Source organism: Salmo salar, chromosome 19 (genome assembly GCF_965601325.2).
Source record: "Salmo salar chromosome 19, fSalSal1, whole genome shotgun sequence".
NCBI lineage: Eukaryota > Metazoa > Chordata > Actinopteri > Salmoniformes > Salmonidae > Salmo > Salmo salar.
The window spans coordinates 87,580,567-87,652,655 of record NC_138309.1 but is presented as its reverse complement, the minus strand read 5'-3'; the positions used below and the strand labels follow the sequence as shown (position 1 = coordinate 87,652,655).

At 43.3% G+C, this 72,089-nt stretch overlaps 2 protein-coding genes across 3 annotated transcripts; both read left to right on the top strand.

Annotated features, from left to right (window-relative positions):
* The first annotated feature begins 26,015 nt into the window (after positions 1-26,015).
* On the top strand, positions 26,016-27,655 carry eloc (elongin C). The gene is made up of 4 exons (XM_014159901.3): positions 26,016-26,244; positions 26,638-26,669; positions 26,806-26,949; positions 27,142-27,655. Exons 1-4 carry the CDS (start codon positions 26,111-26,113, stop codon positions 27,330-27,332), a joined length of 501 nt encoding a protein of 166 aa, XP_014015376.1. The 5' UTR covers positions 26,016-26,110; the 3' UTR covers positions 27,333-27,655.
* Positions 27,656-38,181: 10,526 nt separating this feature from the next.
* On the top strand, positions 38,182-68,331 carry LOC106579737 (ubiquitin conjugating enzyme E2 W). Of its 2 annotated transcripts, none has more exons than XM_045702848.2 (6): positions 38,182-38,311; positions 45,751-45,842; positions 54,489-54,591; positions 61,796-61,951; positions 64,170-64,245; positions 64,539-68,331. In XM_045702848.2, the coding sequence occupies exons 1-6, from the start codon at positions 38,297-38,299 to the stop codon at positions 64,550-64,552; spliced, it is 456 nt and encodes a 151-aa protein (XP_045558804.2). In that variant the 5' UTR covers positions 38,182-38,296; the 3' UTR covers positions 64,553-68,331. The 2 variants fall into 2 exon arrangements, with proteins under 2 accessions (XP_045558804.2, XP_014015377.2); XM_014159902.3 differs by lacking the exon at positions 38,182-38,311 and adding an exon at positions 42,041-42,061.
* Positions 68,332-72,089: the final 3,758 nt, after the last annotated feature.

The following is a 72,089-nucleotide window of genomic DNA, read 5'->3' as shown; positions in this document are numbered from 1 at the left end:
AAGCTGTCAGGCTGGCTAACAGCCTGCTGCCTGGCCTGCACCCTATTTCATTGTGGAGCTAGAGGAGTTAGAGCCCTGTCTATGTTCGTAGATAAGATGAGAGCACCCCTCCAGCTAGGATGGAGTCCGTCACTCCTCAACAGGCCAGGCTTGGTCCTGTTTGTGGGTGAGTCCCAGAAAGAGGGCGAATTATCTACAAATTCTATCTTTTGGGAGGGGCAGAAAACAGTTTTCAACCAGCGATTGAGTTGTGAGACTCTGCTGTAGAGCTCATCACTCCCCCTAACTGGGAGGGGGCCAGAGACAATTAATCGATGCCGACACATCTTTATAGCTGATTTACACGCTGAAGCTATGTTGCGCTTGGTGACCTCTGACTGTTTCATCCTAACATCGTTGGTGCCGACGTGGATAACAATATCTCTATACTCTCTACACTCGCCAGTTTTAGCTTTAGCCAGCACCGTCTTTAGATTAGCCTTAACGTCGGTAGCCCTGCCCCCTGGTAAACAGTGTATGATCGCTGGATGATTAGTTTTAAGTCTAATACTGCGGGTAATGGAGTCGCCAATGACTAGGGTTTTCAATTTGTCAGAGCTAATGGTGGGAGCCATCGGCGTCTCAGACCCCACAACGGGAGGAGTAGAGACCAGAGAAGTCTCGGCCTCCGACTCCGACTCGCTTAATGGGGAGAACCGTTTGAAAGTTTCTGTCGGCTGAATAAGCGACACCGGTTGAACATTCCTACAGCGTTTCCCTCCAGAAGCCATGAGAAAGATGTCCGGCTGCGGGGACCGTGCGAGGGGGTTTATACTAACGTTACTATCTGTACTTACTGGTGGCACAGACGCTGTTTCATCCTTTCCTACACTGAAATTACCTTTGCCTAACGATTGCGTCTGAAGCTGGGCTTGCAGCACAGCTATCCTTGCCGTAAGGCGATCGTTCTCCTGTATATTATAAGTACAACGACTGCAATTAGAAGGCATCATGTTAATGTTACTTAGCTTCGGCTGTTTGAAGTCCTGACGAACCATGTCCAGATAAAACCTCCGGGGTGAAAAATTTGAATGAAAAAAGTTGAGTGAGGGAAAAAGTAAAAATATATACGGTAATGAAAAAGTAAAAAACCGTCAGGTAGCAAAGTAAGATCGGCAACAAAACGCACAGCAGCGTAAACAAGTCTGCAAGTTGTGACCGGAAACAGGAAACCGGAAACTGTTCACCTCTGAGGACCACCTCCTCAGAGTCGTAGAGACGTGACAGTGCGTCGGCCTTCCGGTTCCAAGACCCCGGAATGTAGGAAAGGGTGAATTGGAACCTCGTAAAGAACATGGCCCACCACACATTAAGTCTCCTCGCTGCCCGGATGTACTCCAGGTTACGGTGGTCGGTCCAGATGAGAAAAGGGTGACGTGCCCCCTCAAGCCAATGTCTCCACACTGTCAAAGCCTTGACCACGGCCAACAACTCCCTGTCCCCCACGTCATCGTTGCGCTCCGCCGGACTCAGCTTCTTAGAAAAGAATGCACAGGGGCGGAGCTTCGGAGGAGCGCCCGAGCGCTGCGACAGCACTGCTCCGACCCCAGCCTCGGACGCGTCCACCTCTACTATGAATGGCAAAGAGGGATCCGGATGTGCCAGCACCGGAGCGTCGGTAAACAGAACCTTCAGACGACGGAAGGCTCTGTCCGCCTCTGCCGACCACCGCAGTCGCACCGGACCCCCCTTCATCAGTGAGGTAATGGGAGCTGCCACCTGACCAAAACCCCGGATAAACCTCCGGTAATAATTGGCGAACCCCAAGAACCGCTGCACCTCCTTCACCGTGGTAGGGGTCGGCCAATTACGCACGGCCGTAAAGCGATCACATTCCATCACCACCACTGTGGTGGAAATGCGATATCCCAGGAAAGTTTGGAGAACTCACATTTCTCAGCCTTGACGTATAGGTTATGCTCCAGCAGCTGCCCAAGCCGCCCAAGCACTTTGCGCACCAGAGCCACATGCGCGGCGCGTGTGGCGGAGTAGATCAGAATGTCATCGATGTACACCACCACACCCTGTCCGAGCATGTCTCTGAGAACCTTGTCCACAAAGGATTGGAAGACAGCGGGAGCATTTTTTAACCCATATTGCATGACGAGGTACTCATAATGGCCAGATGTGGTACTAAATGCGGTTTTCCCCTCGTCTCCCCCTCGGATACGTACCAGGTTATACACGCTCCTGAGATCTAGTTTGGTGAAGAAGCGCGCCCCGTGAAATGACTCCACCGCCGTAGCAATGAGCGGTAGCGGGTAACTGAACCCCACTGTGATCGAATTTACACCTCTATAGTCAATGCACCGGCGCAGACCTCCCTCCTTCTTCTTCACAAAAAAGAAGCTCGAGGAGACAGGGGATTTAGAGGGCCGAATGTATCCCTGTCTCAAGGACTCAGCGACATATGTTTCCATAGCCACTGTCTCCTCCTGAGACAGAGGATACACGTGGCTTTTAGGAAGGACCGCGTCAGCCTGGAGGTTTATCGCACAATCTCCCTGTCGATGGGGTGGTAATTGGGTCGCCTTCGTCTTACTGAAGGCGATAGCCAAATCGGCATATTCAGAGGGAATGTGCACAGTAGAGACTTAGTCTGGACTCTCCACCGTGGTTGCACCGATGGAAACTCCTATACACCTACCTGAGCACTCCCTCGACCACCCCTTAAGAGCCCTCTGTCACCACGAAATCTGAGGGTTGTGAGTGGCTAGCCAGGGGATTCCCAGTACCACTGGAAACGTCCCCCCCATGTCGTCATAACCAGTGGTACAGTAACCTCCCCCACTTGGCCGGACCCTAGCGGTTGACTGTCTAGGGCGTGCACAGGGAAGGGGTGGTCCAGCTGAACCAGGGGAATCCCTAACCTTTTAGCGACCCCACGGTCCATAAAACTCCCAGCTGCACCTGAATCGACTAGTGCCTTATACTGGAAGTGAGGGGAAAACTCAGGAAAACAAACTGAAATGTACAGATGGTCAACAGGGGGCTCTGGGTGTGGCTGGTGCTGACTCACCTGGGGGGTCGATGTAGTGCTCTGCCTGCCATCCAAACTCCCGGGGGGACCCCTCCAGCACCGGTCCGTAGTGTGTCCTCTGCGCCCGCAGTGGGTGCAGGAGAGGCCCCTCCCCCCGGTCCTCCTTGATGCAGCTCCTCCTATCTCCATGGGCTGTGGAGCAGGAGGGCTGGGAGGTGGAACGAACAGGCCCCGACTGGAACGTCCCCGGGCAGCCAGCAGGTTGTCCAGTATGATGGATAAATCCACCAGCTGGTCCAGTGTGATGGCGTGGTCCCTGCAGGCCAGCTCCCGGCGGACATCCTCTCGGAGACTGCAGCGATAAGAATCCATCAGGGCCCGCTCATTCCACCCCGACCCCGCGGCGAGAGTCCTGAACTCCAGGGCGAAGTCCTGAGTGCTCCTTGTCCCCTGTCTTAAGTGAAACAATCGCTCACCCGCCGCCTTGCCCTCCGGGGGATGATCGAATACCGCCCGGAAGCGGCGGGTGAACTCCGGGTAGTCACCCCGAGCCGAGTCTGGGCCATCCCAAACCGTGTTGGCCCATTCCAGGGCTCTACCCATAAGACAAGAGACGAGGGCGCTCACCTTTTCTTCGTCGGAGGGAGAGGGGCGAACGGTCGCCAGGTATAGTTCAATCTGTATTAGAAACCCCTTACATCCCGCAGCGGTCCCGTCAAACTCCCTCGGTGGCGTAATCCGGATGCCACTCGCGCCCGCTTCAGGTGGGGTTGGTAGAGGCGCCGGCTGAGGAACCGGAGCTGGTCTGGTGATTGAAGCCCCTCTCTCCCAGTTCTCCAATCTGGCCAGCACTTGGTCCATCGCCGAGCCCAGGCGGTGGAGGAGGTTGGAGTGCTGTGACACCTGTTCTGCCACTGACGGTGCTTCCGCTCCTGCTGACTCCATATTTTTATTGGTGCGGGATTCTGTCACGATCCCGTAAGGCAGGAGGAAAAGGCAGAGTCAAACGCAGGAGACGTAGTCCAGTAGTGCCGTAGAACGGTATATTTATTGCACCGAAAAACCCACTCGGCGTAACAAAAGGGCATAGGGTGTGCCCAGAGACCACACGGGAACACAGTAAACCCCGAGAAAACAAAGATACGCACGGGGCGCAGCCCGGCAGATATAACATTCCTCTAGCGAGAATCCGCTGGGGAAAAATGTGCAAAAACACTGAACGTTCACAGACCTGCCCGCTGACGAATAAACAATCCCGCACAAAACACAAACCAAAAGGAACAAACTAAATACCCCCCCTACTAATTACAGAAAAGGAAACCGGTGCGGATAAACAGACAAAACACAACGAACACAGAATATAGATCGGTGGCAGCTAGTAGACCGGCGACGACGACCGCCGAGCGCCGCCCGGCCGAGGAGGGGCACCATTTTCTGTGGATACTCTGACAGAGAGAGAGAGAACAAAGGCATTTATTTCCATTTACAACATCTGAAGGTATAACCTTTCAACCCAAAACCAACCACCCTTGACCCAATTAAACGCTTTCAAGTTTACAATAACCTAAAAACTCCCAGGCCCAATCTCCACAGAGTGTCGCAGCATCTAAAGGCTTGTTTGACGATGGGATGACACCAGTGTAAACAAGACAGAATTCCTGAGGAGGACAATAAAACCCCTTTGAGAGTAATTCAGAGTTCACCCTGTCCAGATACAAGTTACCACAGATATCATACAAACATATAGATAGCATCAGAGTTATGTGTGTGTGTGTGTGTGTGTGTGTGTGTGTGTGTGTGTGTGTGTGTGTGTGTGTGTGTGTGTGTGTGTGTGTGTGTGTGTGTGTGTGTGTGTGTGTGTGTGTCTGTGCATGCGTGCGTGTGTCCCGTGTGCATGCGTACGTGTGTCCCGTGTGTCCCGTGTATGCCGTCAGGGCGTGCATGCTTCTACGTGTGTCTGTGCATGCGTAGATGTGTAAACTATTTCTGGCATTCAACACACACAGCAGCACATAGAGACAGACAGAGACCATTCTGTAACAGCAGATAGAGACAGAGACCATTCTGTAACAGCAGATAGAGACAGACAGAGACCATTCTGTAACAGCAGATAGAGACAGAGACCATTCTGTAACAGCAGATAGAGACAGAGACCATTCTGTAACAGCAGATAGGACAGACAGAGACCATTCTGTAACAGCAGATAGAGACAGACAGAGACCATTCTGTAACAGCAGATAGAGACAGACAGAGACCATTCTGTAACAGCAGATAGAGACAGACAGAGACCATTCTGTAACAGTAGATAGAGACAGACAGAGACCATTCTGTAACAGTAGATAGAGACAGACAGAGACCATTCTGTAACAGTAGATAGAGACAGACAGAGACCATTCTGTAACAGCAGATAGAGACAGACAGAGACCATTCTGTAACAGCAGATAGAGACAGACAGAGACCATTCTGTAACAGCAGATACAGACAGAGACCATTCTGTAACAGCAGATAGAGACAGACAGAGACCATTCTGTAACAGCAGATAGAGACAGATACCATTCTGTAACAGTAGATAGGGACAGACAGAGACCATTCTGTAACAGTAGATAGGGACAGACAGAGACCATTCTGTAACAGCAGATAGAGACAGAGACCATTCTGTAACAGCAGATAGAGACAGACAGAGACCATTCTGTAACAGTAGATAGAGACAGACAGAGACCATTCTGTAACAGTAGATAGAGACAGACAGAGACCATTCTGTAACAGTAGATAGAGACAGACAGAGACCATTCTGTAACAGCAGATAGAGACAGACAGAGACCATTCTGTAACAGTAGATAGAGACAGACAGAGACCATTCTGTAACAGTAGATAGAGACAGACAGAGACCATTCTGTAACAGTAGATAGAGACAGACAGAGACCATTCTGTAACAGTAGATAGAGACAGACAGAGACCATTCTGTAACAGCAGATAGAGACAGACAGAGACCATTCTGTAACAGTAGATAGAGACAGACAGAGACCATTCTGTAACAGCAGATAGGGACAGATACCATTCTGTAACAGCAGATAGAGACAGACAGAGATCATTCTGTAACAGCAGATAGAGACAGACAGAGACCATTCTGTAACAGTAGATAGAGACAGAGACCATTCTGTAACAGCAGATAGAGACAGACAGAGACCATTCTGTAACAGCAGATAGGGACAGATACCATTCTGTAACAGCAGATAGAGACAGACAGAGACCATTCTGTAACAGCAGATAGAGACAGACAGACACCATTCTGTAACAGTAGATACAGACAGAGACCATTCTGTAACAGCAGATAGAGACAGAGACCATTCTGTAACAGCAGATAGAGACAGAGACCATTCTGTAACAGCAGATAGAGACAGAGACCATTCTGTAACAGCAGATAGAGACAGACAGAGATCATTCTGTAACAGCAGATAGAGACAGACAGAGACCATTCTGTAACAGCAGATAGAGACAGACAGAGACCATTCTGTAACAGCAGATAGAGACAGAGACCATTCTGTAACAGCAGATAGGGACAGACAGATACCATTCTGTAACAGTAGATAGGGACAGACAGAGACCATTCTGTAACAGCAGATAGAGAAAGACAGAGACCATTCTGTAACAGCAGATAGAGACAGAGACCATTCTGTAACAGCAGATACAGACAGAGACCATTCTGTAACAGCAGATAGAGACAGACAGAGACCATTCTGTAACAGCAGATACAGACAGAGACCATTCTGTAACAGCAGATAGAGACAGACAGAGACCATTCTGTAACAGTAGATACAGACAGAGACCATTCTGTAACAGCAGATAGAGACAGAGACCATTCTGTAACAGCAGATAGAGACAGAGACCATTCTGTAACAGCAGATAGAGACAGAGACCATTCTGTAACAGCAGATACAGACAGAGACCATTCTGTAACAGCAGATAGAAACAGACAGAGACCATTCTGTAACAGCAGATAGAGACAGAGACCATTCTGTAACAGCAGACAGAGACCATTCTGTAACAGCAGATAGGGACAGAGACCATTCTGTCACAGTAGATAGAGACAGACAGATACCATTCTGTAACAGCAGATAGAGACAGACAGAGACCATTCTGTAACAGCAGATAGAGACAGAGACCATTCTGTAACAGCAGATAGAGACAGAGACCATTCTGTAACAGCAGATAGAGACAGACAGACAGATACCATTCTGTAACAGCAGATAGGGACAGAGACCATTCTGTAACAGCAGATAGAGACAGACAGACAGAGACCATTCTGTAACAGTAGATAGAGACAGAGACCATTCTGTAACAGCAGATAGACAGACAGACAGAGACCATTCTGTAACAGCAGATAGAGACAGACAGAGACCATTCTGTAACAGCAGATAGAGACAGACAGAGACCATTCTGTAACAGTAGATAGGGACAGACAGAGACCATTCTGTAACAGCAGATAGAGACAGACAGAGACCATTCTGTAACAGCAGATAGAGACAGAGACCATTCTGTAACAGCAGATAGAGACAGACAGAGACCATTCTGTAACAGTAGATAGAGACAGACAGAGACCATTCTGTAACAGCAGATAGAGACAGACAGAGACCATTCTGTAACAGCAGATAGAGACAGACAGAGACCATTCTGTAACAGTAGATAGAGACAGACAGAGACCATTCTGTAACAGCAGATAGGGACAGATACCATTCTGTAACAGCAGATAGGGACAGATACCATTCTGTAACAGCAGATAGAGACAGACAGAGATCATTCTGTAACAGCAGATAGAGACAGACAGAGACCATTCTGTAACAGCAGATAGGGACAGATACCATTCTATAACAGCAGATAGGGACAGATACCATTCTGTAACAGCAGATAGAGACAGACAGAGATCATTCTGTAACAGCAGATACAGACAGAGACCATTCTGTAACAGTAGATAGGGACAGACAGAGACCATTCTGTAACAGCAGATAGAGACAGACAGAGACCATTCTGTAACAGCAGATAGGGACAGATACCATTCTGTAACAGCAGATAGAGACAGACAGAGATCATTCTGTAACAGCAGATACAGACAGAGACCATTCTGTAACAGCAGATAGAGACAGAGACCATTCTGTAACAGCAGATAGAGACAGACAGAGACCATTCTGTAACAGCAGATAGAGACAGACAGAGACCATTCTGTAACAGCAGATAGAGACAGAGACCATTCTGTAACAGCAGATAGAGACAGACAGAGACCATTCTGTAACAGCAGATAGAGACAGATACCATTCTGTAACAGTAAATAGGGACAGACAGAGACCATTCTGTAACAGTAGATAGGGACAGACAGAGACCATTCTGTAACAGTAGATAGGGACAGACAGAGACCATTCTGTAACAGCAGATAGAGACAGAGACCATTCTGTAACAGCAGATAGAGACAGACAGAGACCATTCTGTAACAGTAGATAGAGACAGACAGAGACCATTCTGTAACAGTAGATAGAGACAGACAGAGACCATTCTGTAACAGTAGATAGAGACAGACAGAGACCATTCTGTAACAGTAGATAGGGACAGACAGAGACCATTCTGTAACAGCAGATAGGGACAGATACCATTCTGTAACAGCAGATAGGGACAGATACCATTCTGTAACAGCAGATAGAGACAGACAGAGATCATTCTGTAACAGCAGATAGAGACAGACAGAGACCATTCTGTAACAGCAGATAGGGACAGATACCATTCTGTAACAGCAGATAGGGACAGATACCATTCTGTAACAGCAGATAGAGACAGACAGAGATCATTCTGTAACAGCAGATACAGACAGAGACCATTCTGTAACAGTAGATAGGGACAGACAGAGACCATTCTGTAACAGCAGATAGAGACAGAGACCATTCTGTAACAGCAGATAGAGACAGATACCATTCTGTAACAGCAGATACAGACAGAGACCATTCTGTAACAGCAGATAGAGACAGACAGAGACCATTCTGTAACAGTAGATAGAGACAGACAGAGACCATTCTGTAACAGCAGATAGAGACAGACAGAGACCATTCTGTAACAGCAGATACAGACAGAGTCCATTCTGTAACAGCAGATAGAGACAGAGACCATTCTGTAACAGCAGATAGAGACAGACAGAGACCATTCTGTAACAGCAGATAGAGACAGAGACCATTCTGTAACAGCAGATACAGACAGAGACCATTCTGTAACAGCAGATAGAGACAGACAGAGACCATTCTGTAACAGCAGATACAGACAGAGACCATTCTGTAACAGCAGATAGAGACAGACAGAGACCATTCTGTAACAGTAGATACAGACAGAGACCATTCTGTAACAGCAGATAGAGACAGAGACCATTCTGTAACAGCAGATAGAGACAGAGACCATTCTGTAACAGCAGATAGAGACAGAGACCATTCTGTAACAGCAGATAGAGACAGACAGAGACCATTCTGTAACAGTAGATAGAGACAGACAGAGACCATTCTGTAACAGTAGATAGAGACAGACAGAGACCATTCTGTAACAGTAGATAGAGACAGACAGAGACCATTCTGTAACAGTAGATAGAGACAGACAGAGACCATTCTGTAACAGCAGATAGGGACAGATACCATTCTGTAACAGCAGATAGGGACAGATACCATTCTGTAACAGCAGATAGAGACAGACAGAGATCATTCTGTAACAGCAGATAGAGACAGACAGAGACCATTCTGTAACAGTAGATAGAGACAGAGACCATTCTGTAACAGCAGATAGAGACAGACAGAGACCATTCTGTAACAGCAGATAGGGACAGATACCATTCTGTAACAGCAGATAGGGACAGATACCATTCTGTAACAGCAGATAGAGACAGACATAGATCATTCTGTAACAGCAGATACAGACAGAGACCATTCTGTAACAGTAGATAGGGACAGACAGAGACCATTCTGTAACAGCAGATAGAGACAGAGACCATTCTGTAACAGCAGATAGAGACAGATACCATTCTGTAACAGCAGATAGAGACAGAGACCATTCTGTAACAGTAGATAGGGACAGAGGCCATTCTGTAACAGCAGATAGAGACAGAGACTGTTCTGTAACAGCAGATAGAGACAGATACCATTCTGTAACAGCAGATAGAGACAGACAGAGACCATTCTGTAACAGTAGATAGAGACAGAGACCATTCTGTAACAGTAGATAGAGACAGACAGAGACCATTCTGTAACAGTAGATAGAGACAGACAGATACCATTCTGTAACAGTAGATAGAGACAGACAGAGACCATTCTGTAACAGTAGATAGAGACAGACAGAGACCATTCTGTAACAGCAGATAGAGACAGACAGAGACCATTCTGTAACAGCAGATACAGACAGAGTCCATTCTGTAACAGCAGATAGAGACAGAGACCATTCTGTAACAGCAGATAGAGACAGACAGAGACCATTCTGTAACAGCAGATAGAGACAGAGACCATTCTGTAACAGCAGATACAGACAGAGACCATTCTGTAACAGCAGATAGAGACAGACAGAGACCATTCTGTAACAGCAGATACAGACAGAGACCATTCTGTAACAGCAGATAGAGACAGACAGAGACCATTCTGTAACAGTAGATACAGACAGAGACCATTCTGTAACAGCAGATAGAGACAGAGACCATTCTGTAACAGCAGATAGAGACAGAGACCATTCTGTAACAGCAGATAGAGACAGAGACCATTCTGTAACAGCAGATAGAGACAGACAGAGACCATTCTGTAACAGCAGATAGAGACAGAGACCATTCTGTAACAGCAGATAGGGACAGAGACCATTCTGTCACAGTAGATGGAGACAGACAGATACCATTCTGTAACAGCAGATAGAGACAGACAGAGACCATTCTGTAACAGCAGATAGAGTCAGAGACCATTCTGTAACAGCAGATAGAGACAGACAGACAGAGACCATTCTGTAACAGCAGATAGGGACAGAGACCATTCTGTAACAGCAGATAGAGACAGACAGACAGAGACCATTCTGTAACAGTAGATAGAGACAGAGACCATTCTGTAACAGCAGATAGACAGACAGACAGAGACCATTCTGTAACAGCAGATAGAGACAGACAGAGATCATTCTGTAACAGCAGATAGAGACAGACAGAGACCATTCTGTAACAGCAGATAGAGACAGACAGAGACCATTCTGTAACAGTAGATCGGGACAGACAGAGACCATTCTGTAACAGCAGATAGAGACAGACAGAGACCATTCTGTAACAGCAGATAGAGACAGACAGAGACCATTCTGTAACAGTAGATAGGGACAGACAGAGACCATTCTGTAACAGCAGATAGAGACAGACAGAGACCATTCTGTAACAGCAGGCAGAGACCATTCTGTAACAGCAGATAGAGACAGACAGAGACCATTCTGTAACAGTAGATAGGGACAGACAGAGACCATTCTGTAACAGCAGATAGAGACAGACAGAGACCATTCTGTAACAGCAGATAGAGACAGACAGACACCATTCTGTAACAGTAGATACAGACAGAGACCATTCTGTAACAGCAGATAGAGACAGAGACCATTCTGTAACAGCAGATAGAGACAGAGACCATTCTGTAACAGCAGATAGAGACCGAGACCATTCTGTAACAGCAGATAGAGACAGACAGAGATCATTCTGTAACAGCAGATAGAGACAGACAGAGACCATTCTGTAACAGCAGATAGAGACAGAGACCATTCTGTAACAGCAGATAGGGACAGACAGATACCATTCTGTAACAGTAGATAGGGACAGACAGAGACCATTCTGTAACAGCAGATAGAGAAAGACAGAGACCATTCTGTAACAGCAGATAGAGACAGAGACCATTCTGTAACAGCAGATACAGACAGAGACCATTCTGTAACAGCAGATAGAGACAGACAGAGACCATTCTGTAACAGCAGATACAGACAGAGACCATTCTGTAACAGCAGATAGAGACAGACAGAGACCATTCTGTAACAGTAGATACAGACAGAGGCCATTCTGTAACAGCAGATAGAGACAGAGACCATTCTGTAACAGCAGATAGAGACAGAGACCATTCTGTAACAGCAGATAGAGACAGAGACCATTCTGTAACAGCAGATACAGACAGAGACCATTCTGTAACAGCAGATAGAGACAGACAGAGACCATTCTGTAACAGCAGATAGAGACAGAGACCATTCTGTAACAGCAGACAGAGACCATTCTGTAACAGCAGATAGGGACAGAGACCATTCTGTCACAGTAGATAGAGACAGACAGATACCATTCTGTAACAGCAGATAGAGACAGACAGAGACCATTCTGTAACAGCAGATAGAGACAGAGACCATTCTGTAACAGCAGATAGAGACAGAGACCATTCTGTAACAGCAGATAGAGACAGACAGACAGAGACCATTCTGTAACAGTAGATAGAGACAGAGACCATTCTGTAACAGCAGATAGACAGACAGACAGAGACCATTCTGTAACAGCAGATAGAGACAGACAGAGACCATTCTGTAACAGCAGATAGAGACAGACAGAGACCATTCTGTAACAGTAGATAGGGACAGACAGAGACCATTCTGTAACAGCAGATAGAGACAGACAGAGACCATTCTGTAACAGCAGATAGAGACAGAGACCATTCTGTAACAGCAGATAGAGACAGACAGATACCATTCTGTAACAGTAGATAGAGACAGACAGAGACCATTCTGTAACAGCAGATAGAGACAGACAGAGACCATTCTGTAACAGTAGATAGGGACAGACAGAGACCATTCTGTAACAGCAGATAGAGACCATTCTGTAACAGTAGATAGGGACAGACAGAGACCATTCTGTAACAGCAGATAGAGACAGACAGAGACCATTCTGTAACAGCAGATAGAGACAGACAGACACCATTCTGTAACAGTAGATACAGACAGAGACCATTCTGTAACAGCAGATAGAGACAGAGACCATTCTGTAACAGCAGATAGAGACAGAGACCATTCTGTAACAGCAGATACAGACAGAGACCATTCTGTAACAGCAGATACAGACAGAGACCATTCTCTAACAGCAGATAGAGACAGAGACCATTCTGTAACAGCAGATACAGACAGAGACCATTCTCTAACAGCAGATACAGACAGAGACCATTCTGTAACAGCAGATAGGGACAGACAGATACCATTCTGTAACAGTAGATAGGGACAGACAGAGACCATTCTGTAACAGTAGATAGAGACAGAGACCATTCTGTAACAGTAGAGACAGACAGAGACCATTCTGTAACAGCAGATAGAGACAGACAGAGATCATTCTGTAACAGTAGATAGAGACAGACAGAGACCAGGGTTTAACAGTCAGTGACAGCTTAGATAAAGCTACTCTTCCCCTCAGATTAACGACTAGGTGTCTGATGATGAAGTATGAACACCCGCCTCCTATCTTAGGTTTGGCCCACTGAACGTCCCTCCAGACAATGTCTGTCTCAAATACCATCCTGTTCCCTATATAGTGCACTACTAACCCTATGTGGGCCCTGGTAAAAAGTAGTGCACTATATATTATATATATATATAATATATATATTATATATATATATATTATATATATATATATATATATATATATATATATATATATATATATATATATATATATATATATATATATATATATATATTTAAATTGTATTTATTTAACTTTTATTTAACTAGGCAAGTCAGTTATGAACAAATTATTATTTAGTGACGGCATACTAAAAGGCAATCGGCCTCCTGCGGAGATGGACAGCTGGGATTAAAAATAACCTGAAGATATGGTGATTTCATGACTACATTGAAACGTATGTCAATGCAGGTGTTGGTAATTGTAACGCCCTGGCCATAGAGAGGGGTTATTTGTCGCCCGCCTGTCCGGAGTCGCCAGAGCCGCCCGCCTGTCCGGAGTCGCCAGAGCCGCCCGCCAGTCCGGAGCCGCCAGAGCCGCCCGCCAGGCCGGAGTCGCCAGAGCCGCCCGCCAGTCCGGAGCCGCCAGAGCCGCCCGCCAGTCGGAGCCGCCAGAGCCGCCCGCCTGTCCGGAGCCGCCCGCCCACCTGTCCGGAGCCGCCAGAGCCACCCACTGTCCGGAGCCGCCCGCCCACCTGTCCGGAGCCGCCAGAGCCGCCCACCTGTCCGGAGCCGCCCGCCCACCTGTCCGGAGCCGCCAGAGCCGCCCGCCTGTCCGGAGCCGCCAGAGCCGCCCGCCCACCCGGACCTCCCCTTCAGAGTCAGATTTTGCGGCCGGAGTCCGCACCTTTGGGGGGGGGGGGGGGGTACTGTAACGCCCTGGCCATAGAGAGGGGTTATTTGTTCTTTATTTTTGGTTAGGCCAGGGTGTTACATTGGGTGGGCGTTCTATGTTCCTTTTTCTATGGTTTTTGTATTTCTTTGTTTTGGGCCGAGTAGGGTTCCTAATCAGAGGCAGCTGTCTATCGTTGTCTCTGATTGGGAACCATACTTAGGCAGCCTGTTTTCCTTTGGGGTTTTTGTGGGTAGTTGTTTCTGTTGTGTGGTTCGCACCGACAGAACTGTTGGCTTTCGTTTTCCCTGTTTGTTTTTTGAAGTGTATAATTAAAAATCATTATGACCACTTACCACGCTGCATCTTGGTCCCCTCTTCCAGACGATCGTTACAGTAACCTACTCTTAACAAAGTGTTAATGATTTCCATGTAGACATTCCCTGTAACACCCCTAGGATCTTTCCCTTTAAACAGACAATAGCTCAGTTATACCATGACTTCAATAGGCTCACTGGTACACAACACAGATGATAAATCAGCACACAGACAGAGATGACTTAACATGGACATGAAAAAGTCATGTTTTCTTCATTTAAAAAACCCTTTTTAATCGGCAATGTGTTCCCTCGGTAGGTGTGGATCGAACAGCCCAGGTTTCAGAAACACCTCTCTCTCTCTCGCTCTCTCTCTCTCTTCTCTCGCTCTCTCTCTTCTCTCTCTCCCTCTCTCTTCTCTCCTTTCTCCCTCTCTCTTCTCTCCTTTCTCTCTCTTCTCTCCTTTCTCTCTCTTCTCTCCTTTCTCTATTCTCTCCTTTCTCTATTCTCTCCTCTCTCTCTCTCATGCTCAGTGCTCTCAGAGCCCACATCACGGCTCAGGTGACTCGCCCTCCATTCGCCATCTTCAAATTTCAGCCGTCATCACCTTTCTTGTATAAAACAAGACCTGTCAGGGAAATTCAGCGTCTGAACAGGATGCTACCGGCTGTAGGGGGCACCTCCCTCCTCACAGCTTTTGGAATAAGTATTGTTGAATAGCAAACACATGCCTCTATTACCGAGAGTAGAGTGTCTCTCTGTCTGATTCTTCTGAATACAAAGGCTCATGTGGTCCCTGTCCATGCCAGTGTTGGGACTACAATGTGTTCACAGTATAATGTGTTAGGAGTATAATGGGTTAGTATAATGTGGTAGTAGTATAATATGTTAGTATAATGTGGTAGTAGTATAATGTGGTAGTGGTATAATGTGGTAGTAGTATAATGTGGTAGTGGTATAATGTGTTAGTATAATGTGGTAGTAGTATAATGGGTTAGTGGTATAATGTGTTAGTATAATGTGTTAGTAGTATAATGTGTTAGTATAATGTGGTAGTAGTATAATGGGTTAGTAGTATAATGTGTTAGTAGTATAATGTGTTAGTATAATGTGGTAGTAGTATAATGGGTTAGTAGTATAATGTGTTAGTATAATGTGTTAGTAGTATAATGTGTTAGTAGTATAATGTGTTAGTGGTATAATGTGGTAGTAGTATAATGTGTTAGTAGTATAATGTGTTAGTATATTGTGTTAGTAGTATAATGTGGTTGTAGTATAATGTGGTAGTAGTATAATGTGGTAGTATATTGTGTTAGTAGTATAATATGTTAGTAGTATAATGTGGTAGTAGTATAATGTGGTAGTAGTATAATATGTTAGTATAATGTGGTAGTATATTGTGTTAGTAGTATAATGTGGTAGTAGTATAATGTGTTAGGAGTATAATGGGTTAGTAGTATAATGTGTTAGAAGTATAATGTGTTAGTATAATGTGTTAGTAGTATAATGTGTTAGTATAATGTGTTAGTAGTATAATGTGGTAGTAGTATACTATGTTAGTATAATGTGGTAGTATATTGTGTTAGTAGTATAATGTGTTAGTAGTATAATATGTTAGTATAATGTGTTAGTAGTATAATGTGTTAGTAGTATAATGTGTTAGTAGTATAATGTGTTAGTAGTAATGTGGTAGTGGTATAATGTGTTAGTAGTATAATGTGGTAGTAGTATAATGGGTTAGTAGTATAATGTGGTAGTAGTATAATGTGGTAGTAGTATAATGTGTTAGTATAATGTGGTAGTAGTATAATGGGTTAGTAGTATAATGTGTTAGTATAATGTGTTAGTAGTATAATGTGTTAGTATAATGTGGTAGTAGTATAATGGGTTAGTAGTATAATGTGTTAGTGGTATAATGTGGTAGTAGTATAATGTGGTAGTAGTATAATGTGTTAGTATATTGTGTTAGTAGTATAATATGTTAGTAGTATAATGTGGTAGTAGTATAATGTGGTAGTAGTATAATATGTTAGTATAATGTGGTAGTATATTGTGGTAGTAGTATAATGTGGTAGTAGTATAATGTGGTAGTATAATGTGGTAGTAGTATAATGAGTTAGTATAATGTGGTAGTAGTATAATGTGTTAGTATAATGTGGTAGTAGTATAATGTGTTAGTATATTGTGTTAGTAGTATAATATGTTAGTAGTATAATGTGGTAGTAGTATAATGTGGTAGTAGTATAATATGTTAGTATAATGTGGTAGTATATTGTGGTAGTAGTATAATGTGGTAGTAGTATAATGTGGTAGTAGTATAATGTGTTAGTATATTGTGTTAGTAGTATAATATGTTAGTAGTATAATGTGGTAGTAGTATAATGTGGTAGTAGTATAATATGTTAGTATAATGTGGTAGTATATTGTGTTAGTAGTATAATGTGGTAGTAGTATAATGTGTTAGGAGTATAATGGGTTAGTAGTATAATGTGTTAGAAGTATAATGTGTTAGTATAATGTGTTAGTAGTATAATGTGTTAGTATAATGTGTTAGTAGTATAATGTGGTAGTAGTATAATATGTTAGTATAATGTGGTAGTATATTGTGTTAGTAGTATAATGTGTTAGTAGTATAATATGTTAGTATAATGTGTTAGTATAATGTGGTAGTAGTATAATGTGTTAGTATAATGTGTTAGTAGTATAATGTGGTAGTAGTATAATGGGTTAGTAGTATAATGTGGTAGTAGTATAATGTGTTAGTAGTATAATGTGTTAGTATAATGTGTTAGTAGTATAATGTGGTAGTAGTATAATGTGTTAGTATAATGTGTTAGTAGTATAATGTGGTAGTAGTATAATGTGTTAGTATAATGTGGTAGTAGTATAATGTGTTAGTAGTATAATGTGTTAGTAGTATAGTGTGTCAGGGGTATAATGTGTTAGTAGTATAATGTGTTAGTAGTATAATGTGTTAGCATAATGTGTTAGTATAATGTGTTAGTAGTATAATGTGTTAGTAGTATAATGTGTTAGTAGTATAATGTGTTAGTATAATGTGTTAGTATAGTGTGTCAGGGGTATAATGTGTTAGTAGTATAATGTGTTGGTAGTATAGTGTGTCAGGGGTATAATGTGTTAGTAGTATAATGTGTTAGTAGTATAATGTGGTAGTAGTATAATGTGGTAGTATAATGTGGTAGTAGTATAATGGGTTAGTATAATGTGGTAGTAGTATAATGTGTTAGTATAATGTGGTAGTAGTATAATGTGTTAGTATATTGTGTTAGTAGTATAATATGTTAGTAGTATAATGTGGTAGTAGTATAATGTGGTAGTAGTATAATATGTTAGTATAATGTGGTAGTATATTGTGGTAGTAGTATAATGTGGTAGTAGTATAATGTGTTAGGAGTATAATGTGTTAGTAGTATAATGGGTTAGGAGTATAATGTGTTAGTATAATGTGTTAGTAGTATAATGTGTTAGTAGTATAATGTGTTAGTAGTATAATGTGTTAGTATAATGTGTTAGTAGTATAATGTGTTAGTATAATGTGTTAGTAGTATAATGTGGTAGTAGTATAATATGTTATTATAATGTGGTAGTATATTGTGTTAGTAGTATAATGGGTTAGGAGTATAATGGGTTAGGAGTATAATGTGTTAGTAGTATAATGGGTTAGTAGTATAATGTGTTAGTAGTATAATGTGTTAGTAGTATAATGTGTTAGTATAATGTGTTAGTATAATGTGTTAGTAGTATAATGTGGTAGTAGTATAATGTGTTAGTAGTATAATATGTTAGTATAATGTGGTAGTATATTGTGTTAGTAGTATAATGTGGTAGTAGTATAATGTGTTAGTAGTATAATGTGTTAGTAGTATAATGTGGTAGTAGTATAATGTGGTAGTGGTATAATGTGTTAGTAGTATAATGTGTTAGTATAATGTGGTAGTAGTATAATGGGTTAGTAGTATAATGTGTTAGTATAATGTGTTAGTAGTATAATGTGTTAGTAGTATAATGTGGTAGTAGTATAATGTGTTAGTAGTATAATGTGTTAGTAGTATAATGTGTTAGTAGTATAATGTGTTAGTATAATGTGTTAGTAGAATAATGTGTTAGCAGTATAATGTGTTAGTAGTATAATGTGTTAGTAGTATAATGTGTTAGTATATTGTGTTAGTAGTATAATATGGTAGTAGTATAATGTGGTAGTAGTATAATGTGGTAGTAGTATAATATGTTAGTATAATGTGGTAGTAGTGAGTTGTGGTAGTAGTATAATGTGTTAGGAGTATAATGTGTCAGGGGTATAATGTGTTAGTAGTATAATGGGTTAGTAGTATAATGTGTTAGTATAATGTGTTAGTAGTATAATAAGTTAGTAGTATAATATATTAGTATAATGTGTTAGTAGTATAATGTGTTAGTAGTATAATGTGTTAGTAGTATAATGTGGTAGTAGTATAATGTGGAAGTGGTATAATGTGTTAGTAGTATAATGTGGTAGTAGTATAATGTGTTAGTATAATGTGTTAGTAGTATAATGTGGTAGTAGTATAATGGGTTAGTAGTATAATGTGGTAGTAGTATAATGTGTTAGTAGTATAATGTGTTAGTATAATGTGTTAGTAGTATAATGTGGTAGTAGTATAATGTGTTAGTATAATGTGTTAGTAGTATAATGTGGTAGTAGTATAATGTGTTAGTATAATGTGGTAGTAGTATAATGTGTTAGTAGTATAATGTGTTAGTAGTAATGTGTTAGTAGTATAATGTGGTAGTAGTATAATGTGGTAGTAGTATAATGTGTTAGTAGTATATGTGTTAGTAGTATAATAGTGTTAGTAGTATAATGTGTTGGTATATGGTAGTATAATGTGGTAGTAGTATAATAGTGTTAGTAGTAATGTGTTAGTATATTGTGTTAGTAGTATAATGTGGTAGTAGTATAATGTGTTAGGAGTATAATGGGTTAGTAGTATAATGTGTTAGAAGTATAATGTGTTAGTATAATGTGTTAGTAGTATAATGTGTTAGTATAATGTGTTAGTAGTATAATGTGGTAGTAGTATAATGTGTTAGTATAATGTGGTAGTATATTGTGTTAGTAGTATAATGTGTTAGTAGTATAATGTGTTAGTATAATGTGTTAGTAGTATAATGTGGTAGTAGTATAATGTGTTAGTATAATGTGTTAGTAGTATAATGTGGTAGTAGTATAATGGGTTAGTAGTATAATGTGGTAGTAGTATAATGTGTTAGTAGTATAATGTGTTAGTATAATGTGTTAGTAGTATAATGTGGTAGTAGTATAATGTGTTAGTAGTATAATGTGTTAGTAGTATAATGTGGTAGTAGTATAATGTGGTAGTATAATGTGGTAGTAGTATAATGTGTTAGTAGTATAATGTGTTAGTAGTATAGTGTGTCAGGGGTATAATGTGTTAGTAGTATAATGTGTTAGTAGTATAATGTGTTAGCATAATGTGTTAGTATAATGTGTTAGTAGTATAATGTGTTAGTAGTATAATGTGTTAGTAGTATAATGTGTAGTAGTATAATGTGTTAGTATAGTGTGTCAGGGGTATAATGTGTTAGTAGTATAATGTGTTGGTAGTATAGTGTGTCAGGGGTATAATGTGTTAGTAGTATAATGTGTTAGTAGTATAATGTGGTAGTAGTATAATGTGGTAGTATAATGTGGTAGTAGTATAATGGGTTAGTATAATGTGGTAGTAGTATAATGTGTTAGTATAATGTGGTAGTAGTATAATGTGTTAGTATATTGTGTTAGTAGTATAATATGTTAGTAGTATAATGTGGTAGTAGTATAATGTGGTAGTAGTATAATATGTTAGTATAATGTGGTAGTATATTGTGGTAGTAGTATAATGTGGTAGTAGTATAATGTGTTAGGAGTATAATGTGTTAGTAGTATAATGGGTTAGGAGTATAATGTGTTAGGAGTATAATGTGTTAGTAGTATAATGTGTTAGTAGTATAATGTGTTAGTATAATGTGTTGGTAGTATAATGTGTTAGTATAATGTGTTAGTAGTATAATGTGGTAGTAGTATAATATGTTATTATAATGTGGTAGTATATTGTGTTAGTAGTATAATGGGTTAGGAGTATAATGGGTTAGGAGTATAATGTGTTAGTAGTATAATGGGTTAGTAGTATAATGTGTTAGTAGTATAATGTGTTAGTAGTATAATGTGTTAGTATAATGTGTTAGTATAATGTGTTAGTAGTATAATGTGGTAGTAGTATAATGTGTTAGTAGTATAATGTGGTAGTAGTATAATGTGTTAGTATAATGTGGTAGTATATTGTGTTAGTAGTATAATGTGGTAGTAGTATAATGTGTTAGTAGTATAATGTGTTAGTAGTATAATGTGGTAGTAGTATAATGGGTTAGTAGTATAATGTGTTAGTATAATGTGTTAGTAGTATAATGTGTTAGTAGTATAATGTGTTAGTAGTATAATGTGGTTAGTAGTATAATGTGTTAGTAGTATAATGTGTTAGTAGTATAATGTGTTAGTAGTATAATGTGTTAGTATAATGTGTTAGTAGAATAATGTGTTAGCAGTATAATGTGTTAGTAGTATAATGTGTTAGTAGTATAATGTGTTAGTATATTGTGTTAGTAGTATAATATGGTAGTAGTATAATGTGGTAGTAGTATAATGTGGTAGTAGTATAATATGTTAGTATAATGTGGTAGTATATTGTGTTAGTATAATGTGGTAGTAGTATAATGTGTTAGGAGTATAATGTGTCAGGGGTATAATGTGTTAGTAGTATAATGGGTTAGTAGTATAATGTGTTAGTATAATGTGTTAGTAGTATAATAAGTTAGTAGTATAATATATTAGTATAATGTGTTAGTAGTATAATGTGGTAGTAGTATAATGTGGAAGTGGTATAATGTGTTAGTAGTATAATGTTGTAGTAGTATAATGTGTTAGTATAATGTGTTAGTAGTATAATGTGGTAGTAGTATAATGTGTTAGTAGTATAATGTGTTAGTATAATGTGGTAGTAGTATAATGGGTTAGTAGTATAATGTGGTAGTAGTATAATGTGTTAGTAGTATAATGTGTTAGTATAATGTGTTAGTAGTATAATGTGGTAGTAGTATAATGTGTTAGTATAATGTGGTAGTAGTATAATGTGTTAGTAGTATAATGTGTTAGTAGTATAGTGTGTCAGGGGTATAATGTGTTAGTAGTATAATGTGTTAGTAGTATAATGTGTTAGTATAATGTGTTAGTATAGTGTGTTAGTAGTATAATGTGTTGGTAGTATAGTGTGTCAGGGGTATAATGTGTTAGTAGTATAACGTGTTAGTAGTATAATGTGTTAGTAGTATAATGTGTTAGTAGTATAGTGTGTCAGGGGTATAATGTGTCAGGGGTATAATGTGTTAGTAGTATAATGGGTTAGTGTAGTGTGTCAGGGGTATTGTCACGTCCTGGCCAGTATAAGGGATAATTGGTATTGTAGTTTGGTCAGGACGTGGCAGAGGGTATTCGTTTTATGGTATTCGGCGTGGTGTGTTTGTTGTAGGGGATTTGATTTGTGTATTCCGGAGTTTTTGGGCACTGTTCCTTGTTATGTATGTCTATGATTGATCTAGCTGTTGTATATCTATGTGGGGTCAATTGGGGTTGGGACTCTCAATTGAAGGCAGGTGTTGTCCATTTGCCTTTGATTGAGAGTCCCATATATTAGGGTGTGTTTGTATGTGTCTTTTGTGGGAGATTGTTGTGTGCACTGCGTTTGTTTGAGCCTGCCACACTGGTGCCGGTGTGTTTATTGTTTTGTTTTTTCTTCAAGTGGATACCTTACCTGTTTTTATCAGGAATAAACATGAGTGTCCACAATCCCGCTGCATTTTGGTCCTCCTTTCCTCAACACGACGAAATACGTGACAGGTATAATGTGTTAGTAGTATAATGGGTTAGTAGTATATTGTGGTAGGAGTATATTGTGGTAGGAGTATAATGGGTTAGTAGTATATTGTGGTAGGAGTATATTGTGGTAGTAGTATAATGGGTTAGGAGTATATTTTGTTAGTATAGTGTGTTGGGAGTATAAGAGAGGTAGTTAGGAAACCAGGCCAAATGCCCCTCAGTGACACCAATACTCCTTAGCCGGCCCACAAGAATGGAATGGTCTACCGTATCAAAAGCTTTGTCCAAGTCAATAAAAATAGCAGCACAACATTACTTAGAATCATGGGCAATGGTGACATCATTGAGGACCTTTTATTAAGGTTGCAGTGACGCATCCATAAACCTGAGCGAAAACCAGATTGCAGACCAGAGAGAGAATACTATAGACATCAAGAAAGCCGGTCAGTTGAATATTGACAAGTTTTGCCAACACTTTTGATAAACAAGGCAAAATAGAAACAGTTAGGATCAGCTTGATCTCCCCCCCTTTAAATAAAGGATGCACCGTGGCTGCCTTCCAAGCAATGGGAACCTCCCCAGAGAGGAGAGACAGGTTAAAAAGGACAGAGATAGGGCTTGGCGATGACAGGGGCAGCAACCTTTTAAGAAGAAAGATTCTGAAACAGATGTTTTTTGGAGGTCAAATTTCAGGAGCTCCTTTAGCATTTTTTATTTTGTATTTTTTATTATTTTTTTTTTTAAAAAATTGTCATTTAGAAGACGCTCTTATACAGAGCGACTTACAGTAGTGAATGCATACATTTCATACATTTCATTTCATGTTTTTTTTTTTTTTTTAACTGGCCCCCCGTGGGAATCGAACCCACAACCCTGGCGTTGCAAACACCATGCTCTACCAACTGAGCCACAGGGAAGACATCTCGGACTCAGTGGCTGCCTGCACGGAGAAACTTTGTAGCGGGGCAGGGGAAAAAGAGGGAGGAGCATTGGGGCTAGTCGCATTAGAAGGGGTGGGAGATGAGGAAATGTTGGACGGGCAAGGAGGCGTGGCTGAGTCAAATAGGAATCCTGACTTAATGAATTGGTGATTAAAGAGCTCAGCCATGTGCTTCTTGTCAGTAACAACCACATCATCAACATTAAGGGACATGGGCAGCTGTGAGGAGGAGGGTTTATTCTCCAGGTCTTTAACCATTTTCCAGAACTTCTTGGGGTTAGACCCACAGAGAGAGAACTGCTCCTTAAAGTAACTAACTTTGGCCTTCCGGATAGCATGAGAGCATTTATTTCTAATGAAAAAGGTTATAACCAGAAAGGTTAACATCAGTATTCAAAACACTCTTCCTTAACCATGTCTCAGTAATGACCAACACATCTGGATTGGAGCTGTGAACCCACACTTTCAATTGATCCCTTTTTTGGTAATAGGCTTCTAGTGTTAACGTGCAGAAAACCCAGGCTTTTACGAGAGCAGAAGTCAGTGAAACAGATATCAGCTCACAAGTCAGAATTGGTGCTAGCAACAGTAGATGGGCCAGGTTGTACATGCACATTTCCAGATATCATCAACAGTAATACAATCAGGGCACGGCAGAGGACAGGGAGAGCTCTGCAGTGTTGATTTATGACATCTGAATGTGCAACAAGATCATATTGTACAGCAATTTCATCAGGTTACATGAACACAAAGCCAGCGAGAGGTGGTTAGAATAGGATGGGAGGCCAAGAGTCTGTGTAACCAATAGAGAGTCAGTCTGGTTTCCCTTTTCTTGTGGCAACAGGTCACACATCTTGCTGCTGTGATGTCACACTGTGGTATTTCACCCAATAGACATGGGAGTTCATCAAAATTGGATTTGTTTTCGAATTCTTTGTGGATCTGTGTAATCTGAGGGAAATATGTCTCTAATATGGTCATACATTTGGCAGGAGGTTAGGAAGAGCAGCTCAGTTTCCACCTCTTTTTGTGGGCAGTGTGCACATAGCCTGTCTTCTCTTGAGCCAGGTCTGACTACGGCGGCCTTTCTCAATAGCAAGGCTATACTCACCGAATCTGTACATAGTCAAAGCTTTCCTTAAGTTTGGGTCAGTCACAGTGGTCAGGTATTCTGCTACTGTGTTCTCTCTGTTTAGGGACAAATAGCATTCTAGTTTGCTCAGTTTTTTGTTAATTCTTTACAATGTGTCAAGTAATTGTCTTTTTGTTTTCTCCTGATTTGGATGGGTATAATTGTGTTGTCCAATTTGGTGTATGTCCCATTTTGTGAATTCTTGGTTGGTGAGCGGACCCCAGACCTCACAACCATAAAGGGCAATGGGTTCTGTAACTAAGTATTTTTAGCCAGATCCTAATTGGTATGTCGAATTTTATGTTCCTTTTGATGGTGTAGAAGACCCTTCTTGCCTTGTCTCTCAGATCGTTCACAGCTTAGTGGAAGTTACCTGTGGTGCTGATGTTTAGACCGTATGTATTGTTTTTTTCTCTTTCTTTCTCTCTCTCCTCTCTTTCTCGTCCCTCTTCCCTCTCCCCCTCTCTCTATATCTCCTTCTCTCTCTCATTTGCTCTCCTCTCTGTCTTCCACCTCTATCTCTGTCTCTCTCTCTCTCTCTCTCTCTCTCCCTCTCTCTCTCCTCCCTCTCTCTCTCAGGGCTAGATCGATAGGGGATTTGGTTAGGTACGGGGCTGTGGGATCGTGTGTCTGTCCACCAGCAGCTGCTCTCCCCTGTCGTGACCGAGGCTGACAGGCCTGGACAGCAGTAATAGTGCTACATTAGCATGTTAGCGTAGCCAGACCAAGGCTACGTCCCACATGACACCTTATCCTTTTACAGTGCACTACTTTTGACCAGGGTCCATAGGGCTCAGTGCCCTATGTAGGGAATAGGGTGTCATTTGGAATGGACACCAAGCCCTCTCAGAGTAGAGCAGCAGCCTGGATAGACGGCAGGAGTATCAATCCTACTACTGCACTGCAGCACAGTTTAATTAAATTGTGACATATAAGGGGTACTGAAATGAAACAAACTTGGATAAACCATATTGATGGTCCAATGAAGGACATTTCTTCTAATCATATGGATACAACTGCTACAGGAAATAACTAGTATACTGTTTCCTGCGTTGTATTACAGTGTTGAAATATTACTTTTGTCCACAAAGTGGCAGTGTTGTCCCATTCTTCATTGCAAAACCATGCAAAAGACACTGTATTTTGAAATGAAGTTGAAAAGTGAGACCCAAATCTTTATTTTTTGATTGTTTGTATTGTAATGAAACAGGCAAGGAGGGAGCAGGTCTTGAACCCTCGACCTTCTAGCCCGAAGTCCAGCGCTTTTATCGACTGTGTCCCAAAAGCATGTTCGAGCGGCAGAGTCGATATCCACGCTTATAAACCCAGAGTCGTTACAGTATGTACATCTCTATTAAAGATATTTCATAAATTCGCCACCAGATTAGGTTTATATCAACCCTCGACAAAAATCAGACAGGAACTAATGTAAGCGGAATGTTTTTTACGTACTGTGTGGTATCCTACGGAAGGGATTACAAACGGCGCACTGCTATTTACCGGAACTGTTTCCTGTGTCAACATATCTTGCTAGCCGGAGCGAAAAAGTGCCCACATTCAACTATTGTGTGGTAATGAAAATAAGTATCATTTTATGACACTCTATCAGTAATGTTGTATATGTCACTATATTGTAAGATGTATTGGTAATCTGATTATGTAGTGGACTGGATTTTGTTTTTGGTACGTTGATTGTTCGTCAAAACTGGAAGGCAACGACTGGTTAGCTGCTAGCTAACAAGCTATTTTAGTAGACAGCTAGCTAGCTAATAGCTTCCGATAGCTTGGTGCTTCAGCTGTTATTTGTACGGTTAGAGACGTGATGATGGACGCGTCTCTGATTCAGGGTTTTAAAGTACATGTTAAAGATGTATTATAATGTTTAACGCTGTTCCCTATAACTATGTGTCTAGTTAGCTAGCTAGCCACCTGAAATTAGACATTTTGATGTCGTTTTGTTTCAGGGACAAGAGTTTCGGATTTCAAGACAAAATGGGTGAGTGAATGTTAAGATTACTTTTTATTTTATTTTTTGTTGCATGTCACCAACATAATGTAAAATAATAGGCATAAATTACCAATGAATTGAAACGCAGTTTAACAGTCTCACCTTTTCCTCTTCCTCTCATTAGATGGTGAAGAGAAGGCCTACGGTGGCTGTGAAGGCCCAGATGCCATGTATGTGAAGCTGATCTCCTCTGATGGCCATGAGTTTATAGTGAAGAGGGAACACGCCTTGACTTCAGGGACCATCAAAGCCATGTTGAGTGGACCAGGTAATCCCTTGACCTCATATTAGTTGTAATCCTTTACCCCAACTTGCTCTCAATGTTTGTAGCCAGGAAGTGCCAACGGTTAATCATTTTGAATAAACAGAAATGTTACTTCTGAACCACATCTCAGATCTATAAATCCTCATTCTGTGTATCAAACTAATAACGTTTCTTACCTTCTTTTTTTTTTCCCAGGTCAGTTTGCAGAGAACGAAACCAACGAAGTGAACTTCAGAGAGATCCCTTCCCATGTCCTGTCCAAGGTGTGCATGTACTTCACCTACAAGGTCCGCTATACCAACAGTTCCACAGAAATACCAGAATTCCCCATCGCCCCTGAGATTGCCCTGGAACTACTCATGGCTGCAAACTTCTTGGATTGTTAAAAACTTCAAAACAAATGTAGCATCTGAAACTTTTTTTTTTTTTTTTAATATTTGTTTTAACTATTTAACTTGTTTGCCATGTTGCTTCAGATATAAAACAAAACCGTGAATGATGATGAGTACTTTGTCAGTATGCTTTTAAGCTTTTATTTATATATATATATTTTTTTTGCTTTATGTCCACCTTTTTATTGGTTAGTAACGACTTTGATTTGAATATAATAAACAGATATGGCTGCACCAGTTGCTCCAGAATGTGGCTAGCCCTGGTAAACAATCGTTCCTTACCTCCCCACCACAATAAAGGATGTTCGGTGAGTGTTTTGGTGCTTAATGGGTCCCTTGTGTGATAAGCATTTACACGTATATATTCAATTAGAACAGAATAGCTGTTGGAAGAGTTCATCACATCCATTTATCTGTGGGCATTAAAGCTGTACAACAGTATTGCCTAATATAACGGTGTTGGATGACAGTTTTGGTCCATTGGGCCAACAACCTTTGTGATTTTTCACCACAGGGAGTTGGGAGTTATCTGCTTCTGATGAGATAGTCATTAGGTCACACCTGTGAGCCTAACTCGAATGAACCGACATAAACAGTAAAGTATCATGTCCAATCTCTATTCACAAAGCCTCAGAGTAGAAGTGCTGAGCTGGGAGACTCCAGTGGCGTAGGGGTCTAAGGCTGTGTCACAGCAAGCCGCGACCGGGAGACCCATGAGGTGGCGCGCAATTCACCCAGCGTCGTCTGGGTTAGAGGAGGGTTTGGCTGGCCGGGATGTCCTTGTCCCATCGTGCTCTAGCGACTCCTTGTGGCAGGCTGGGCGCAATGCACGCTGACTTCAGTTGCCAGTACTGTGTTTCCTCAAGACACATTGGTTTGGCTGGCTTCCGGGTTAAGCGAGCAGTGTGTCAAGAAGCAGTGCAGTTTGGCAGGGTCGTGTTTCGGTGGACGCATGGCTCTCGACATACGGCTCTCCCGCGTCCGTACGGCAGTTGCAACGATGGGACAAGGCTGTGACTACCAATTGGAGAGAAAAGGGTGGTATCTAGGATCAGTTTTGCATTTTAGTTCAAAATGAATGTCTGATAAAACATGATCATGGAGTCACTCCCCCATTGCACGCTCCCTCCTTTTCGTTTTAAAACGTGTGGATTTGTTTACAAAGGAGATGATCGTGGACTACAGGAAGAAGAGGACCGAGCACGCCCCCATTCTCATCGACGGGGCTGTAGTGGAGCAGGTTGAAAGCTTCATGGTCCAAACACACCAAGACAGTCGTGAAGAGGGCATGACAAAACCTATTCCCCCTCAGGAAACTAAAAAGATTTGGCATTGGTCCTCAGATCCTCAAAAGGTTTTACAGCTGCACCATCGAGAGCATCCTGACGGGTTGCATCACTGCCTGGTAGGGCAACTGCTCGGCCCCCGACCGCAAGGCACTACAGAGGCTAGTGCGTACGGCCCAGTACATCACCGGGGCCAAGCTTCCTGCCATCCAGGACCTCTACACCAGGCGGTGTCAGAGGAAGGCCCTAAAAAGCAGTACCAGAGCGCCAAGTCAAGGTCCAAGAGGCTCCTAAATAGCTTCTACCCCCAAGCCATAAGACTCCCTCTATGAATAGTCACTTTAATAACTCTACCTACATGTACATACTACCTCAATTACCTCGACACCGGTGGCCCCGCACGTTGACTGTACCACTACCTCCTGTATATAGCCTCTCTATTGTTATTTACTGCTGCTCTTTAATTATTTGTTATTCTAATCTCTCACTTTTTTTTGGGGGGGGGGGGGGGGTATTTTCTTAAAACAGCATTGTTGGTTATGGGATTGTGAGTAAAGCATTTCACTGTAAGGTCTACACTTGTTGTATTCGGCGCATGTGACAAATAAGATTTTGATTTGATTAGGAGGGTAAAGATGCCAACAATATCTTTTAATAGAGCTATGGCTGACAGGTGGACCCGGTAAGACGTAGCAGCATAGGTGAATCTGTGTAAAGATCTCTAAAGACCCCGTCATCACATCTGCATTCAAAAGACCACCGACCACGATCTAAATCACAATAATGTTCAGTTGTGGAACAACAGGGGGGGTTTTGGGGGGAGGGGGGACGGTCTCTGTGTTGTTTCAATAGGCTAGAATCACATTGTCACTCTTATTTTGTCTTCTAAACCAATAAATAATCGCTTTTTGTGAAGAGCCATTTAGGAGGAGCTGCTTGGCAAATTGAACGGGGTGATCATGTGATGACGGTGGGAGTTTATTGAAATAATGTCAAAAGTAAGGCCATGTTTAGTAAAGCTAAGAACGTGGTCCGGCTCTGTAGACCCTCTGCATAGAATAAGGATATTTAGATCGATGCTAATTTCATCCCGTTCCTTCACTATACCAGCCAGCCGTAGAGTTTAAGCTGTCCATGTGTACGTTCCTGTCATGTGTGTGTGTGTGTGTGTGTGTGTGTGTGTGTGTGTGTGTGTGTGTGTGTGTGTGTGTGTGTGTGTGTGTGTGTGTGTGTGTGTGTGTGTGTGTGTGTGTGTGTGTGTGTGTGTGTGTGTGTGTGTGAGAGAGAGAGAGTGTGGTGTGTGTGACCTGGTATATGGAGAAAGTGCTGCATTAGTTTTTGGTGTTGGGACTGGGAGGCAGACAGACAGGCAGGCAGAGAGGGAGGTCTCCCAATAGTTGCTTGATAGTGGAGGAGACGGGTCTTTAGAGAGGTCCAACAGCTGGGGTCTCGGTCCATCATGGCCTTTACTGTCAATCTAGAGAGATCTAACAGCTGGGGTCTCAGTCCATCATGGCCTTTACTGTCAATCTAGAGAGATCTAACAGCTGGGGTCTCGGTCCATCATGGCCTTTACTGTCAATCTAGAGAGGTCTAACAGCTGGGGTCTCGGTCCATCATGGCCTTTACTGTCAATCTAGAGAGGTCTAACAGCTGGGGTCTCGGTCCATCATGGCCTTTACTGTCAATCTAGAGAGGTCTAACAGCTGGGGTCTCGGTCCATCATGGCCTTTACTGTCAATTCTAAAATGTATTCCAACAGATAAATCAGAAAAATATATAATTGTTACCATGTGGGGCAAAGAATTATGTAGTGCAAAAACTAAATGTAACCACTTCTTTTAAATTCTGTGGTAATGTACTTGGTGTGGAACGGTTTGTATGGGTCGTTACCTGGGTTTCCCACAGGGTTGCTGAACTGGAGGAGGTTTCTGGAGCTCCTGCGTGGCCTCCAGGTTCACCCAACGAAAGGGGGAGGATAAAAAAATAAGGAATGTGGAGATTTAGTGTAACGATAAAAACTATTCATTGACTGCATAGGAATCATCTCCTACTCATTCTGAGGTCTGATGCAGAGTTCTACGCGTTATTCCTGCCTTCAGTTTTTTTGTTTGTTATACTTATCTAGGCCTCTTCTCACTTGTGATTGCACAAGTTCCTTGGTTGTTGGTGGAGAAATAGGGGATAGGAGTCCGAGTCTTCTAGGGTCTTCAGGCCTTAAGGTATTTCTCCTTGGCGTCCCGCCACCAGATTCCAACCGCTTCCTTAAAATCTTGCTTTGGAGTTCCAGAATGTATCCATGGGTATTCTTTGTAGCCTTTAGTGAGTAGACACTCCAAAGTTCAGCATTTTTTTTTTTATACAGTTTTCTGTAGCTATAAACCAACATAATTTGAAAGTATTCATTGTGTTATAAAATATTTGTAAAATGTACTTTCAAGGACAATTAGTAAGGTCAAAGATCTTGTAATCTGAGTACATCAGAACAAATAAGGTTGTGGGTCACTTCCCTCATTGGTTTAGAGAAAGGAGAAGTTCCTGTTTATATTCAATTACTCACAGTTTCTTGAATCCCACATCCTTGCCTACTTCTCAATCGTATGACCCTCTTCTCCAATAGGTTTTGAGAAGGAGGCAAGGAGAGAGAGGATGTAAGCAATTCAGGAAATTAATTTAGAAATATCCTCCTTGGCCAATGTGTGGGGCAGACTTGAAAAGTTCTGTTGTTCAAAACTTCCTTCTCTAACCTATCGACTTCAAATAGAGTGGGGACTTAGACTGTACAATGCCTTCAGAAAGTATTCACACACCTTGACTTTTTCAAAAAAAAATGTGTGTTACAGCATGAATTTAAAATGGATTAAATTGAGTTTTTATGTCACTGGCCTATACACAATACCCCATAATGACGTCACAATACCCCATAATGACATCACAATACCCCATAATGACATCACAATACCCCATAATGACATCACAATACCCCATAATGACAAAGCGAAAACAGGTTTTTAGAATTGTTTGCAAATGTATTAAATATAGAAAACCAGAAATGGCTTATTTACATAAGTATTCAGACCCTTTGCTATGAGACTCTAAATTGAGCTCAGGTGCATCCTGTTTTCATTGATCATCTTTGAGATGTTTCTACAACTTGATTGGAGTCCACCTGTGGTAAATTCTATTGATTTGGACATTATTTGGAAAGGCACACACCTCTCTATATAAGGTCCCACAGTTGACAGACAAGTCATAATGAGGGTCATGAAATCAAGTCATAATGAGGGTCATGAAATCAACTAAATTGTAATCCTCCTTTGGCTGTCTGCATGTCAAACAAAACCCTAATGTAGGGTTTCCCAACCCCAATCCTCTGTGACCAATAGAACAATATTTTCATACATTTTCTGGTGGTCCCTAAGGACAGTGCTGGAGTAATGTAAAATGGACCATTATCTGTAACCAATTGCTAAATGGGGGAAGGATTCTTGAGAAAATATGTAACCCTCCTGAAGACGAGGTATTTATGAAGCTCCTTCAGTCACCTTGTGTTGAGGACGATGTCTCAGTTGGTAGAGCATGGTGTTTGCAACACCAGGGTTGTGGGTTCGATTCCTACGGGGGACCATAAAGGAGAATATTTTTTTTATTTTTAATGAAATGTATGCATTCACTACTGTAAGTCGCTCTGGATAAGAACGTCTGCTAAATGACTAAAATGTAAATGTCTGTGAGAGCCTGATGTGATGGAGAGCCCTTTGTGATCCATTCCTTGGTGTGGTCGTTCCCCCCAGGCAGCCATGTTCACAGTGTCCCAGTGTCCATGTGTGTTCATTCACCACATGGTGAATTACACCCTTCCACAGGTCCTGTCTCATACAATCGCAATGCATTGCATTCCCCACTTTGCCTATTGCAGAAATGATTTCAGCAATTTGGGGACGAGTGCTAGCTCACAGCTAAACATAATACAAGAGTAATAAATAAGACACGATAAATATAACTGACAATAAATAAATAAACTTCTCGTACAACACCACCACAAGTGGTTCACAACCTCCTTCATCCCCAGGATGACTTCTACCTTTAATCTGTGGTTAACAACCTCCTTCATCCACAGGATGACTTCTACCTTTAATCTGTGGTTAACAACCTCCTTCATCCACAGGATGACTTCTACCTTTAATCTGTGGTTAACAACCTCCTTCGTCCCCAGGATGACTTCTACCTTTAATCTGTGGTTAACAACCTCCTTCATCCCCAGGATGACTTCTACCTTTAATCTGTGGTTCACAACCTCCTTCATCCACAGGATGACTTCTACCTTTAATCTGTGGTTAACAACCTCCTTCATCCACAGGATGACTTCTACCTTTAATCTGTGGTTAACAACCTCCTTCATCCACAGGATGACTTCTACCTTTAATCTGTGGTTAACAACCTCCTTCGTCCACAGGATGACTTCTACCTTTAATCTGTGGTTAACAACCTCCTTCATCCACAGGATGACTTCTACCTTTAATCTGTGGTTAACAACCTCCTTCATCCACAGGATGACTTCTACCTTTAATCTGTGGTTCACAACCTCCTTCATCCACAGGATGACTTCTACCTTTAATCTGTGGTTAACAACCTCCTTCATCCCCAGGATGACTTCTACCTTTAATCTGTGGTTAACAACCTCCTTCGTCCACAGGATGACTTCTACCTTTAATCTGTGGTTAACAACCTCCTTCGTCCACAGGATGAACCTGGATGTTAAAAAAAAGACTATTACCAAATTACAGCTTTTTTTTTTTTAACAAATACATTTGCGCAAGCACACTTACTTTAGTAGATGCCAACCAATGTCTAAATAGCACAGGAAGTTCAAAGATACAAGTCTGTGACATCCTTCATTACATGTAGAGAAATACAACAAAGCCACGTTAGAATTGGATTAACTCACCAAATTCAATGATGCTTGCTGTGCTTCTCAAACTGATTTGGACCCCAAAGGCTGGAAGGACATGGCAATCTGTACATGTTCCCCCCTGTTGCGAAACGGGCACTGATCCACAGGCAGCACAAGAAAGTTTGTCAGATGTATTAAACTGTCTTCATAAGTGACAGACGCATGCATGCTTGCCAATGATGTCATCCTCGCAAATCACTTGAAGAGTGGGTCAGGCGTGTCTGTGGATGGAGTCGTGTCTGTGGATGGAGGCGTGTCTGTGAATGGAGGTGTGTCTGTGGATGGAGGCGTGTCCGTGGATGGAGTCGTGTCCGTGGATGGAGTCGTGTCTGTGGATGGAGTCGTGTCTGTGGATGGAGGCGTGTCTGTGAATGGAGGTGTGTCTGTGGATGGAGGCGTGTCCGTGGATGGAGTCGTGTCCGTGGATGGAGTCGTGTCTGTGGATGGAGTCGTGTCCGTGGATGGAGGCGTGTCTGTGGATGGAGGCGTGTCCGTGGATGGAGGCGTGTCCGTGGATGGAGGTGTGTCTGTGAATGGAGGTGTGTCTGTGGATGGACGCGTGTCTGTGAATGGAGGCGTGTCTGTGGATGGAGGCGTGTCTGTGGATGGAGGCGTGTCTGTGGATGGAGGCGTGTCTGTGAATGGAGGTGTGTCTGTGGATGGAGGCGTGTCCGTGGATGGAGTCGTGTCCGTGGATGGAGTCGTGTCCGTGGATGGAGTCGTGTCCGTGGATGGAGGCGTGTCTGTGGATGGAGGCGTGCCTGTGGATGGAGGCGTGTCCGTGGATGGAGTCGTGTCTGTGGATGGAGGCGTGTCTGTGAATAGAGGCGTGTCTGTGAATGGAGGCGTGTCTGTGAATAGAGGCGTGTCTGTGGATGGAGGCGTGTCTGTGAATGGAGGCGTGTCCGTGGATGGGGGTGTGTTTGTGGATGGAGGCGTGTCTGTGGATGGAGGCGTGTCCGTGGATAGAGGCGTGTCTGTGGATGGAGGCGTGTCCGTGAATGGAGGTGTGTCTGTGAATGGAGGTGTGTCTGTGGATGGAGGTGTGTCTGTGGATGGAGTCGTGTCTGTGGATGGAGGCGTGTCTGTGAATAGAGGCGTGTCTGTGAATGGAGGCGTGTCTGTGAATAGAGGCGTGTCTGTGAATAGAGGCGTGTCTGTGGATGGAGGCGTGTCTGTGAATGGAGGCGTGTCCGTGGATGGGGGTGTGTTTGTGGATGGAGGCGTGTCTGTGGATGGAGGCGTGTCCGTGGATAGAGGCGTGTCTGTGGATGGAGGCGTGTCTGTGGATGGAGGCGTGTCTGTGAATAGAGGTGTGTCTGTGGATGGAGGTGTGTCTGTGGATGGAGGCGTGTCCGTGGATGGAGAGATCCAACCGTTCTGTTTTAACACATAGAAAATAATGTGGATAAATAATTTGCCCAAAACGTTACAGCTGTAGTATAAGATGCACATTTCAAAATGTATACATGGCTAAAGGCATGGAATGATAAACATACCGCACAGAAAGGGAAGGAATGTATTCTTCGTCCGAGCTGCTGTCCCCAGAATCTTCAAACTCGTCAGACTCCTCTTCATCAGTATCTTCATTCACCTGTGATTCCTTTGAGGGACTCCATGTCTCAGCAACACCACTTTCGTCAGCACCAATTTCATCATCCCAATCGATGCTAATGTAACAGTATAGCTTCCGTCCCTCTCCTCACCCCAACCTGGGCTTGAACCAGGGACCCTCTGCACACATCAACAACTGACACCCCACGAAGCATCGTTACCCATCGCGCCACAAAAGCCACGGCCCCTGCAACGCAAGGGGAAACCCTACTTCAGGTCTCAGAGCGAGTGACATCACCGATTGAAACGCTATTAGCGCGCACCACCGCTAACTAACTAGCCATTTCACATCGGTTACACCACCGCTAACTAACTAGCCATTTCACATCGGTTACACTAACACAAATAAGACAGAATAGTAATATAATGGTCATTTGAAAATACAAACAACAAAAGTAAGCTCACTAGCACATCACAAACACTAATAAAAAAATAGTCCACACTATTCATTAGGTCAATGACCTCATCTTCATTTTATGTCTATGGTCTCTTCAGAGATGCTCATATACATCAGGCTAAATAGAAGTGATAGAACATAACAGAAAAAGTTCATTTACTGAATGTGATCCGTACAACATTGGCAATACAGTGATAATGTCTGGGAATAGTTAAAGGAAAAAACTATAATGTTGCCTGTTTTCGCCTTCTGATGCCTCTATGGTACTCCCATCTAACTCAACCCCTCCAGGATCCTCCCTGATACTCCCATCTAGCTCAACCCCTCCAGGATCCTCCCATCTAACTCAACCCCTCCAGGATCCTCCACGATACTCCCATCTACCTCAACCCCTTCAGGATCCTCCCATCTAGCTCAACCCCTCCAGGATCCTCCATGATACTCCCATCTAACTCAGACTCCTCCAGACTCCTCCATGATACTCCCATCTAACTCAACCCCTCCAGGCTCCTCCATGATACCCCCATCTAGCTCAACCCCTCCATGATACTCCCATCTAACTCAACCCCTCCATGATACTCCCATCTAACTCAACCCCTCCAGGCTCCTCCATGATACCCCCATCTAGCTCAACCCCTCCAGGATCCTCCATGATACCCCCATCTAGCTCAACCCCTCCATGATACTCCCATCTAACTCAACCCCCCCCAGGCTCCTCCATGATACCCCCATCTAGCTCAACCCCTCCAGGATCCTCCATGATACCCCCATCTAGCTCAACCCCTCCAGGATCCTCCATGATGCTCCCATGTAGCTCAACCCCTCCAGGATCCTCCATGATACCCCCATCTAGCTCAACCCCTCCAGGATCCTCCATGATGCTCCCATGTAGCTCAACCCCTCCAGGATCCTCCATGATGCTCCCATGTAGCTCAACCCCTCCAGGATCCTCCATGGTGCACCCATCTAGCTCAACCCCTCCAGGATCCTCCATGATGCTCCCATGTAGCTCAACCCCTCCAGGATCCTCCATGATGCTCCCATGTAGCTCAACCCCTCCAGGATCCTCCATGGTGCACCCATCTAGCTCAACCCCTCCAGGATCCTCCATGGTGCACCCATCTAGCTCAGACTCCTCCAGGCTCCTCCAGAAACTCATCCCCCCCCCCCCCCCCCTTTAGAAAAAGAGAGTCAGTTATACTCCAAGCATATCGTATCTTCATTACTGGCAAACATTTTGACAAATGGAGAGGGAGACATTACAGTACCAGAGACATACACCTCCACATAGGTTACTCAAAGAAGGCATAGGCCTGTAGCCTATAGAACATTGTCTATATTTGCGGGTTAGGGTTTGGTGTGGGCCTCAGATTTGCACTTTATCGCAGTCTGGCAGTTTGGTATTGCTGGTGAACAAACAGCTGACCAACACGAGGCTTTGCTTGTCTAAGAAATCCGCTGTTGTTGATTAGGCTCGGGAAGAAGATGACCTGCGCCTCTGAGGGACGCTGCTCAAACAGGGAGGGTGCAGCCCTCCAATTCAAAAACAAGAGTAGTACCTGCTTTTTGTTGACCAATAGGAAAACTGCAAATCTCAACACAATTTTGTAAGGGCCCATTTTATGACATTATAATGCCAAAAAAAAAAAAAATATATATATATACATGATTTTCCTTTAAAGTTTTCATTTAAAAAATGAAGTGATAGCAGAAGCAGTGTGTGAATTATATCATTGTTACCATGCACCTGCAATAAGATAGCTCACATTTCCAGGTGCCTTTTTGAATTTATGAGGCAATGGCCAAAATAATATCATGATGACAATGAAAATGTCAAATGGATTATGATAATTCCTTTTATGTGAGAGGAAGAATATGCTATTCGGCGTTGTAGTGATCGGGGAGTGTTTTATCCCTGCACCAATTTCACTCAAGCCTCTCAGGCATCTGGCCAGCTCTCCTGGCTCCCTCCCAGCGGCGGAGAGGCTGTGTCTATGACCTAAAAAGGTCATTTGGTAGTCAGATTACCAGGCGCTCTGCAATAACACTGCTGACATGGATCCATTTTGCTCACGGGGGACATGAATAGGAGGAATAATATTTAAACACACTGGTTCATCCAGAAAATCATTCTGTTCAGAATGAAACAATATAATACCTGGTATGTGTGAATGTAACCAGAAAACGGATTTTTGTTGTGGAAATTGTAATAATTAAAAAAAAAATCTCAGTGTGTGCTTACTGAGGTACAGTGTGATAATGAGTGTGTTGTTGGGCTGGTATTCAACAGCCTGTAATACAAGCATCAATGTTATTCACTTTTACACACCTAAAAGTGGTTATGATTATCTACAGGAAAATCTGTGGAATATGAGAAACAGTTTGAAAGGACCCTTTATCTTGATGCAACTACTAGAGGTCATTGACCTTTTATTTTTGTCACTACAGTTTCTAGTCCAACAAGTAACATCTCAATTGAATTCACGTTTTCCGATTAAATGCGCTGCTCATGAATTCAATACAAAAAAAAGTATTTGGTTCGCTTTTCTGTTGCCCTGCGCACAGTACACACTGGGAAGAGGAAAATAATTTGTCTCACTACATTTTCACAACGCTTCCCGCAATCAGCGCACTTTTGTTTTTGTTTCCGTCAACACGACGCATCCTGACGTCATTGCGCGTTGCCCTGGTGCAGGGGGTTTCCATCATGGCGTCGATGCAGGTAGGAATTCAACAGACAGTGAACACTTCTTCTATTGGGTTTATCTCTTTTCCTCTGTTATTTCAACACTTTTTAATTTTTTTTTTTTTAAATCAGTATGTGTATATAACTCACATTAGGTCTGTTTTAAGATGCGAGTTGTCGTTTTATTAACCGTGAAACCTCGGGTTTCAACGCCTGCATCTAGTTAATCATGAACAGCTAGGAAGAACAGAGTTGCTAACGACGTTAGCAAGCTAACGGTAGTTAGTTAGATACTCCTCGTTGGACTTCTCAGTTTCACGTTTTAAATCGTTAGCTAGCAAACTTAACTAACAAACATAGTTACCGGTAGTTATGAGTGTAGTGACATGGCGGCGAGTAACATAAGCAGCTAGCTAGCATACTAACGTTAGCTAGCTAAAGTTGTTCGCTATGTCAGGTGGCTGACTGGGTCAGCTTGTCTGAATTCATGAAGTGGATTAGCAAGCTCTGTGTTCTGAAACCCTATCTACTTGAAACCTTATCCAGGCAACTGGTTGTCCAAATTTTAGCTAGCTGTTATGATAGGTAACACTTCTAAGCTAATAGCTGTGCAACGTTAGTTATATTACTGCTAGTGTAGACACAGAGTTAATGCGAGTAGCAGACGCAAGGTTAAGTCCGTATACATACACACTATATTCAAAAGTATATGGACACGCTTTCAAATGAGTGGATTCGGCTGTTTCAGCCACAAACGTTGCCGACAGGTATGAAATCGAGCACACCGCCATGCAATCTCCATAGACAAACATTGACAGTAGAACGGCCTTACTGAAGCACTCAGTGACTTTCAACTTGGCACCGTCATAGGATGCCACCTTTCCAACAAGTCAGTAAATCAAATTTCTGTCCTGCTAGAGCTGCCCCCAGTGTTGTTATTATTGATGAAGTGGAAACATTAAGGAGCAACAACGGCGCAGCCACGAAATGGTAGGCCACACAAGCTCACAGAACGGAACCGCCGAGTGCTGAAGCCCGTAGCGCGTAAAAATTGTCTGCCCTCGGTTGCAACACTCACTACCGAGTTCCAAACTGCCTCTGGAAGCAACGTCGGCACAATAACTGTTCGTTGAGAGCTTCGGGATATGGGTTTCCGTGGCCCGAGCAGCCGCACACAAGCCGCACACATGCGCAATGCCAAGCCTTGGCTGGAGTGGTGTAAAGCTCACCACTATTGGAGCAGTGGAAACACATTCTCTGAATCACGCTTCACCATCTGGCAGTCCGATGGACAAATCTGGGTTTGGCGGACGCCAGGAGAACGCAACTGCCCGACTACATAGTGCCAACTGTAAAGTTTGGAGGAGGAGGAATAATGGTCTGGGGCTTTTTTTCATGGTATGGGCCCCTTAGTTCCAGTGAAGTGAAATCTTATCGCTACAGCATACAATGACATTCTAGACGATTCTGTGCTTCCAATTTTCAATCAAATGTATTTATAAAGTCCTTTTTACATCAGCCGATGTCACAAAGTGCTGTACAGAAACCCAGCCTAAAACCCCCCAAACAGCAAGCAATGCAGATGTCGAATCACAGTGGCTAGGAAAAACTCCCTAGAAAGGCAGGAACCTAGTGTGTTGACGTGGCCCTTTCTGGGTGTAGATCATTCTCGCCTACACCCAGGTTCTGTTATCTCAGGTCGTAAATTCCTGGCAGAGACTCTCTCCCCCTGGCCATGCAGAAAGAGAGAATACAGAGAGAGAACAAGGGATTTCACTTGGCTGAACTCCTAAATCCCCAAAATGGGAGAATTAAACTGTATGTCCACTTGTGGGAAGGGTCCGTGGACACTTAAGGGGACGGGTATGATGACTGTGTTTCATTTGGTGACCTCATGGAGGACAGGAAACACACATAACTATCTCTGAATGTGTACATTTCTCAATTATGGGGTTTGCATCTAATTTTTGTATAAATGAATGAGTAAAGATGAAAGTATATATTTGAAATGATGTAATGTGATTTTAATCTTTAAGAATGAGAGAATTGTATTCCCTGTAAAGTTTAACTAGTCAGCGGCCACACACCCCTGTGAGCACAGAAATGATCATGGAACTGCCCTTTTCTATTGTTACCAATAAAATCCCCTCCCGATGAAATCCTCTTCTGAGTAAGCAAACCCCCAGTGGGGGGGTACCAAGACTAGAAAACCATACTACGTGGCACATTGGCTACATGGCTGGAAATGGTTCAACTCTGAGACTATAGATCCTTACAGAATAAGAGCAAATCTTAGATACTAATTACTAGTCTGCAGCTAGAAATTATGTAAACCTGGGATGCGAATACCGACAACCGCAGAAACATCTACTCTAAGAACAATGGACACCAGACGTATCCATTATATTGATTGCAATTATTCCCACATGAGCGAGCGTTTATGTGCAAAGGATTAGCATTTCAATGAATATAATTATCCACTGTGTGTACTGATCCATTTTGTCTTTCCCGCTCATTTATCGGTCCAAACTCCCTTTTCTTTGTATACCAAGCCGCCATATCGGTTTAGCCCACTAGGGGATCTTCCCTATCATTGTTAGTAACCAATATCTACTGTTTGTTTGTTATGCATTTCTGTGATTATTTAGTTAGTTAGGAAATAAATGATTAAGCCAATTGGTGTATGGATTAGAGGTCGCCCGATTTTATGATTTTTCAACGCCAATACCGAGTATTGAAGGACCCAAAAAAATCCGATACCGATTAATCGGCTGATTAAATGTATTTTTAAAAAAAATTTAAGTAAAATAAATATCGCTTTTTTGTATGTATTTGTAATAATGACAATTACAACAATACTGATTTAACACTTTTATTTTAATTTAATAAAATATGTAATTAACCTCTATGGGCTAGGCGGGACGAATTCGTCCCACCTACGTAACAGCCAGTTGAAGCCTGTGGCGCGATTTTCAAATACCTTAAAAATCCTATTACTTCAATTTCTCAAACATATGACTATTTTACAGCTATTTAACCTGTTAGGGCTAGGGGGCAGTATTTACACCGCCGGATAAAAAACGTACCCGATTTAATCTGGTTACCACTCCTACCCAGTAACTAGAATATGCATATACTTATTACATATGGATAGAAAACACCCTAAAGTTTCTAAAACTGTTTGAATGGTGTCTGTGAGTATAACAGAACTCATTTGGCAGGCAAAAATCTGAGGTTTCATGCAGGAAGTGGCCTGTCTGACAAGGTGTCGTTCTTCTTGTCTCTGTTTATTGAAGAGTGAGGATCTTAGCTGTCCCGTGACACTTCCTACGGCTGCCATAGGGTCTCAGAAGGCGGTAAAAAGCTGAATCGTGGCTTTGCAGGCTCTGGCTGAAAAAAAGTAGCGCGTTTGGGTAGTGGGTGGTTACAGTACTGTGAGACTCAGGCTCGTGCCCGCGTCGACCGAAAGCTTTGTTTACTTTCCTCTGTTTAGCTAAATGGACATTCCCGGTCGGAATATTATCGCTTTTTTACGAGAAAAATGGCATAAAAATGGATTTTAAACAGCGGTTGACATGCTTCGAAGTACGGTAATGGAATATTTAGATTTCTTTTGTCACGAATTTTGCCATGCGCGCGACCCTGATTTACCATTTCAGATAGTGTCTGGGACGCACGAACAAAACGCCGCTATTCGGATATAACGATGGATTATTTTGGACCAAACCAACATTTTGTTATTGAAGTAGCAGTCCTGGGAGTGCATTCTGACGAAGACAACAAAAGGTAATCAAACTTTTATAATAGTAAACCTGATATTGGTGAGTGCTAAACTTGCCGGGTGTCTAAATAGCTAGCCCGTGATGCCTGGGCTATGTACTTAGAATATTGCAAAATGTGCTTTCACCAAAAAGCTATTTTAAAATCGGACATATCGAGTGCATAGAGGAGGTCTGTATCTATAATTCTTAAAATAATTGTTATGCTTTTTGTGAATGTTTATCGTGAGTAATTTAGTAAATTCACCGGAAGTTTGCGGGGGGTATGCTAGTTCTGAACGTCACATGCTAATGTAAAAAGCTGGTTTTTGATATAAATATGAACTTGATTAAACAAAACATGCATGTATTGTATAACATAATGTCCTAGGGTTGTCATCTGATGAAGATTATCAAAGGTTAGTGCTGCATTTAGCTGTCTTCTGGGTTTTTGTGACATTATATGCTAGCTTGAAAAATGGGTGTCTGATTATTTCTGGCTTGGTACTCTGCTGACATAATCAAATGTTTTGCTATCGTTGTAAAGCCTTTTTGAAATCGGACAGTGTGGTTAGATTAACGAGAGTCTTGTCTTTTAAAAATCAATTTAGCCTCAAATAAATAATGAAACATGTTCAATTTGGTTTAAATATTGCAAAAACACAGTGTTGGAGAAGAAAGTAAAAGTGCAATATGTGCCACGTAAAAAAGCTAACGTTTCAGTTCCTTGCTCAGAACATGAGAACATATGAAAGCTGGTGGTTCCTTTTAACATGAGTCTTCAATATTCCCAGTTAAGAAGTTTTAGGTTGTAGTTATTATAGGACTATTTCTCTCTATACCATTTGTATTTCATATACCTTTGACTATTGGATGTTCTTATAGGCACTATAGTATTGCCAGCTTAATCTCGGGAGTTGATAGGCTTGAAGTCATAAACAGCGCGGTGCTTCAAGCACAGCGAAGAGCTGCTGGCAAACGCAGCAAAGTGCTGTTTGAATGAATGCTTACGAGCCTGCTGCTGCCTACCACCGCTCAGTCAGACTGCTCTATCAAATATCAAATCATAGACTTCATTATAATATAATAAACACACAGAAATACGAGCCTTAGGTCATTAATATGGTCAAATCCGGAAACTATATTTTCGAAAACCAAACGTTTAATCTTTCAGTGAAATACGGAACCCTAAGTCTAAATATTACTGTTACATTGCACAACCTTCAATGTTATGTCATAATTCTGGCAAATTAATTACGGTCTTTGTTAGGAAGAAATAGTCTTCACACAGTTCGCAACGAGCCAGGCGGCCCAAACAGCTGCATATACCCTGACTCTGCTTGCACAGAACGCAAGAGAAGTGACACAATTTCCCTAGTTAATATTGCCTGCTAACATTAATTTCTTTTAACTAAAAATGCAGGTTTAAAAATATATACTTCGTATTGATTTTAAAGAAAGGCATTGATGTTTATGGTTAGGTACATTGGCGCAACGACAGTGCTTTTCTTTTTGCAAATGCACTTGTTAAATCATCACCCGTTTGGCGACGTAGGCTGTGATTCGATGATAAATTAACAGGCACCGCATTGATTATTTGCAACGCAGGACAAGCTAGTTAAATTAGTAATATCATCTACCATGTGTAGTTAACTAGTGATTATGTTAAGATTGATAGTTTTTTTTTTTATAAGACAAGTTTAATGCTAGCTAGCAACTTACCTTGGCTCCTTGCTGTACTCCCGTAACAGGTGGTCAGCCTGCCATGCAGTCTCCTTGTGGAGTGCAATGTAATCGGCCATAATCTGTGATTGCATTATGCCTCTCTCTCTAATGTCAATGTGCCTTGTCTACTGCATGTCTTGGCTAGTTCTTAATGTTTTATTTCACTGTAGAGCCCTCAGTCCCGCTCAACATGCCTTAGATAGATAGATAGCTCTTTCGTCCCACCCCACGCACATGCGGAGACCTCACCTGGCTTTACTGGGGCCTCCAGAGACAAAACATCTCTCATCACTCAACGCCTAGGTTTACCTCCACTGTACTCACATCCTACCATACCCTTGTCTGTACATTATGAATCTATTCTACCACGGCCAGAAATATCAAATTTATTTATATAGCCCTTCGTACATCAGCTGATATCTCAAAGTGCTGTACAGAAACCCAGCCTAAAACCCCAAACAGCAAGCAAAGCATGTGAAAGAAGCACGGTGGCTAGGAAAAACTCCCTAGGAAAAACTCCCTAGAAAGGCCAAAAACCTAGGAAGAAACCTAGAGAGGAACCAGGCTATGAGGGGTGGCCAGTCCTCTTCTGGCTGTGCCGGGTGGAGATTATAACAGCACATCTGCTCCTTTTATTCCCTGTCCCCAACGCGCTAGACGACCAGTTCTTATAGCCTTACCCTTATCCTACTCCTCCTCTGTTCCTCTGGTGATGTAGAGGTTAACCCAGGCCCTGTAGCCCCCAGATCCAATCCTATTCCCCAGGTGCTATCGTTTTGTTGACTTCTGTAACCGTAAAAGCCTTGGTTTCATGCATGTTAACATCAGAAGCCTCCTCCCTAAGTTTGTTTTATTCACTGCTTTAGTACACTCCGCAAACCCTGATGTCCTAGCCGTGTCTGAATCCTGGCTTCGGAAGGCCACCAACAATTCTGTAATTTCTATCACCAACTACAACATTGTCCACCAAGATAGAACTGCCAAAGGGGCTAGAGTTAGCCAGCAGAGTTCTGTCATACTATCCAGGTCTGTGTCCAAACAGTTTTTGAGCTTCTATTTTTTTAAATCCACCTTCCCAGACATAAGTCTCTCACTGTTGCCGCTTGTTATAGACCCCCCTCAGCCCCCAGCTGTGCCCTGGACACCATATGTGAATTAATTGCCCCCATTTATCTTCAGAGTTTGTACTGTTAGGTGACCTAAACTGGGATATGCTTAACATCCCGGCCATCCTACAATCTAAGCTAGATGCCATCAATCTCACACAAATTATCAAGGAACCTACCAGGTACAACCCTAAATCCTTAAACATGGGCACCCTCATATCATCCTGCCCTCTAAATACACCTCTGCTGTCTTCAACCCGGATCTCAGCGATCACTGCCTCATTGCCTGCGTCCGTAATGGGTCCGCGGTCAAACGACCACCCCTCATCACTGTCAAACGCTCCCTAAAACACTTCAGCGAGCAGGCCTTTTCTAATCGACCTGGCCCGGGTATCCTGGAAGGATATTTACCTCATTCCGTCAGTAGAGGATGCCTGGTTATTCTTTTAAAAGTGCGTTCCTCACCATCTTAAAAAAGCATGCCCCTTTTCAAAAAAACGAAGAAAAAACAAACACCACAACAGAAAAAAAAAACAGGAACACCACAAAATATCGTCATATGCATGAACTGGGAAGCATGCGACAGGTTTTTATTAAGCAGTACTCTGCAAGCTAGAGGATATTACGACACATCCAGCTGGTTTGATTTGTATCTTGTCTATGAACACCGACATTCTTTACAGATTTGTTACATCTCGTCTGGGTTACATCAGTTTAACGACACGTTTCAGTTTTTTTTTACATCAGTTTAACTACACATTTCATGTTAACTTTTTTTCTTATTTTTTTGTCTTTTTTTTTTTCTTCATGAAAATCTGAAATTGGACCTCCCAATATTATAATCTAGCTACAGCTTCAACATGTTTTTTTTCTTCTTCTCTTACAGAAAAGGCTACAAAAGGAACTAATGGCTTTGCAAAATGATCCGCCCCCTGGAATGACGCTCAATGAGAAAAGCGTACAGAACACCATCACACAGTGAGTTGTACATCAGCTTGCTGACTCCTATATCCTAGTGTGGATATGCTTTGTTGCACAGATCTATAACATTTCCCACTGGCTCATTTCATTGTGAAGAAGATAAACACACACACACACCTGCTCAGTACTCAGGGGCGTCAGTATGGATCCATCCATCATGTATAGAAGATAAACTACACAGTACACAAATCCCAGGTACAGGTGGGTAGATGGCTTTTTAAAATGTATTTAACAAGGTAAGACAGTTAAGCACAAATTCTTATTTACAATGACGGCCTACTAAAAAGCAAAAGGCCTCCTGCGGGGACGGGGGGCCTGGGATTAAAAATAAAATACAATATAGGTCAAAACAGACAATAACGACGAGAGAGACAACACATCACTACATAGAGAGACCTAAGACAACAACATAGCGGGGTAGTGTAACAGTGTAGTGTAACAGTGTAGTGTGACAGTGTAGTGTGTGACAGTGTAGTGTGACAGAGTAGATTAACAGTGTGGTGTGTGGGTAGTGTAACAGTGTAACAGTGTAGTGTGTCAGGGTAGTGTGTCAGGGTAGTGTGTCAGGGTAGTGTAACAGTGTAGTGTGACGGAGTAGTGAGGGTAGTGTGACAGTGTAGTGTGATGGAGTAGATTAACAGTGTAGTGTAACAGTGTAGTGTGTCAGGGCAGGGTAGTGTAACAGTGTAGTGTAACAGTGTAGTGTGACGGAGTAGTGTGGGTAGTGTAACAGTGTAGTGTAACGGTGTAGTGTAACGGAGTAGTGTAACGGAGTAGTGTAGTGAGGGTAGTGTATTAGTGTAGTGTAACCGTGTAGTGAGGGTAGTGTAACGGTGTGGTGTAACGGTGTAGTGAGGGTAGTGTAACAGTGTAGTGAGGGTAGTGTAACAGTGTAGTGTAACGGTGTAGTGAGGGTAGTGTAACGGTGTGGTGAGGGTAGTGTAACGGTGTGGTGAGGGTAGTGTAACGGTGTGGTGAGGGTAGTGTAACGGTGTGGTGAGGGTAGTGTAACGGTGTGGTGAGGGTAGTGTAACGGTGTAGTGTAACGGTGTAGTGAGGGTAGTGTAACGGTGTGGTGAGGGTACTGTAACGGTGTAGTGTAACGGTGTAGTGAGGGTAGTGTAACGGTGTAGTGAGGGTAGTGTAACGGTGTAGTGAGGGTAGTGTAACGGTGTAGTGTAACGGTGTAGTGAGGGTAGTGTAACGGTGTAGTGAGGGTAGTGTAACAGTGTAGTGAGGGTAGTGTAACAGTGTAGTGTAACGGTGTAGTGAGGGTAGTGTAACGGTGTGGTGAGGGTAGTGTAACGGTGTGGTGAGGGTAGTGTAACGGTGTAGTGAGGGTAGTGTAACGGTGTAGTGAGGGTAGTGTAACGGTGTAGTGAGGGTAGTGTAACGGTGTAGTGAGGGTAGTGTAACGGTGTAGTGAGGGTAGTGTAACGGTGTAGTGTAACGGTGTAGTGAGGGTAGTGTAACGGTGTAGTGAGGGTAGTGTAACAGTGTAGTGAGGGTAGTGTAACAGTGTAGTGTAACGGTGTAGTGTAACGGTGTGGGAGGGTGTGAACGGTGTGGTGAGGGTAGTGTAACGGTGTAGTGAGGGTAGTGTAACGGTGTGGTGAGGGTAGTGTAACGGTGTGGTGAGGGTAGTGTAACGGTGTGGTGTAACGGTGTGGTGAGGGTAGTGTAACAGGGTAGTGTAACGGTGTAGTGACTAGTCGTGGTCAGTTTAGTGGTGGTAGGCATAATTGTTTTGACGCTGTAATGCAGGCATGTGGTGACAGTGTTTTCTCGTGCGGTCTAGTGATTTTAGCCACACAAAGGGCTTGAATAGGCACATCCCTCTACTCTTGATTGTGGCTGTTGGCTATAGCAGTCGTCCCGATTTCATTCAAGCGTGAGAAATATTGTAGCCTAACCAATGTGGCTATCGTGTTATGTTATTGTGTTTTAGAAACAATTCCACGGGGAAGGTTTAGGAAAATATTCTCAGATTCATTGGATTAGCGCCGTTGCTAACTAGCATCACTCGTCATGTAGTTTAGACTTATTTTCTAGCAGAGTTTTGGGATGTTAGAATTGCCTCTTTTCTGAAACTAGCGAGGAATGAGGATGTGAACTGAACAGTTGTGGGTTCGATTGCCATGGGGGACTTGTAAGAAAATACTGTGGTGGTTCTGGATCAGAGAGTCTGTTAAATGACTCACTACTGTAGTATCTCTGGATCAGAGAGTCTGCTAAATGACTCACTACTGTAGTGGTTCTGGATCAGAGAGTCTGCTAAATGACTCACTACTGTAGTGGCTCTGAATCAGAGAGTCTGCTAAATGACTCACTACTGTAGTGGCTCTGAATCAGAGAGTCTGCTAAATGACTCACTAACTGTAGTATCTCTGGATCAGAGAGTCTGTTAAATGACTCACTACTGTAGTCACTCTGGATAAGAGAGTCTGCTAAATGACTCATTACTGTAGTGGTTCTGGATCAGAGAGTCTGCTAAATGACTCACTACTGTAGTGGTTCTGGATCAGAGAGTCTGCTAAATGACTCACTACTGTAGTGTCTCTGGATCAGAGAGTCTGCTAAATGACTCACTACTGTAGTGGCTCTGGATAGGAGAGTCTGTTAAATGACTCACTACTGTAGTATCTCTGGATAAGAGAGTCTGTTAAATGACTCATTACTGTAGTGGTTCTGGATCAGAGAGTCTGCTAAATGACTCACTACTGTAGTGTCTCTGGATCAGAGAGTCTGCTAAATGACTCATTACTGTAGTGGTTCTGGATCAGAGAGTCTGCTAAATGACTCACTACTGTAGTGTCTCTGGATCAGAGAGTCTGCTAAATGACTCACTACTATAGTGTATCTGGATCAGAGAGTCTGCTAAATGACTCATTACTGTAGTGGTTCTGGATAAGAGAGTCTGTTAAATGACTCACTACTCTAGTATCTCTGGATAAGAGAGTCTGTTAAATGACTCACTACTGTAGTATCTCTGGATCAGAGAGTCTGCTAAATGACTCACTACTGTAGTATCTCTGGATCAGAGTCTGCTAAATGACTCACTACTGTAGTAACTCTGGATCAGAGAGTCTGCTAAATGACTCCCTACTGTAGTATCTCTGGATCAGAGAGTCTGTTAAATGACTCACTACTGTAGTATCTCTGGATCAGAGAGTCTGCTAAATGACTCACTACTGTAGTGGTTCTGGATAAGAGAGTCTGCTAAATGACTCACTACTGTAGTGGTTCTGGATCAGAGAGTCTGCTAAATGACTCACTACTGTAGTATCTCTGGATCAGAGAGTCTGCTAAATGACTCTCTACTGTAGTGGTTCTGGATCAGAGAGTCTGTTAAATGACTCACTACTGTAGTATCTCTGGATCAGAGAGTCTGTTAAATGACTCACTACTGTAGTATCTCTGGATAAGAGAGTCTGCTAAATGACTCACTACTGTAGTATCTCTGGATCAGAGAGTCTGTTAAATGACTCACTACTGTAGTATCTCTGGATCAGAGAGTCTGTTAAATGACTCACTACTGTAGTATCTCTGGATAAGAGAGTCTGCTAAATGACTCACTACTGTAGTATCTCTGGATCAGAGAGTCTGTTAAATGACTCACTACTGTAGTATCTCTGGATCAGAGAGTCTGTTAAATGACTCACTACTGTAGTATCTCTGGATCAGAGTCTGCTAAATGACTCACTAACTGTAGTATCTCTGTATAAGAGAGTCTGTTAAATGGCAGAAGTGGATAGACTGAATGCTGCTGAGCAGAATGAGCTCAGTAGTAGTTTCAGCTTGCATAAGGAAACACGCTCTTCTCTCTCCTCTCCTACCTACCTGAATTTGTCCGATAGAAACTCTTATTTTTATTGCAAAAAACCCCCCAGTTTTGCAACTGTTTGCTACGATGTGTATTGCAACAATGAATATACACCCCCAGGTCTCTGTCTGTCAAGAATGGCATGAGTCACTGGATGGAGAACCTGCCAGAACCTGTTGAGCTGGATCTTATCCTTGTTTTAGGGCGGTACGGCCCGGGGTGTGGCTTTGCTATTAGAGCTTCAGCTTGGCAATACTCCGCGTGTCCGTCTGTCTCTGTTTTTACATTTACATTTTACATTTTAGTAATTTTAGCAGACGCTCTTATCCAGAGCGACTTACAGTAGTGAATGTATACATTTCATTTCATACATTTTTTTTTTTCTGTGCTGGCCCCCCGTGGGAATCGAACCCACAACCCTGGCGTTGCAAACACCATGCTCTACCAACTGAGCTACAGGGAAGGCTGTTGTAATGTTTTACTATGACGATTTAGATTTAGATTTATTCCCAGACTTGACTGAAAGACGCTAGCAGCATACTTTTGTTTTGTTTTCCGTATGACGTCCTTCTTTTTAGGATTGTGTAGTAACAGCCACAGCCATTCTTGTCTGATATACGTAGATTATAACATTTGAGTGTTTTTCTCAATGAACAAAACAAATCAATGCATTCCATGTGATAGAGTGAAATATATCAGGCCCATGTCCAGTCATACTCGGTGTCTCAGCGCGTGTGTGTGTGTGTGTGTGTGTGTGTGTGTGTGTGTGTGTGTGTGTGTGTGTGTGTGTGTGTGTGTGTGTGTGTGTGTGTGTGTGTGTGTGTGTGTGTGTGTGTGTGTGTTTAGTATCTGTTGTTGATGGAAGAGCAGTCATATCGTAACAACTAATACAAACGATCAAATATTGTTAACACAAGAAAATGCTTAAGTAGTCATTTTCTGCTCATTCATTTTTGTTTTCTTTATTACTCTGCCATTTTGTTTTGTTGTCAAGCCCCCCCCCCCCCCCCTCCGTTCTTGACTTTTTCTAAATAAATCTATAACGCATTGTTAGAAACCTTAATATCACAAAGAGAACTGGAGTTATAACCAGTTTTATAAGGGCATGTCATTGATTTATGATTTTCCCTACTCCTAAGTGCAGGGCCTGCTCTGATCTGTCTCCCGACAGCAGGGCCCGCTCTGATCAGTCTCCCGACAGCAGGGCCCGCTCTGGTCAGTCTCCCGACAGCAGGGCCCGCTCTGGTCAGTCTCCCGACAGCAGGGCCCGCTCTGGTCAGTCTCCCGACAGCAGGGCCCGCTCTGGTCTGTCTTCCGACAGCAGGGCCCGCTCTGGTCTGTCTCCCGACAGCAGGGCCCGCTCTGGTCTGTCTCCCGACAGCAGGGCCCGCTCTGGTCTGTCTCCCGACAGCAGGGCCCGCTCTGGTCTGTCTCCCGACAGCAGGGCCCGCTCTGGTCTGTCTCCCGACAGCAGGGCCCGCTCTGGTCTGTCTCCCGACAGCAGGGCCCGCTCTGGTCTGTCTCCCGACAGTGGAATATGCGGTGCCCAGTTGATAATCGCCCCTCGATAATTGCCTCAAAACTGAACTTAAACTATTTCTAAACTAATTTCACACATTTAACAGATTAAGTAATGTATACTATATATACAAAAGTATGTGGACACCCCTTCAGCATGTTGTGTGTAAAAATCCTCTGTCCTCAGTTGCAACACTCACTACCGAGTTCCAAACTGCCACTGGAAGCAACGTCAGCACAATAATTGTTTGTCGGGAGCTTCATGAAATGGGTTTCCATGGCCGAGCAGCTGCACACAAGCCTAATATCACCATGCGCAATGCCAAGCGTCGGCTGGAGTGGTGTAAAGCTCACCGCCATTGGACTCTTGGAAACGCGTTTTAGATTATTGTCCTGCTGAAAGGTGAATTAATCTCTGTGTCTGGTGGAAAGCAGACAACCAGGGTTTACTCTAGGATTTTGCCTGTGGTCCATTTATTTTTTATCCTGAAAAACTCCCCAGTCCTTAGCGATTACAAGCATACCCATAACATGATGCAGACGCCACTATGCTTGAAAATATGTAAAGTGGTACTCAGTAATGTGTTGTGTTAGATTTGCACTTTGTATTCAGGGCAAAAAGTTAATCGCTTTGCCACATTTTTTTGCAGTATTACTTTAGTGCCTTGTTGGAAACAGGATGCATGTTTTGGAATATTTTCATTCTGTGCAAGCTTATTACTTTTCACTCTGTTAATTATGTTAGTATTGTGGAGTAACTACAAAGTTGTTGATCTGTCCTCAGTTTTCTCCTATCACAGCCATTAATTAAACTCTGTAAACTGTTTTAAAAAGTCACCATTGGCCTCATGGTGAAATCACTGAGCCAGTTTCCTTCCTCATCCTGCGAACGGAGTTATGAAGGACGCCTGTATCTTTATAGTGACTAACTTCACCTCAAAGGGATATTCAATGTCCGCTTTTTTTTATTTTAGTTTTACCCCATCTACCAATTGGTGCCCTTCTTTACGAAAAACCTCCCTGGTCTTTTGGTTAATTCGGTGTTTGAAATTCAATACTCGACTGAGGGACCTTACAGATAATTTGGCATGTGTGGGTTAAAGAGATTTATTTTTATTTTTTTAGTTAACCAGGCAAGTCAGTTAAGAAAAAAATCGTATTTACAATGACGGCCTAGCCTTGTTCAGGGGCAGAACGACAGATTTTTACCTTGTCAGCTCGGGGATTCGATCTAACAACCTTTTGGTTACTGGCCCAACGCTCTAACCACTAGGCTACCTGCCTCCCCCCTCTAACCACTAGGCTACCTGCCTCCCCCCTCTAACCACTAGGCTACCTGCCTCCCCCCTCTAACCACTAGGCTCCCTTCTCCCCCTCTAACCACTAGGCTACCTGCCTCCCCCCTCTAACCACTAGGCTACCTGCCTCCCCCCTCTAACCACTAGGCTACCTGCCTCCCCCCTCTAACCACTAGGCTACCTGCCTCCCCCCTCTAACCACTAGGCTACCTGCCTCCCCCCTCTAACCACTAGGCTACCTGCCTCCCCCCTCTAACCACTAGACTACCTGCCTCCCCCTCTAACCACTAGTCTACCTGCCTCCCCCCTCTAACCACTAGGCTACCTGCCTCCCCCCTCTAACCACTAGGCTACCTGCCTCCCCCTCTAACCACTAGGCTACCTGCCTCCCCCTCTAACCACTAGGCTACCTGCCTCCCCCTCTAACCACTAGGCTACCTACCTCCCCCCTCTAACCACTAGGCTACCTGCCTCCCCCCCTCTAACCACTAGGCTACCTGCCTCCCCCCTCTAACCACTAGGCTACCTGCCTCCCCCCTCTAACCACTAGGCTACCTGCCTCTCCCCTCTAACCACTAGGCTACCTGCCTCCCCCCTCTAACCACTAGGCTACCTGCCTCCCCCCTCTAACCACTAGGCTACCTGCCTCCCCCCTCTAACCACTAGGCTACCTGCCTCCCCCCTCTAACCACTAGGCTACCTGCCTCCCCCCTCTAACCACTAGGCTACCTGCCTCCCCCCTCTAACCACTAGGCTACCTGCCTCCCCCCTCTAACCACTAGGCTACCTGCCTCCCCCCTCTAACCACTAGGCTACCTGCCTCCCCCCTCTAACCACTAGGCTACCTGCCTCCCCCCTCTAACCACTAGGCTACCTGCCTCCCCCCTCTAACCACTAGGCTACCTGCCTCCTCCTCTAACCACTAGGCTATCTGCCTCCTCTAACCACTAGGCTATCTGCCTCCTCTAACCACTAGGCTACCTGCCTCCCCCCCTCTAACCACTAGGCTACCTGCCTCCCCCCTCTAACCACTAGGCTACCTGCCTCCCCCCTCTAACCACTAGGCTACCTTCCCCCCCTCTAACCACTAGGCTACCTGCCTCCCCCCTCTAACCACTAGGCTACCTGCCTCCCCCCTCTAACCACTAGGCTACCTGCCTCCCCTAATGAGGTAGTCACTTAAAAAAATATGTTATTAAACACTTATTGCACCACAGTCCATGCAACTTATTATGTGACTTGTTAAGCACATTTTTACTCCTGAACTTTATTTAGGCCATAACAAAGAGGGTTGAATACTTATTGACTCAAGACATTTCATCTTTTCATTCTTAATTCATTATTACAAATTTTGAAAAACAGATGTTCGGCTAATTTTTCATCCCAGCTCTATGATGAAACCAAGTCGTCTTTTAAGTTATGCCAATGTGAAAATGTATTGATTCAGAGTTCACACTGAAAAGTGTTTTTACACTCATCCAGACTTTACACTGACATACACACAGGAGTTGGGGAGAGGGGAAGCAGCTAGAGAATGTTGCTGTTTGCTGCGTTGTGCCCTGCCCTGGTCCCACAAATCATCTGGTTTGACTGGGGAGGACCACTAAGGACTGGGGGAATTCAAAACCCGTGTTTCTGTCCGAGTGTGTGCTTCTCTCTCTGTCCTGTGGGAGAGGCAACAAACGGTGAGGAGGGGACAGATATGACCTGATCCTCAGAGGTCAGCTGAACGATCTGCTGTACTGGACTGGTCGGGTGTCTAACTGGGTCTTCTATAATGACGCATCATGAAAGGCCTTTATCATTGGATGTGAATGGATTATCCTCAGGCATGTTGACCAGGCCACGGACCAATCCCATCGTCTCCATCTCTGATTGACCTACGACCCACACCATACATGAACACACACACACACACACACTTGTTTGTTTATATTGGAGAATAAAATATACATTAATATATATAATCATTTAATATGGTATCTGTTGTGTCTTGTCTTCCAGATGGATTGTAGATATGGAAGGAGCCACGGGCACGCTCTATGAAGGAGAGAAATTTCAGTTGCTTTTCAAATTCAGTGGTCGGTATCCTTTCGATTCACCTCAGGTAAGTAGCTAGCCTAGCGCCTCTTCATTGAGTACTGTAGCTAGTAGCTGGATAGCTAGCCTAGCCCCTCCTCGTTGATTAGTCCTGGTGCTACGAGCTAGCTTAGCGCCTCCTCATTGATGAGTACTGGTGCTACGAGCTAGCTTAGCGCCTCCACATTGATTAGTCCTGGTGCTACGAGCTAGCCTAGCGCCTCCTCATTGATGAGTACTGGTGCTACGAGCTAGTCTAGCGCTTCCTCATTGAGTACTGTAGCTAGTAGCTGGATAGCTAGCCTAGTGCCTCCTCATTGATGAGTACTGGTGCTACAAGCTAGCTTAGCGCCTCCTCATTGATGAGTACTGGTGCTACGAGCTAGCCTAGTGCCTCCTCATTGATGAGTCCTGGTGCTACGAGCTAGCCTAGCGCCTCCTCGTTGATGAGTACTGGTGCTACGAGCTAGTCTAGCGCCGCCTCATTGAGTACTATAGCTACTAGCTAGCCTAGCGCCTCCTCATTGAGTACTATAGCTACTAGCTAGCCTAGCGCCGCCTCATTGAGTACTATAGCTACTAGCTAGCCTAGTGCCTCCTCATTGAGTACTATAGCTACTAGCTAGCCTAGCGCCTCATTGATGAGTCCTGGTGCTACGAGCTAGCTTAGCGCCTCCTCATTGATGAGTACTGGTGCTACGAGCTAGCTTAGCGCCTCCTCATTGAGTACTGGTGCTACGATCTAGCTTAGCGCCTCCTCATTGAGTACTGGTGCTACGAGCTAGCCTAGCGCCTCCTCATTGATGAGTACTGATGCTACGAGCTAGTCTAGCGCCTCCTCATTGAGTACTATAGCTACTAGCTAGCCTAGCGCCTCCTCATTGAGTACTATAGCTACTAGCTAGCCTAGCGCCTCCTCATTGAGTACTATAGCTACTAGCTAGCCTAACGGCTCCTCATTGATGAAAAGTACCGTATAGCTTAGTAACTATTGAATCAGCAAGCTAGGACACTGTCAAGATCTGTCCATGCTCTGTGATTACACTGAGTGGGCATGTTGCTTAGTAACGGGTCATTTATCGATTGAATGAAGAGGGTAGATATCATTCTGTAAGGTAGAGAGGGTTCCAGTCTGATGAAGAGGGTGGATATCATTCTGTAAGGTAGAGAGGGTTCCAGTCTACTGGTCTGATGAAGAGGGTAGATATCATTCTGTAAGGTAGAGAGGGTTCTAGTCTACTGGTCTGATGAAGAGGCTAGATATCATTCTGTAAGGTAGAGAGGGTTCCAGTCTACTGGTCTGATGAAGAGGGTAGATATCATTCTGTAAGGTAGAGAGGGTTCCAGTCTGATGAAGAGGGTAGATATCATTCTGTAAGGTAGAGAGGGTTCCAGTCTACTGGTCTGATGAAGAGGATGGATATCATTCTGTAAGGTAGAGAGGGTTCCAGTCTGATGAAGAGGGTAGATATCATTCTGTAAGGTAGAGAGGGTTCCAGTCTACTGGTCTGATGAAGAGGATGGATATCATTCTGTAAGGTAGAGAGGGTTCCAGTCTGATGAAGAGGGTAGATATCATTCTGTAAGGTAGAGAGGGTCCAAGGCGTTAGCTAGCTAGCTAGAAGTACTAACGTTAGCTAGCTAGCTAGAAGGACTAACGTTAGCTAGCTAGCTAGAAGGACTAACGTTAGCTAGCTAGCTAGAAGGACTAACGTTAGCTAGCTAGCTAGAAGGACTAACGTTAGCTAGCTAGCTAGAAGGACTAACGTTAGCTAGCTAGCTAGAAGGACTAACGTTAGCTAGCTAGCTAGAAGGACTAACGTTAGCTAGCTAGCTAGAAGGACTAACGTTAGCTAGCTAGCTAGAAGGACTAACGTTAGCTAGCTAGAAGTACTAACGTTAGCTAGCTAGCTAGAAGTACTAACGTTAGCTAGCTAGCTAGAAGTACTAACGTTAGCTAGCTAGCTAGAAGGACTAACGTTAGCTAGCTAGCTAGCTAGCTAGCTAGAAGGACTAACGTTAGCTAGCTAACGTTAGTCCTTCTAGCTAGCTAGCTAACGTTAGTCCTTCTAGCTAGCTAGCTATCGTTAGTCCTTCTAGCTAGCTAGCTATCGTTAGTCCTTCTAGCTAGCTAGCTAGAAGGACTAACAATAGCTAGCTTGTAGCGTAGTGGTATCTGTTGGAGAAGGTATCTGTTAGAGCCAACTCTATTGAACAGGGCTCGTGTTAGTAATTCATTCTTGAATTGTGGTTTTGATACAAAGTAACTTGAGACGAACTGTTAAGATGAACAATAATTTTGATGTTATTGTGGGTGTATCTCTGTCTCTGTCTCTCTCTCTAGCTGTCTCTCTCTCTCTAGCTGTCTCTCTCTCTCTAGCTGTCTCTCTATCTCTCTCTAGCTGTCTCTCTCTCTCTCTCCCTGTCTCTCTCTCCCTGTCTCTCTCTCTAGCTGTCTCTCTATCTCTCTCTAGCTGTCTCTCTCTCTCTCTCCCTCTCCCTGTCTCTCTCTCCCTGTCTCTCTCTCTAGCTGTCTCTATCTCTCTTTACGCTAGCATATTAAAGCCCATGGGCCAGGTTTGAAGGGATTAGTTTATGGTGACAATCTTGTCAGCAGCAGCCCTGCCTATAAATAGGTGGTTGGTTGGTGGTACAGAGAGAATATTAGAAACAGTCAGGCTGCTCCTACCAGCACTACAGATAACTCCCAGCACAGTAACACAACACAGCAACACAACACAGACCTGATAGGAACGCTTGTCATAATAGGTGTCTGTGGCCTACAGGAATGGCAGGAACCTGCTGGTTCCCGTGGGCTTTGTGTATGCGTGCTACCCCACTGCTTCTAACTAGAAGTTAAGTATAACTCTTAAGATGTGTCAAATAAACGATGTCCTGCTCAGAGCTCCAGCTTTGCGTTTGGTTGGCTAACTTGCTCTCCAAGTGGCTAGATGTCAAGATCAAGCTTGATGGTGACAGCAAGAGGTATTCTAGTCTGAGTAACTTGTCTCTTTTTAACTAACATTCTCCTTGTCATTGGCAAAGACACTGTCCTTTCTGCCATCTTCAAATATGAACATTCTATCATTTTATTGAGCTCGAGGCTCTGGTCTAGACCGCCTGCACTCGCCGGCTCAGTCTGGACCGCCTGCACTCGCCGGCTCAGTCTGGACCGCCTGCACTCGCCGGCTCAGTCTGGACCGCCTGCACTCGCCGGCTCAGTCTGGACCGCCTGCACTCGCCGGCTCAGTCTGGACCGCCTGCACTCGCCGGCTCAGTCTGGACCGCCTGCACTCGCCGGCTCTGGTCTAGACCGCCTGCACTCGCCGGCTCAGTCTGGACCGCCTGCACTCGCCGGCTCAGTCTGGACCGCCTGCACTCGCCGGCTCTGGTCTAGACCGCCTGCACTCGCCGGCTCAGTCTGGACCGCCTGCACTCGCCGGCTCAGTCTGGACCGCCTGCACTCGCCGGCTCAGTCTGGACCGCCTGCACTCGCCGGCTCTAGTCTGGACCGCCTGCACTCGCCGGCTCAGTCTAGACCGCCTGCACTCGCCGGCTCAGTCTGGACCGCCTGCGCTCGCCGGCTCTGGTCTAGACCGCCTGCGCTCGCCGGCTCTGGTCTAGCCTCATTAATTACTGCTGTTGTCACGTTCTGTTGCATATAATTCAACAACTGTGTCAATAGCCGGATACACTCAGATTATAAATCAACAGTTTGGCTGTAGATTCCACCTCTCTACACATACTCTACGTTGTTTAGATTAAACATAATATCACTATAATCCACGTTCATTTTCGGAAGTTGCTTTCATTTCGTTTGTAAACATTTCAACTAGAACTTTTTTTTTCAATTCCACAATAAAATGAACACCCATCAAAATAGTTATCTTTCTTGTGACGTGTCGAGGCGGTGCGTTTTAAATCCCCGACAAAACTTTAGTGTTCATTATCGATGCTACGGAAAGACAACGTATTCCATAGAGACCATTTCAGACATTACCCGGGTGTGTTTGACGGGTCATTACAAACATTTCCGTTGGTTGTAACCTTTTAATGGGGGAAAAATCGACAGGCACAAGCAAGAGTGTGAAAGAAACGCAGGAGTAAAATACAAACAATCAATCCATTGAGATTTAAGTGACGCGATTTGTTACCCCTCAAACACAGGAAACAGAAAGACAGACCCTCAGGGGGGTGGGATTTGGCTCCCCTCAAACACAGGAAACAGAAAGACAGACCCTCAGGGGGGCGGGATTTGGCTCCCCTCAAACACAGGAAACAGAAAGACATACCCTCAGGGGGGCAGAGAATGTGCGTTGCTATAAAACCTTTCAAGAATTGTCAATACAGATATTAGGTGCTGACTGGGTGGTTAAATGTGTGGCTGGGGTGGTTAAATGTGTGGCTGGGGTGGTTAAATGTGTGGCTGGGGTGGTTAAATGTGTGGCTGGGGTGGTTAAATGTGTGGCTGGGGTGGTTAAATGCGTGGCTGGGGTGGTTAAATGCGTGGCTGGGGTGGTTAAATGTGTGGCTGGGGTGGTTAAATGCGTGGCTGGGGTGGTTAAATGTGTGGCTGGGGTGGTTAAATGTGTGGCTGTGTGTATGTGTGTGGCTTGAGATATTACAGTTTTGATAGTCCAGTTGGTAGTATAATGTTCCGCGTAGGTCATCGATTTTATTCTCCAAAGATTGCACGTTTGCTAGCAGAATGGAAGGAAGTGGGGGGGGTTATTTCGATCGCCTACGAATTCTCAGAAGGCAGCCCGTCCTCTGGCCCCTTTTTCTCTGCCTCCTCTTCACGGGGATCTGGGCCTGTTCCCGAGAAAGCAGTATATCTTTCACGTCGGGCTCTGTTCCCGAGAAAGCAGTATATCTTTCACGTCGGGCTCTGTTCCCGAGAAAGCAGTATATCTTTCACGTCGGGCTCTGTTCCCGAGAAAGCAGTATATCTTTCACGTCGGGCTCTGTTCCCGAGAAAGCAGTATATCTTTCACGTCGGGCTCTGTTCCCGAGAAAGCAGTATCTTTCACGTCGGGCTCTGTTTCCGAGAAAGCAGTATATCTTTCACGTCGGGCTCTGTTCCCGAGAAAGCAGTATATCTTTCACGTCGGGCTCTGTTCCCGAGAAAGCAGTATATCTTTCACGTCGGGCTCGTCAGACTCGTTTTTGGAATTTTCAATTCTCACTGTCTACCTTTTTTATTTTTATGATTTGTTAGTTCTCAAAGATTATATTATAAAAAATGATATAGGTCCGTTATCTTTTCTACATACTTTATCTGGTTTTAATCGTTTAGGTTTACACTGAAAGCGTTTTTCCATCTCAAAAATGAATTTAAAAAAAATCCAACAATTTCAATGTCAGAAAAATCCCGTACTTGATGCACCCTATGTACATACAGCATCGCTGTAAAGGCCTCCTCTCTCTCTGGTGGCTGCTGAGTTTAAGTGTGCAGCTCTCTCTCTCCTCTCCTCCCTCTTCTCCACTCTCTCCTCCCCTTTCACCTTTTACCCTCTCCTCTCTCTTCCCCCTCCCTTCTCCACTCTCTCCTCCCCTTTCCTTTCCCCATCCCTACAGCCATCACCTGCCTACTCTCTTCTTCCTCCTCCTCCCTTCTTCCTCCTCCTCCCTTCTTCCTCCTCCCTTCTTCCTCCTCCTCCCTTCTTCCTCCTCCTCCCCGCTCTTCTTCTTCCTCCCTCCCTCCCTCTCTTCCTCCTCCTCCTCCCCTCTATTATGCCTTCCCCTCTTCCCCTCTCTTCTTCCTGCCCCCGCTCTTCCCCTCTGCTCCCTTTCTCCCCTCTTCCTCCTGCTCCCTTTCTCCCCTCTTCCTCCTGCTCCCTTTCTCCCCTCTTCCTCCTGCTCCCTTTCTCCCCTCTTCCTCCTGCTCCTCCTCTCCCCTTTCTCCCCCCCTTCCTGGCACCCCTCTCCTAATCTGCCACCTCGCATGTAAAACGCAGGAAAATTGTATTTTAACCTAATCGGAGTCCAAATTTTAAAGGGCAATTCCACCACTTTCCAACCTATTTTTCCATTATCTCTAGAACAATGCCAGTGTCTACATATGTGACAGTTGCACATTTCATATAAAGTTCTACCCAATGACATCATCAAAAGAAAAAACGTGACGTGGGGAACAAGAAAATCCCCTCCCTCTGGCTAGAAAGTCGTTCAAGGTTTGGAAAATTGCTGTTTTTATTTTTATTTATATTTTTTTAAATTTATTTTAATCCTACTCTGTAACAGAGAAACATTTTTTTATGACCTAATCTTTTTAACCACAGAAGAAGAAACTGTTTTCACATTTTTAGACACTGGCATGTTGGCTGGAGATAATGAATATGAGGTTGAAAAGTGACGGAGATCCCCTTTAACAGACCGTAAGCCAGATACAGAGCGTTCAGAAAGTATTTAGACCCCTTGACTTTTTACACATTTTGTTACGTTACAGCCTTATTCTAAAATGGATTAAATGGTTATTTTCCCCTCATCGATCTACATACAATACCCCATAATGACAAAGCAAAAACAGGTTTTTAGAAATTTTTGCAAATGTATTAAAATATAAAAAAACCCCGAAAATATCACATTTACATAATTTTCAGACCCTTTACTCAGTACTTTGTTGTAGCACCTTTGGCAGTGATTACAGCCTTGAGTCTTCTTGGGTATGACGCTACAAGCTTGGCAACACCAGTATTTGGGGAGTTTCTCCCATTCTTCTCTGCAGATCCTCTCAAGCTCTGTCAGGTTGGATGGGAAGCGTCGCTGCACAGATATTTTCAGGTCTCTCCAGAGATGTTAGATCGGGTTCATGTCTGGCTGGGCCACTCAAGGACATTCAGAGACTTGTCCCGAAGCCACTCCTGGGTTGTCTTGGCTGTGTGCTTAGGGTCGTTGTCCTGTTGGAAGATGAACCTTCGCCCCAGTCTGAGGTCCTGAGCGCTCTGGAGCAGGTTTTCATCAAGGATCTCTCTGTACTTTTCTCTGTTCAATGAAAAAGATTTGCATTATGGGGTATTGTGTGTGTGTGTGTAGGTTGATGAGGATTTTTATTTATTTAATCCATTTTAGAATAAGGTTTTAACGTAACAAAATGTGGAAAAAGTCAAGGGGTCTGAATACTTTCCCAAATGCACTGTATATAGTAGACGGAACTCAAACGAGGAAAATTGATTAGATGGAAGTAATTATTGAGAAATGTGTCTGATCACGTGTTTGGCTTTCCATTTCAGGTAATGTTCATGGGAGAGAATATACCTGTCCACCCTCACGTTTATAGCAACGGTCACATCTGTCTGTCCATACTAACAGAAGACTGGTCGCCAGCCCTCTCAGTGCAGTCAGTCTGTCTCAGCATTATCAGCATGCTGTCCAGCTGCAAAGAAAAGGTAAGGGGGCGACGACAGACCCTTTGGGGAACGCCGAATCGTGTATATAAAATGATAAAAGCCTGGCATAATGTTACTGTTTACAGGGTTCATTATATACTGAACAAAAATATAAACACAACATGTAAAGTGTTGGTCACATGTTTCATGAGCTGAAATAAAAGAACTGAGAAATGTTCCATACGAACAAAAAGCTTATTTCTTTCAAATGTTCTTGCACAAATTAGTTTACATCGCTGTTAGTGAGCATGATCGTTACACAGGTGCACCTTGTGCTCGGGACAATAAAAGGCCACTCTAAAATGTACAATTTTGTTACAACACAATGCTACAGATGCTTCAAGTTTTCAGGGAGTGTGCAATTGGCATGCTTACTGCAGGACTGTCCACCAGAGCTGTTGCCAGATAATTGAATGTTAATTTCTCTACCATAAGCCGCCTCCAACATCGTTTTAGAGATTTTGGCAGTACGTCCAAACGGCCTCACAACCGCAAACCTGACGTAAACATATTAACAGAGTGCCCCATGGTGGCGTTGGGGTTATGGTATGGGCCCCATGGTGGAGGTGGGGTTATGGTATGGGCCCCATGGTGGTGGGGTTATGGTATGGGCCCCATGGTGGAGGTGGGGTTATGGTATGGGCCCCATGGTGGAGGTGGGGTTATGGTATGGGCCCCATGGTGGAGGTGGGGTTATGGTATGGGCCCCATGGTGGAGGTGGGGTTATGGTTTGGGCCCCATGGTGGAGGTGGGGTTATGGTATGGGCCCCATGGTGGAGGTGGGGTTATGGTATGGGCCCCATGGTGGAGGTGGGGTTATGGTATGGGCCCCATGGTGGAGGTGGGGTTATGGTATGGGCCCCATGGTGGAGGTGGGGTTATGGTTTGGGCCCCATGGTGGAGGTGGGGTTATGGTTTGGGCCCCATGGTGGAGGTGGGGTTATGGTATGGGCCCCATGGTGGAGGTGGGGTTATGGTATGGGCCCCATGGTGGAGGTGGGGTTATGGTATGGGCCCCATGGTGGAGGTGGGGTTATGGTATGGGCCCCATGGTGGAGGTGGGGTTATGGTCTAGGGCCCCATGGTGGAGGTGGGGTTATGGTATGGGCAGGCATAAGCTATGGACAACAAACACAATTGCATTTTATCGATGTAAATTTGAATGCACAGAGATACCGTGATGAGATCCTGAGGCCCGTTGTCGTGTCATTCACCCGCCGCCATCACCTCATGTTACAGCATGATAATACACGGCCCCATGTCAACAAGGATCTGTACACAATTCCTGGAAGCTGAAAATGTCACAATTCTTCCATGGCCTGCCTATTCACCAGACAAGTCACCCATTGAGCATGTTTGGGATGCTCTGGATCGTTGTGTACGACAGCGTGTTCCAGTTCCCCGCCAATATCCAGAAACTTCCCACAGCCATTGAAGAGGAGTGAGACAACATTCCACAGGTCACAATCAACAGCCTGATCAACTCTATGTGAAGGAGATGTGTCGCGCTGCATGAGGCAAATGGTGGTCACACCCAGATACTGACTGGTTTTCTGATCCACGCCCCTACTTTCCTTTTTTGACGGTGTCTGTGACAGACCAACAGATGTATATCTGTATTCCCAGTCATGTGAAAATCCATAGATGAGGACCTAATGAATTTATTTCAATTGACTGATTTCCTTATGTGAACTGTAACTCAGTCAAATCTTTGTAATTGTTGCGTTTTATATATTTTTGTTCAGTAGACACCATTTTAAACATTGACACTCTAATACAGAAGGGCTGTCACGCCATGGAGGACCCAGTGTCTGCTGGTTTTAGATTCCTCCTTTCAATCTGTGGTTTATTAAGACCTTAAGAACCAGGCGAAGGGGAGGTCCTAACTACTCAATGACCTTTAGAACCAGGCGAAGGGGAGGTCCTAACTACTCAATGACCTTTAGAACCAGGCGAAGGGGAGGTCCTAACTACTCAATGACCTTTTAGTTCATCAATCATGTACAAGGGATGAGGAAAAAAACCTGCAGACACACAGCCCTCTGGGATGAGTTTGACACGTGAGGTAGAGGGGGAATCAGAATAAAGCTCTCGGCACTATTGAACCTCGACCTAAATGGCTGTCTAGACTTCACCTTACTCTCTGAATGATGTTGCCTTTACACGCCATGTTTATACCAGCGCTTCTCTGACGATGCCGTTTGTGTCTCTCCGCAGAGACGGCCCCCCGACAACTCCTTTTACGTGAAAACGTGTAACAAAAACCCAAAGAAGACAAAATGGTGGTATCACGGTGAGTAGTTACGTCCTCTGTAGCCAGGTATTAGATGACAACAATGTTAATACGTCAAGGGTTAAACCATTCCACCCTCACACAGATTTTATGTTTACCTACTAGAATGGTTATCCGCTCTAGTTAATGGGACATGTACAGAAATCCAACACTTGACTACACGTTAGATTAGGAAGAATCAGTATTTATGGACGTTAACATTCATATAATCACGTCAGTGTATTAATAGTGAAATTGTGTGTGTGTGTGTGTGTCTATACGCTCACGTACGCGCTTGTGTTTTTCTTTCCCAGATGATACATGCTAATTAACTTTCTAACAGTCCTACTGTCCCACATAAAGCACTTTTGAATCATAGTCACTGAACTCTGACCTTTTTGACTGGAACAATGGACACCGTGATGCGCTGGAGACTATTTTATGAACTGCGTTTCCCAGAGGGCAGTTGGGTGCATGTTTTAGCCGGTTGTAATATACAAAATGAGAAAATAAAGGAACGTAATGTGTGTCCCAACAATGGATTGTTTTGGGGAAGAAAAGGTCGTTACGCAGCCAGCAAAAGAAATGGTTTGGTAGTGAGATTATTGTTTTAAGATGATTCTTGTTTCCTTTTGTGTTTTGTTTGAGTACGTTTAAAAGGTTGTCATCATGTGTTGTGTAATAATAATAATAATAATAATAATAATAATAATAATAATAATAATAATAATAACAATAATAATAACAATAACAACGGTGGATGCATACTTGGGCATACAAAGAGACTTCAATTGGTTATACCAGGAAGTGGATCTGAGCATCTTATACCAGGAAGTGGATCTGAGCATCTTATACCAGGAAGTGGATCTGAGCATCTTATACCAGGAAGTGGATCTGAGCATCTTATACCAGGAAGTGGATCTGAGCATCTTATACCAGGAAGTGGATCTGATCATCTTATACCAGGAAGTGGATCTGAGCATCTTATACCAGGAAGTGGATCTGAGCATCTTATACCAGGAAGTGGATCTGAGCATCTTATACCAGGAAGTGGATCTGAGCATCTTATACCAGGAAGTGGATCTGAGCATCTTATACCAGGAAGTGGATCTGAGCGTCTTATACCAGGAAGTGGATCTGAGCGTCTTATACCAGGAAGTGGATCTGAGCGTCTTATACCAGGAAGTGGATCTGAGCGTCTTATACCAGGAAGTGGATCTGAGCGTCTTATACCAGGAAGTGGATCTGAGCGTCTTATACCAGGAAGTGGATCTGAGCGTCTTATACCAGGAAGTGGATCTGAGCGTCTTATACCAGGAAGTGGATCTGAGCATCTTATACCAGGAAGTGGATCTGAGCGTCTTAACCCCAAAACACTAAAATAGTTTTGTTTTTACTGAAATTAAATGCACTGTGAAAAAATCTAGAGGTACAACTAACTCAATGTTAGTTATTCCAGACATGCATTCTACTGTAAAACCAAAAACATCACCACTTCCTGTTTTCAGGGGATAATAATAGGGTTTTAAACTGCTTTACTTTTAATCAAGAGCAGTACTTCCTCTCCGCCTTCCATCTTCCAAGGACAGACTTGATTTCAGAAGTTGTGAATTTGTCTGGTCTGTGTGTTGGCTAGAATGTTGGTAGTGACCAGGTTGAGACAAGAACGATGGTTACAACTCTTTAATTCACCGAGACTGTTACGTACCTCTCTAGAATAATATGGGCTGAACTCATATAATGGTGTTTGCTAGTCCATTCGGTAAAGCCCAGCGGTGTGTGAAAACATCACCTCCGTGTAAATCCCAGCGGTGTGTGTGAGAACATCACCTCCGTGTAAATCCCAGAGGTGTCTTATCTGTTGTTGTGATCCATTTGTATGATACGTTGGTTTTGGTTTGTTATTGATGAGATGAATGCTTTAATCTCCTAAAAACATTATCTGATTTTTTACGATGTTTGTCTTGTTTTTCAGCTAGCTGACACTTTTAAAAAAAAAAAAATAATAATAATTATTTAAAGGGGCAGTTGTGTATTTAATGAACATCTTTATTTTAACATCCCAGAGTGGTAGTAACAATGAAAGGAATAGTTTCCTGTTGTTAATGACTAGGCTAGACTGATTCCCTGGTCAGAGATTGGCTCAGGTACTTTTTTTCTTTCAATACTAGCTCACCTTGGGGGGGGGGGGAAAAAATATCCTGTCCAGATATTTTGCATTTAACTATATTTTCAACCCCCCAAAAAAAGGACTTATGTTGTGAAATTACAGCGTATGAAACTATTCTATATAAGTCTTAAAACATTTTTTTTTTTTTTTTAGAAATGACGGTTATTACAGAAGTTAGAAATGAGTGCGTTCATATATATATATATTTTTTAAACTAATTAGAGCGATTTTAATAGGAGTGTTTTTATTACTTTGAGTTTCTCTGCGATGTTTCTGGTCAGTAGGATGTGTACAGCTACTTAGTTTAACAACAACACAACTACTGTTGCTCTGACGAGGTTGGGATGCTTGCTGAGTTGTTATGGACTTTTTGTGCCATTTTTTAAAAAATATCAAGCGAAACTAATGAAGTCTAAAACAAATGTCTCTTAGTTTTGCAAAAAAGAACAAACCCAAAAGTATTGAGAGAAAAAACAAAAATATATATATATATATATATATTGCAAGGAAATCTTTGAAATGTGTGAACAAATTAATTCAGAATTATAATTTTCTTTGTGGAGCAATTTTCAATTATAACTATTGTGATTAAACGCCTCCTCCTTTGCCTGTATTTAAAAAAAAAATTGTGCAAGTTTTTGCACCTTCATTCCAGCAACATAGCACCCTGCATGTTTTCCTGTGAAGCTAAGCAGGGTCGGTCCTGGTTAGTCCCTGGATGGGAGACCGGCTGGAAGTGTTGATGGAGGGTTAGTAGGGGGCAGCAGGCAACGAGGGAGGCGTTTGAACACAATAAAGTTATCATTGAAAGTGTTTCACTGAAAACAACAATTTTATTTTTTTTATTCATTTGTTCACGTATTTCAAAATAATTTCCTTGCTATATATAGATATATTGCACTCCAATACTTTTTGGGTTTCTTTTGCTTTCCATTTTGTTCTCGACTTCAGAAGTTTTGCTTGATATTAATGGCACGAAATTAACTCTGTAAATTTTAAACTTGTTATTTCTGTATCGACACCTTACAATGGGATTGAATCATCAGCTCTCAACTGTGACTAAGAGGCTGTAGGGTTGCATCCTATTCCCTATATAGAGCACTACTTTTGACCAGAGGCCCTATGTACGGGGGGGGGGGGTCAAAAGTAGTGCACTATAAAGAGAATAATAGGGACCCATTTTCGGACGCTCCCAGCCAGTGTGTTGCATGCAGCAGCTCTCACTTCATTCCTATAGTTATGTCCTGTCGACATCATCCATTCAGAAATAATTATTCCCGTCGTTGTTCATTTTTTGTATTGTATCTGGTTCTCTTCTCCTTTTGTCACAATATGAAACCTCTTGACTCAGTGAATGTTTTTGTTATAGATATGACCGTGGCACACTGGTGTCAAGGAACCGTATATATGACTATATAGAGGAGTTTATCTATTTAACCAATGATTTTTGTATGCCACTGTAAAAAGGGTTATCTGCTATCCTGGTGTTTTGACAAAACCTTATCATTCCTTTCATAGTGCACTACTTTAGACCAGAGTATGGGCCCTGGTCAAAAGTAGTGCACTATATAGGGAATAGGGTTCCATTTGGGGAAAGTAAGCCACCGTCTGTCACCATTATGACATTTTGTGCAGGGACAAAAAAAGCCTTCATTCACACACCCAGCAGACATGTTAAAACCAGGAGTGGATCTGTCAACAGGATTTGGATATGTCTCTGTTCTACTTTTATTTTCCTGATTTTTATTTAGTTATATATATATAATATTTTTTTCCTTTTTAATGTGGTTTGGATTCTTGGCCTGCAGATTGTTGTGATTGGTCAACACCATGGGGATGGTAATATTATTATATTTGTAATATATTTTGAGATGTACAAGCTCCATGTCAGAGGAGCCTGCTCATTTTAATAATCAATAATAAAAAGCAGAAGTTGACTTTTTTTAAAACAATTTTTTTTATTCATTCTTGTCTCACACACTTTGCTGATCTGATTTGATTCCATTAGGGAATAAGGCGAGACAAACTTTTGTTATAATGGCACAGAATGCTGTGGTAGCCATGCTGGACATATTTGTGAGCTACTATCATAGACCTTTACAGTTTAATACAGAGCCTTCAAGTATTCACACCCCTATTCGTTTTTCCACAGTGGAATTAAAATGAGTTTAATTGTAATTTTTTTTGGTCAACAAACAAAATACTCTGTCAAAGAGGAAGAACAATGAAAAAAATTGTAAATAAATACAAATAATATCTTGACTTAGAGTATTCAACCCCCCCCCCCCCAAATACATGTTAGAATCACCTTTGGCAGTGATTACAGCTGTGAGTCTTTCTGGGTAAGTCTCTTAAGAGCTTTGCACACCTGGATTGTACAATATTTGCTAATTATTATTATTTTTTAAATCTTCAAGCTCTCAAGTTGGTTGTTGACCATTGCTAGAGAGCATTTGTCAAGTCTTAACAATAGATTGTAAAGCCGATTTTTAAGTCAGAACTGTAACTAGACCACTAAGGAACATTCAACGCCGTCTTGGTAAGCAACTCCAGTGTAGATGTGGACCTTGTGTTTTAGGTTATTGTCCTACTGAAAGGTGAATTAATCCCAGTGTCTGGTGGAAAGCAGACTGTACCAGGTTTACCTCTAGGATTTTGCCCGTGTGTACAATCAATCATCAACACGAACTCCAACTTGTACCACCAGTCATGGAGATTTATTCGGATAAAAACAGCATCAAATTGCACGTCATACAATGCACAGCTCACCATCCAACTCTGCACTCACACACACTGGTTTGGTGCTTGTTCACTGGGACAATTCTAACTGAAACATCCTCCTTCATAAACAAGCCACGCAAACCAGCCAATAGGAAGCCGTGTTTTAGTTTGGTCTTGCCTTCACCTACTCAACAGGGCACCTTATTGGCTGGTTTGCGTGGCTGTTACACTCCCCCCCCCCCCCCTACTGAATTCCACTTGCAAACATAAAATAATACAAACACAAAACTCTACTGTGCACAATTACCAGCTACAGAGACACTCAACATATGTACAGAATAATCCAGAGGAAAAAAACTATATATTTTTTAGACTAACAAATAGAGAAAACTGAAAGGTTAATTTGTTTATGTCAAGTATGCAGACCCTTAGTTTTAAAACAGTCAGTAAATATTCCAGTTATTAGATAATTCTCCACGAGAATTAGAGTGAAAAGTAGTTGATCGATTTTCCCCCTTAGCCTTCATAGGTAAACATGCCTGTTTACATGTTAAGTACACTCAGCGACTTTAAAAACCATCCCAAGTAATAAAATAAACTACCATAAGAGACTTTATCATATCCGTCACATTACCATCCTGTGATCATGGTCACGATGATGAACAAACTAAACATGTCAATACCATTGACTCTCTCTATTCACATATTAACCTTTTTATGAGCTCATTTTGTGCCGAGTCATAAACTCAATCAGTCTTGACACTGGTTTAAATAGTCTTCCTGCCCTTGACCTAATACGACCCCAAAAATACCTTCAACTGCATAAGGAGTGACAGTGTTGTGTACTGTTGCGATAGTGGGTCTGTCAACACAGTCGGTGCGTAACTGATCAGGTGAGGAATGGTCCGAGTTTGGTAGGTCAGGACGGATATCGTAAGCAGACTGGTCAATTAGCTCACTCACTACACTGTTACGGTCTCGGTCAGATTCTTGAAGACCTTCTGATCCAGGCAGACCTTCCAGCTGCAGTACATCTTCTACAGATTCCAAAGGTGGAATATCCTGAGCATCCAAGGATCGCACATCACCCTCCAGGCTTGTGTCACCTGTTCCTTCAGAAGGCAACTCCGACACCCACACTTTTGTTCTGTACTCTGCAGCATCATCCACTGCAGTGTCCGTGGCAGCTGAGACCACAAGGCCGTCATTCATGCCCTCAGACTCTGTTAATCCAGACATGTCTGTTCCATCATCAACAGCAGCATGGGGAAGAGGAAGAAAGTTGACTGGCATTATCAGGTTGCGATGTACCGTCTTCTCCTGTCCAGTGGAGCTGTTCTGAATCTTAAAAGTGTGACTGTCAGCATTCAATCCAGTGACAAGGTAGACCGTATCCTCCCAACGGTCAGCGAGCTTCCGCTTTCCTCGCTCCCCCTTTGTTAGCCAGCAAAACTTGATCCCCAATCTCCATTAGTGCTCCTCTGACTCTTCTGTCATAAAGGTCAGCATGCCTCTTCAACTGCTTCGCTGCAGATGCCTGTGCTGTATTCATGGCTTCTTTCAGATCTCTCCTCAAAGACTGAACAAACTGGTCGTAGTCGACAACTTCTGGGTTCTCTATGACAGAGCCAAAGACTATGTCAGACAGGCAGTCTTGGCGCCCTCCCAAACATTAGCAGGAAAGGGGTAAACGCCTGTGGTCTCGTGAATTGTACGTAAAACGTGAGAGACTTCAGCGCCTGATGCCATCTGTGCTTTGCTCTCGTCGGCAGGGCCCGGATCGTGTTTCCCAAAGTCCTATTCAATCTTTCGCAGGACCCGTTCTCCATTGGATGGTATGGCGTGGTGTGATGAGCTACAGAGTTAGCAGACTGGTTCGGACACAACGAGGCATGAGCCAATTCGGTAAAGTGGTCAGTAACAACGAGCACATCCAGGGACTTGTTTGTAGAATCTTCTGCACACTAGTTCGAGAGGCTCGGTTGTTTATTATGCTCTCAAGAGGAGCTCTTGCTTCCGGATCAGAAGTTTTGCTCACGACGCATCTCCTGCAGCACTTCACATATTCCTTTAACCTCCCTCTCCAGGCCATGCCAGAAGAACCTCTGTCTCGTCAGGTAGACTGTTCTCCGATGGTCCCGATGGCCAGCTTCATCATGGACACCCTTCAACACCATTGCTTTCATGGAGGCTGGAACGACATACAGACACGTTTTTCTCTTTTGGTAACCACATTCTTCGAAACACGATACCTTCTTCCTCATGGTCAACTTGTCCCAACTTCTGAGAAGACACAAAACCTCAATATTCTCGTGGGCACGCTCTCTCCGGGATGGTCTTCTCCCCCTCTCCACAAAGAAGTTTACTCTGCTCATCAGTAGGTCGTGTGGTAGAACATCGACATCGGTCTGCTCTGATGGCATAACAGCCTGCGGAAGCTGTGGCAACAGCAGTGCATGTGAGCACACCACACCCACCCAGCACCTGTGTGAATGAAGAACAGCTGCAAACTTCCATGTCTTGATAAAGCATGGAAGTGAGCCTGGAGACACTCGCTCAAACATTTCCAGACGCTGTATAGCCAGATCTTCAGTGGGCGCATAGACCAAGACGTCGTCAAGGTAACACAGCAGGCTAAGAAAGTTCTGATCCCCAAAGATGTTTAGCATCATCCTCATAAAAGGTTGTAGGACTATTACATAACCCCTGTGGCATACGGTTGTATTCGTACAATCCAAATGGCGACGTAAAAGCTGTGAATCTCCGGTCTTCCTCACGCACTTCCACATTGTAGAACCCAGAGGTGTAAGGTCCATTGTCGAGGAAAAAGACATTTCCACCTAAAGCAGCCAGCGCGTCAGCCTGGTGAGAGAGTGAGTGGGCGTCTTTGATGGTGCGAGGTCTCCAGACTTCTTCCAGTTAAGGACAAGGGGTGAGGCGAACTCACTATTAGACTTCCTTTATAATTTCACGT

Bases quoted from the DNA above. Each gene is read 5' to 3' on its own strand.
- LOC106579737 (XM_045702848.2), top strand. The intron at 45,843-54,488 runs GTGAGTTGTACA...CTTGTCTTCCAG, and splicing joins GTACAGAACACCATCACACA to ATGGATTGTAGATATGGAAG. The intron at 61,952-64,169 runs GTAAGGGGGCGA...GTCTCTCCGCAG, and splicing joins TGTCCAGCTGCAAAGAAAAG to AGACGGCCCCCCGACAACTC.
- eloc (XM_014159901.3), top strand. From the start codon at position 26,111: ATGTTTTTTACGTACTGTGTGGTATCCTACGGAAGGGATTACAAACGG. The intron at 26,245-26,637 runs GTAATGAAAATA...GTTTTGTTTCAG, and splicing joins CCACATTCAACTATTGTGTG to GGACAAGAGTTTCGGATTTC. The intron at 26,670-26,805 runs GTGAGTGAATGT...TCCTCTCATTAG, and splicing joins CGGATTTCAAGACAAAATGG to ATGGTGAAGAGAAGGCCTAC.